This window comes from Gekko japonicus, unplaced genomic scaffold, assembly GCF_001447785.1.
Source record: "Gekko japonicus isolate JY-2015 unplaced genomic scaffold, Gekko_japonicus_V1.1 scaffold2583, whole genome shotgun sequence".
In the NCBI taxonomy this organism is placed as follows: domain Eukaryota; kingdom Metazoa; phylum Chordata; class Lepidosauria; order Squamata; family Gekkonidae; genus Gekko; species Gekko japonicus.
In genome coordinates, this window is record NW_015170967.1 from 33,048 (window position 1) to 105,136 (window position 72,089).

Genomic DNA, 72,089 nt, shown 5'->3' on the forward strand with positions numbered 1-72,089 from the left:
CCATATTCAATTGCCAGTTAAAAAGCACCACCCCAGTGGCAGTAGGAGGAAATGATGGCTGCCATGTTAGCAGGACTAGGAAAATCCAAACTTCCCTACCATAGGGGTGCCAGTTATCAGAAGTGAAATGGAGGCCCAGGCTACAGTGTTGGCAATGTGGTGACATCACTTCTGTCATGTGTCAGAAGTGATATCATCATGCTGGGATGTCCCCAAAACAACTCTGGCTTTGGGGCAAAAATTCTAGAGTAAAAATTGCTTCTGCCATAGTTTTTGCCCAAATCACCAGGACATCACGGACATGATGGCATCACTTCTGGTACACACTGGAAGTGATGTTGCCACATTGCTGGCAATGTCACCTGGGCCTCCCTTCTGCTCCTGGTAAGACTCCCTGCTGGCCAGCTGATCAGTGGTGGGGCAGGGCCCAGGGCGGAGGATCCCCCACCTCCAGTATGGGGCTGGCAATCCTACCCTACCAACATGGCAGCTACCCAGGCAGTGCTGCTGTTTTTTTCCAGAACTTCACAGCAAAGCAAGTTTGGAAAGGATAAGGAGAAAAACTGGGGAATCCACATGAGGTGCACAAATCCATCACAATGCTATAGGGAAACTCTACTTCCCTACTGCATCAGAATCTAGGGCAAATAACCTGTGTAGAAAGGTCCTAGTGTAGAAAGACTGCTCTTCAGCTTCTCATTCTTTGAGCAGCTAACTTGGAGTTGAACAATGGCTAAAGCAAACTGTTTTGGGAAACAGTACTCTTACGTGCTTCCATACAGAGGCCTCAGCGGAAGACATCCACTTGGCATGCAGAGGAGCTCAGGTTTCTTCTCCAACATCTCCAGTTAAAAACTCAGGTAGTAAGTGTTGTGAAAGACCTGAGACTTCAGAGGGTTTCTGCCAGTCACAGTAGACAACAGAACCATGGTCTGTCTGACTCAGGATAATGCAGCTATCCAATCCATATCCAATAATCTTAAAATGCTACTTAGAACAATGATCCTCATGCCAGCCGTGAAGATCTTTTAAATTTGGTGCAATGTAGGGTTGCCAGGTCTGGGTTGGAAAATACCTGGAGACTTTGGGGGTGGATCCAGGAGAGGGTGAGGTTTGGGGAGGGGAGGGACCTCATCATGGTTACAATGCCATAGAGTCCACCCTTCAAAGCAGCCTTTTTCTCCAGGGGAGCTGATCTCTCTCAGCTGGAGATCAGTTGTAAAAGACGGAGATCTCCAGGTCCCACCTGGAGGCTGGCAACCCTAGTGCAATGCATTATACAGAGAGTGCAAACAGAATAAAACTCAGAAATTAAAATTATTAAAGGGGAATCATAATGATTAAAAACAGAGAAATTAGCTAATCTGTATGAGAAATTGGTTCTGACTAGGGGTGCCAGCCTCTAGGTGTGTCAGCTACGCTGCCATGAGAGTGCAGATGTTTTCTAATTGCTTTGCATTCCTTCCCATGCGCTTAATTGCTTCAGAGCTGTAACGCTTATCTTTGATGTTGTACTGGTGGAGAATGTGGTGTCTGTCGTCCGTGGGAGCTTCTCCGTTCCCATCTTCGCGACCGTTAGGGAGTCCAACAGTATCCCGTGTGCAGGAGGCCTCCTAATTGGTTATGGCTATGGGGGGTGTGCATACGAATGCCCTATATCCTATTATGCGCACAGGTAACCCACCATTCCTAACAGTGTTCATGTTATCGCATCTATGGCTTTTCAATAAAAGTAAAACCTTCTTGGAAGCATGTACTTCATTGCTTAGCTGTGGGTCCTGACAAGGTGAGACCTGGGGATCCAATGGAATTACAGCTCATCTCCAAAGACTGCAGAGATCAGTTCTCCTGGAGAAAATGGATGCTTTGGAGGGTGGACTCTATGGCACTGTACCCCACTGAAGTCCTTGTCTTCCTCAGGCTCCACCCCCAAATCTTCAGGAGTTTCCCAACCTGGATCTGGCAACCCTACATGGCCAGGTTCTGACAGATTTTCATTTTACATTACTTATAGAGCAATACAGATACATAGCATGTAAAATGCAAAATATAAGTTATAGGTATCCTTGTGCCTGATATCCTTACTTGTGTAGCACATCAGAAGAAACCAGTAACCAAACAGGAAAAAGGAAAATAGGAAAAGCACAGAAGCATCCTTATGGGATAGTCAGCATCATGCTCCTCAATAGAAAGGGATTAGAATATCAGGGTGAATTTATCTATAGGGAATAGTAACTTCTATATATAGCATATATATCTGGGAAAACGTCTGATAATCAAAGATTTAGGGAAAATGGCAATTTAATTGAGCTATACATTTACCCATTCTATTAACAAACGACTGAAAAACCAGTTTGCTAAAGAATCAGTTAATGTATTATGGCTGCGGTCACATGGAACATTAGCCACGCTACAAAGATGGAAGATAGGCGGATTTTCCGGACACGATCACACCACCACATCTGGGAAGCGTAGAGCTCCCGTGCTGAACCCGAGGCTTCCCGCCGAAGATGCGGGGTAAAAAACTAGTACATCGGAGGTACTAGTTTCTGGAAACCGCGGGGCAAGGGCGGGTGCCTGATCGCATTTCCGGTGGAATCCCGTGGCATCCGGTGCCCGCCCATGTCCCGTCGCAAACAGGGGGTGTTTCAAGTCTCCACAGGATGCGCACAAGCGCCCAACAGTGCATGCGCACAAAGAGGCCCCCTCCCACTGCAGCCAGGCTTGCCGCCTCTGGAGGGTCGCTATGGCCACTGTTGCGCAAGCGGTTAGAGCAGCTGTGATGAGGGGGCCCACCTCCCCCTCCATTGGGTATGCCTCGAAGCTCTGTTGGGGTCCGGAAACGTCTGTCGCCCTCTCCGGTAAGCCCACCACCCGCCTTCGGATGTGCAGATACGATTGCTCAGTCATGCGTATGCACAAACTTCAGTTTAAAAAATTAATCCATCCCGTTTGCCACGGAAGCAGCGCCTAGCGATTGCTGGTGTGATCGCACCGCTTCTTTGCCGCGCTGCAGGGTGGTCGTGTGATCGGCACCTCCCCCCTAAACACGGAACCTTGACGGGACCTCGACGGGACATCTGATACGGCCTGTATTGGGCAAGAGTTTATTTAAAAGGGAAATGTAAAGCTGTCTGTCTGAATGTATGCCAGTGTTCTACTCTAGGTTTCAATTATTTCTCCAGAGCAATCGAGTCTATTCTAATTTACCTCTGTTTAATTTTATTTGTAGGCTGCTGGATTCTTCAAGGGAATGTCATTCCCATTGGTTAGCATTGCTGTCTACAACTCAGTGGTATTTGGTGTCTTCAGCAATACCCAGAGGTTCATTAGCCAACATCGCTATGGGAATTCTAACAGTCCTCCAGCTCTTATGGACTTAGCACTAGCAAGCATGGCAGCAGGGGCTGTGTCAGTAGGAATTGGTGGTCCAGTTGATCTAGTAAAGATACGGCTACAGATGCAGACCCAAACTTTTCTTGAAGGTAAGTAAAGAGTCAAAGTGTTTTAAAATTATTTTTCCAGATTCTTTGTGCTTCTAACGTACACAATGGTGCTACAATAGTTGTGCAATAAGATGTGAACTATAACATATGTATAACTGTGTGCAGAATTACTGCATAAATGTACATTAGTTCTAGATATCCCACTTAGGTTTTTTAAAAATATATGGGCAAGATTGGGAAAACTATCTATGAAAAAAATCTTTTATTTCTTGTCAGTGTTATGACTGTCCAACAGCCCAAGTTAGGTATGGCCCTTCAGGAGTACTGACATATGCTGTTTCGCTAGATAAAGGCGTTTAGCAAGGATGCATTTTGGCCCCTCTGTTATTTAATGTTATTTAATGTATATATTAATGATCTTAATTCTTTTTCGTTACAAGAGGATTACCACTTGCGTTTTCTCACATCAGTGAAATTGCCAGTTCTCCTCTATGCAGGTGACACTGTCTTGCTGTCTAGATTCATAGTGGGTCTGCATAAACTTGTCTATTTTCTAATTACTGCTGTAGGGAAGGTTTGGTAATTAATATCTAAGGTTGTTATTTTTTTAGTAGAAAACAGGAAGTAAGGAATTATAAATGGACCATGGCTGGTCTGCCTATGCAACAGGTCACAGTTTAAATACTTGGGGTATTGGTGTAGTGGTTAAGTGCTCTATCTTATCTGGGAGAATCGGGTTTGATTCCCCACTCCTCCACTTGCACCTGCTGGATGACCTTGGGCAAGCCATAGTTCTGGCACAACTTTTCTTGAAAAAGAGCAGTTTCTGTCAGAGCTCTCTCAGCCCCACCTACCTCACGGGGTGTCTGCTGTGGGGAGGGGAAGGGAAAGGAGTTTGTAAGCCCCTCTGAGACTCCTCCTCCTCCTCCTCCTCCTCCTCCTCCTCCTCTTCTTCTTCTTTGCTGATCTTACATGGAGAACTCATGTGACGTTGGTAATAAGAACTGTGAACACAACTGGGAAAGCAATCACTAGATTATTTTATACTTCAGGGGGCCAAGTATGTACCTTTGGTGCTCAGAGTGTTTAACTCTAAGGTAGTTGGCCATTTGTTATATGCAGCTGGTGCATGGATAGAAGCTGTTACTGAAGGTATTGATCGACCGCTAATTAATTTCCTTCGTAGTATACTGGGAGCTGAAGTGGGTGAAGTCTCTTACAAAACTAGGGCATGGAGGAGGGCATTTAATTAAAGTTAAAGACCCTGCAATTAGATCCAGAGCTACGTTTGCTCAGTCTTATTAAATTAGACAATCATAAGAACAACTGGGATAATTGGTGAATGGTAAGCTAATGTGCCTAGGGATTTAAAGGAACTGATGGGGAGAGTGAATGTATCCTAAATATAGATGTGCCTTTATGTTGGCACAGCTTAATGCTCTACTATATGCAATCTTGACAGGTAGATATGCTGGTGTTTCATAGTCAGAGTGAACATGTAATTGAGAACTTAATCACAATGAATCCACTGACCATGAACTTTTCAGCTGCCCTGAATTTTTAAAACTTAGACAGGAGCTGATTTCCCCCCTACTTAGTAAGGATTCTGCTTCTCCAGCTGCTGAGACGTCTAGGCTACTGAACAATGTAGATGGATGGGTTTCATATAGGGTTGCTAGATTTTTGACTGCTGTTGTAGGAATACTGAAACATTCTAAAACAACTGCATAAACCCCATAATTTGCTTAAACATAAACTCTTGGCTGCTGTTCAGGACCACTGGAGAGAATTTTAAAAAAAATCAAGAAAGGTCAAAATTACATCAATTAATTTATTTGTCAGATTTGTTACCCATTTTTCCAAGAATTTTAAACTTTACAATAATAAAGCCATTTAAACAAAAATATAACAATAATTAAATAGTAAATATTTTTTAAGTTCTGCTGTTCAGTTAAAAACAGTACAAAACAATAGCAGCAATGAAAGTCAAAAACAATTTTATCACCTTGGCAGAATGCCTGTAGTGATGGAGACAGACAAATTCCTGAGACAAAGAATTTCAGTGTTCCAAGGCAACTATGGAAAAAGCTCTGCGACATATGGAGCCTAGCATGGTTTATTCACAAGACAGAACCTTCAGCAAGTCCTCTCCAGATTATCTCTATGAGTGAAGGGGCTTCTATAGGGAAGAAGACACACTCTGATGTAGACTGGGTGCCAGGCCATTTAAGGCTTCAAGGTCCAATGCCAACACCTTAAACCTTGCCACCAAAGTGAAAAGGAGTGACTTCAGTATTGGTATAACATGTTCATACTTTCTCATACCACACAGAATTCTAGATGCATCATTCCTCAGTAGCTGCAGTGCTCAAGTAATGTTTAGGGGCAGCTCCACATACAGCACGTTAGAGTACTCTCATTTAAAAGTTGCCAAAGCATGGATGACAGTGGTGACATTATCCAACAGAGGGTGCAGTTGAGGAATCAGTCAAAGCTGAAAAAGGCAGCCTGACCACTGCTGCTACCTATCTAGGAACCAGCAGAATACCTCAACACTTCAAGTGTTATCTTTAAAGAAGAATTCCAGCTAAGAGAGAAATTTCCCCTTCCAGTTGGGTGACTGACTGTACCACCCACCAGCATCAGTTCCATTTCTACTAGTGTGCCTCTTAGCATAGCATCTTGGATCTGAGTATCTCTCTATATAATAATTCTGTTTTGGTCATGGACTCTCCTGAACATTCCACACGCTCCCAAATCAGTTGTCTCCATGATCTGTCACTCAGAAGCTGTCCCTATCTACTGGCTGCATTGCCTGAGTCTCGCCTCCAATATTCTAAACAGTTTGCTGTTCCTCTCCCCCCAATAGCCAGTCAGAACACAGAGGTCATTTGCATATGCGGCATGAATTGGCCTTTGCCTCTAACATTCTAAACAGTTTGCAGTTGCTGTTGGGAGTCATTGAATGTGTCCTGAGGTAAAATACATATCTCAATTTTCCCTTAAACAGTCACTGGAGTTGCCAAAATACATATCCCAATCTTCTCTTAAATGGTCACTGGAGTTGCCGATCTCCCAGAAATCACTGTGTTCCTCAGCCACAGCACATCATTTCCCCAACAGAAAATTTCCCAGCTATTACAATGGCTGCTTTGGACAGTGGACTCTATGGCATTATACCCTGCTGAAGTCCCTCCACACCCCAAACCCTGCCCTCCCCAGGCTCTGCCCCTCAGATCTACAGGTCTGGCCTTCCCCTTAATATTGCCAGCCTCCAAGGAGATCTCCAAGAACAGTTCTCCTGGAAATGGCTGCTTTGGGCAATGGACTCTATGGAATTATACCCTGCTGAGGTCCCTCCGCACCCCAAACCCTGCCCTCCCCAGGCTCTACCCCTCAAATCTACATGTATTTCTCAACCCAGATTTGGCAACCCTGTAACTGGCTATGGAACCGCTTTCCAGACCCTTGGAACCCAGAATACATGGCATAGGAGAAGGTGCTTTTCTTAATTGCCACTGCATAACCCCCCTCCAAAAACATAAGTCAGGGGTGGAGGGAACCATACCTGTTACCATGAGGCTGTCCTCCCATACTATCCACTTGGGGCACCAAAATGACTTGAGATAGCCCTGCCTTATAGCTAAGCAGAAGGAAATAAACATGGCTTGCCTCCCTCTATTTTCCCCTTCCCTCTGCCAGCCCGCCAGCCACAGCTGGGACACTCACCTGGAGCTTCCTTCTACAGCTCATTGTATTTCTTCCCACAACGGGCCTTACTCCTAGTATCTAATAAATTCCAGATAGCCTGAGGTACAAAATTTCATGGAGTAATATGAAGGCAAAAAACAAACATAACTGTAACCCATGATATTTCTAGGGTTGTGTATTAAAATCTGTTCTATTTGCAGAGAGGAGAGATGGCAAAAATTAAGACAGTTAAATGTTGTCCATGTAAAAATAGGTAAACACTAGTCCTCTTTCAATTTCAATAGAGTTAACTGCAATATGAGTGAGAAATGAACTGTTGATTTAGTTAGAACATAGGCTGAATCTGCTCCGGGAGGTAATACAGACCTGAAGGAGGTAAATATTTTACTATACTATGTGTTCCCAAGGTTCCAGGAATGAACTGAACCAGAATTCTAAATTAGTAAAAGCCAAACCAGCTTAAAAGATGTATCTGTGTTGAATAAACACCATGCTACATGAATATACAAACACTGTTCATGCACACACGTCTTGACCTCAAATTATGCAGTGGGGGGATACAGAGAATAGAAGCAATACTGTAAGAACTGATGCATGTTATATCAGTGGAGAACTGCTCAATACTGTGAATGTCAGAGAATTCAAATACATAATCATGAAAAAAACTTGCTGTAGCATTATTTTATTAGTTATAGTAAGAGAACTGATAAGCAATGAGAGACCTTAATATTAGCATAGCTAAAGAAACCTAAATAGCATAAATGGTAAAAAAAAATTCTTTCAAAAAGCACTCTTTAAATGTGGATTTTAAATTACATTATGTAATCATTCAGCATTATGGAATTTTCCCTCTCATTTTTTGAGCCCCACAGGAGCCCCTCTTTCCCCCGCACCACCGTCCACCGTCCTGAGTAGGATCAGTCCCACACAACATTTTTAAAGCAACAGAAAATCCTGAGGTAAAATGGCTGTAGGGACATTGTGTTATCTAGTTATTCCCTCAATGTTGTACCATAGACACATGACCAGATACCTAGAACTGATCATGACTCTAGGATCAGGTAAAGTTGCTTCTGCCATGAGCTGTCAGACTAATCTTCATTGCTTTCCTATCCCAGCTGGGCCTACAGCAACTGCCAAATCTCTCCTCCTAAGCCTCTGATAAAGGAGAATGTAATATGTCACCCTTCTCTTCTACTCCCTGCCATTTCTGGGTTGTCTCCCTTTGCCCTTTATTACTAGTCAGGCTTAAATAAGCCAAAGTTGTTCAAGATCTTATAACAGGGCTACCAGGAGACCTCCTGTCAGCACCCCAAGTTGCTTGCTCGATGCCACTCAGTAGTGCAGCAGAGGGAAAACGTGGGAGCAAATGTGTGGGATTACGTTAACACCACAATACCACTTCTTGTGCAACCTTGGAAGTGACATCGTTGTTTCAGGGTGATGCTCTAGGACTTGCATCTGGGTGATGCTCTAGAGTATAGTGCTGAATATCACTTCCAGTGGAAGTGACATTGCAGCATCAGAACAATGCATATTTGCATGCCCCTGCCCTGCTAAACATCCCACTGGCTGCAAGTGCTGAGCTGGCATCTTGGCATTCTTAGATCTGTCTGGATTAGGATCTGAGTGACCCAGGCTTGCTTGAATCCCCACATGCCATGGAAGCTTGCTCATGCTAACCTACCTCACTGGGTTGTTGTGAGAATAAAATGGAGAAGAGGAGAATTATGTACATCACTTTGGTTCAACATTGGGGAGAAAGGCAGGGGGTAAATGAATTCCGGCACAAGGCAGAATTAGGATTGCTGGGGGAAACATCAACAACCTCAGATATGCAGACAATATCGCTGTAATGGCAGAAAGTGAAGAGGACCTAAAGAGCCTCTTGCTCAGAGTGAAAAAGGAGAGCGCAAAAGTTGTCTTGAAACTCAGCATCAAAAAAACTAAGATCATGGCATCTGGCCCCATCACTCCTTAGCACATAGAAGGGGAAGTCATGGAAACAGTGACAGACTTCACATTCCTTGGATCCAAGATCACTGCAGACGGTGACTGCAGCCATGAAATTAAAAGATGCCTGCTCCATGGGAGGAAAGCAATGGCAAACCCAGACTACATAATAAAAAGTAAAGACATCACCCTGCCAACAAAAGTCCATATAGTCAAAGTGATGGTATTCCCAGTAGCAATGTATGGCTGCAAGAGTTGGATCATAAGGAAGGCCAGGCGTTGAAGAATAGACTCTTTTGAATTATGGTGCTGGAGAAGACTCTTGAGAGTCCCTTGGACTGCACGGAGATGGTATCAGTCAATCCTAAAAGAAATCAACCCTGACTGTTCCCTGGAAGGCCAGATACTGAAGCTGAAGCTCAAATACTTTGGCCGCCAAATGAGAAGGGAGCACTCCCTGGAGAAGACCCTGATGCTGGGAAAGACTGAAGGTAAAAGAAGAAGGGGACGACAAAGGATGAGATGGTTAGACAATGTTATCGATGGAACAAACATAAAATTAAGCAAACTTCAGAGCATGACAGATGTTAAATAGTGGGTTCCATGGATGAACAGACTCCTAGTCTAGTGATCGGCTCTACTTTATTCAGTGATTTCAGCCAGAACAAGACTGCAGACCAGCGCCTCAGCTCAGTTATATTCCATGCGACTGCCACACCCCAAACACACCCCAATCCCAAGGATAGGCTATTTACATAACATTACACCTGGATTTATATAACATTACACCTGCCAGAATCCTGTTGGTTTGTTGTTCTTCAGCTCCAAGCTCACCCGGTCTCTGGCAGCGCCGTTCTGCCCCGTGCCGACCCGACAAGGAAGAAACATCATATGTCACCACAGAGGGGGTGCTGGTAGGCTATCCCATCCCCTTACATACATTGTGGCCTTAGTCAGGGACAAAAATGGTGATTAGCACCAGAAAAACTTGTAAGCCCCTCAGAGACCCCAACTATGGGATTAGAGCGGGATATTAAATGGAAGGTATAAATAAAATACATAACAACGGAAGACAGGATGTGGTCCATGGGGTCATGAAGACTCGGACTCGACTGTGCAACTGAAAAACAACAACAAATGAATAAAATAAATGAAATAAAATACCCCAATACCACCCCCGCCCCCGCTGTATATTGGCCACACTCTGATAAACCAAATATCTTTACTCTCCTCATTACTAGCTTGGATTGTTGCCATTGCTCTACTTGTTGAATCTTTGGAAGTACATACAGTACATACAATAACACATACAATAGTTGTAAAATAGTTTACATACAATAGTTGTAAATACATACAATATTTGTAAAACAGTTTAAAGAAACACAGCAGCCCATTGTTGGTGCATGTGAGTGTATCAAAAGATGTGGTCCATTAGGTATGAGTCTCGTAAACTGTAAGGGCTTAAAAGTAAGCACCAGAATGCGGAACTGGACCAGAAGTAAGTAAAGGTAAAGGTTCCCTTGCTCGAAAGCCAGTCGAATCCGACTCTAGGGTTGCAGTGCTCATCTCCGTTTCAAAGCCAAAGAACCAGTGCTGTCCGAAAACGTTTCCATGGTCATGTGGCCGGCATGACTAAACACCAAGGCACACGGAACGCTGTTACCTTCCCACCAGAAGTACACAGGTACTATTGCAGATGAAAGTGCTGGTGTTTACTGCTGCATAATTTGTGAAGCAGTTTAGAAGACAAAATCCTTGTTAATTTGGTTTGCTTTTGTATTTTTTTTTTTAGATTTTATTGTTAGATATTGTTTTTGGGATGGCTTTATTACTAAACTGTATATTGTTAACCATTTCATACTTGGGTTGCAAAATTCCTGGACATCTGGGGGGTGGATTCCGAGGAGGGCATGGTTGGGGAGGGGAGGGGCTTTAGCAGGGCATAATACCATAGAGTCCACCTTCCAAAGCAGTCATTTTCTCCCAAGGAACTGATCTGTGTCACATGGAGATCAGTTGTAATCCCAGGAGATCTCCTGGAGGCTGACAACCCTAATTCAGGCACATGTTTATGGAGAGATAGTATACAAATGTATAATAATAATCATAATAACAACAACAACAGCAATAATTCTGAGGAAGTCTAAGGCATTTTACTAATGTCATTTGTATTTCCTTCTGCAGCCAACCTAAATCTGAAACACAGGGTCACTGGCATTTCCATACAGACTGCTTACAGAGGCCCCGTTCATTGTGTTGCCACAATTCTTCGGCAAGATGGCTTAGCTGGACTGTATCGAGGTTCTAGTGCTATGATTCTGAGGGACATTCCTGGATATTGCCTCTACTTTATCCCTTACGTATTACTCTGTGGATGGATCACCCCTGATGGATGCCTGTCTCCTAGCCCCTTTTCTGTGTGGATAGCTGGTGGTATTGCAGGTGTGAATATTTCTTTTCTCTGTCATTGTGATTAATAGGGGAGAGGGGAGGCTGGTTGTCCTTGCTTCAGTTCTCCTCATCACTACTATCAGCTGTGTCCATCCTGAGGCAACTGGTCAGCCTGTTGAGCTTGAAAAGCAGGTGGTGGCAAAGGAATGGAAAACTGGAATTTCTCATACAGCTGAGCCAGTGCCAGAAAAGTCCTAGTCAGAACAGCAGGCAGCACCAGGGATAGCTCCAGATTGAGAAATACCTGGATATTTGGGAGGTGGAGCCTGAGGAGAGCAGGATTTGGGGAGGGGAGGCACTTCAATGGGGCACTTCAATGCCATAGAGTCTACCTTGCCAAGAGGCCATTTTCTCCAGATGAAGTGAGATCAGTTGTAATCCGAGATCTCAGGCGACCACCTAGATGTTGGCAACTATGATGGACCCCTGGCACTTCCCCACTATCAGGCAGGATTTCCCACCAGAAATTGGTTTTCAACTGTGACTGAGCAGTCCCAAGTTACATGGATTTAGTTATTGTTTTTTAAAAGTCAGTCTGTTCCACCCCATCACAAAGATATAATTTGTCCTTTAGCCCAGCCCAGGAACTTGATAGGATAGGAAGGAGCCCTCTTGTTTTTCCCTTTCAAATGGCACTTGAGACGGTATAACATTCAAACAGATATAACAATTTTATTTATCAGGCAGGGATCGAATGGGTGTAATCAAGAGTTGGAAATGCTGAGGTGAAGATTATTGTTAATACAGATTGTACTTCTTTTAACAATCAAAATAATGTTGTTGAAGCTTATTTTCATATATTCTTGGATCTTAACAGTGAGAGGCGTTTGAGTATTTTAGTTACAGTTACAATGTTTCTTCATATAGTTTCCTATGACTCTTCAGGTTTCCTGGAGACTGTCTCTTTATTTGTATTTATTTATTTATTTAATTTCTACCCTGCCCTCCCTGCCAAAGCAGGCTCAGGGCAGCTTACATAGGATATTGCACAACTAAAACATATTTAACTAAAATCATAATAATATATACATAAAACAAAAAAATATAAAACATACAAAGTACTGGTGCTAGAACTAGGATTATTCATATGTGATGGCAGACATGAGCAGTATCCAACAATACAAACAATTAGCGGTTATATATGGCTATTTATAATGGTGTTAATATTGATAGTAATATTGATGTTGATGATGATGGTGGTGGTGTAAATATTGGGGTCAGGGCCTCAATTGTGTGGCTCCTTAATCGAAGGCCTGGTGGAAGAGCTCCATCTTGCAGGCCCTGCGGATCTGTAAAAGGTCCCACAGGGCCCTGATGTCATCCGGGAGCTTGTTCCAGGAGCTCATTGTGTACCTAAACTTTTCCCCTTTTGGAAATCACAGTTTATTTCAATATCCCATTCCCGAGGTATCTAAATCCAATTCCCTTCATGGCAGACCAGGGATTTCCTCAGAGCAAAATACCCAGTGTAACTGGGCAGGAATTAGTCTTCTTCTCAGAAGATATAACCCCTTTCTTTTGGCCTGAATGGGAGTTTCAGCATACTACCCCATCACCCTCACCAAAATCTCAATCCCAGTTCTGGTGTCTGTGTAAAATGGAGTTCATTTTAGGCTGATTCTTAGTCATTCAGTTCTGATACTGAATTCTTCCTCAGAATTAATAGGAACCAGTTAAGGCAAAGAGTCATTTCCCTTCACTCCAGAGGTGAACCTGTCTAACTTTGTCAGACTCACTGATTCAAACTGACTTTGTCAGAAGCCAACTGACTGACCGTCTGACTTCTGAAAGATCAACTGGCTGAAAGACTCCAAAAAGATGAGGCCCTCAGTACTCAGCTAATCTTATAGTTCTCTTCAGCTGGTGCTGGCCAGTCAGAGAGTGGGGGGGGCAACCTGTCATTCAAGCTTTCCATTAACTCTTCACCTCCCTTATCTCTGAAACTGCAGCACTAGGAAACCTGTTGTTAAGGGCAGTTCCTCACAGCAACCCTAACCAGGCAGGTTGTGTGTCTGAGATGGCAGAGGGGAGAACTTAGTCTGGGTTGCACCCTGTTGTCAACATGTTTTTCTTGACCATATACATATGAATAATTTAGGGCTGTCAACTCCAATTTGAGAAATTTCTAGAGATTTCAGAGGGTGGAGCATGAGGAGGGCAGGATTTGGGGAGGGGAAAGATCTCAGTGGGACATAATGCCATATGGTCTATTCTCCATCCATTTTGTCCAGGAGAACTGATCTCTGTCATCTGGAGATTAGCTGCAATTCCAGGAAATCTCCAGGAGGTTGATAACCCTAGGATAACTTGACTTACTGTGGTTTCACTCGTATCTTTGAGTTACCAGCTCAGCATGTACTTCTACGGCAGAGTCTGTGTAGGACTAGTCTCTGATTCAGTATTCTCAGTTTATAAAATGGGTAAATGATTACTAGAATCTATATATCTAATAGTCAAGTTGCCCCCGGAGTGCGGATCGCTAAATCCGCGCTCCGGGGGCACTTGGGGGGAAGGGGGAGGTTTGTGCACTCTTGGGGCAGTCCCCAGGGGTGCACAAAAATCTAAAAACTAAAAAAAAATATCGGGGGGATGTTTAAATCCCCCCAAAAGTGAAAGAGCGTTCGTGCGCGTGCGCACGAACGCTCTGTAGCCAACCTTGCCGCGCCGCCGCCTCGGAGGCGGCCGGGAGGGCGAGGGGAGGTCCGGCTTGGCCGCTGCCGCCACCTCCGCCACAGACCCGGCCGGCGGGGGGGGGTGACCGGCCTCGCCGCTGCCCCGGCGCCTCCCCCGCCTCGGAGCTGGTCGAGGGAGGGGGTAAGACCGGCCTCGCCGCTGCCGCCACCTCCGCCTCGGGGAGATCGAGTGGAGAAGGGATGGAGGCGGGCAGGCAAGCGGGCAGGGAGGGCTGCCTCGGGGAGATCGAGGAGGGGGGGATCCAGGCGGGCAGGCGGCCTCACCGCCGCCGCCTTGGAGCCGGCCGGGGGGCAGGGGGGAGGTCCGGATTCGCCGCTGCAGCCGCCTCCGCCACGGAGCCGGACAGCGGGGGGAGACCGGCCTCGCCGCTGCCCCCAGCGCCTCCGCCTCGGGGAGATCGAGCGGAGGGGGGATGGAGGAGACGGAGCTCTTCTCTCCCCCCCCCGCGAATATCACGGGTCCCCCTCTTGTGTCTTCTAAATGATTAATTCCTTAATTATATGTGTGTTGAATTTATGACTTGATGGCTGGGCTCACCTGTAGGGTTGCCGGATCCAGGATGGGAAACTCCTGGAGATTCGGGGTGTGGAGCCTGGGGAGGGTGAGGTTTGGGAGGGGAGGGGAGGGACCTCAGAGGAGTATATTGCCGTGGAGTCCACCCTCTAAAGAAGTCACTTTCTCCAGGGGAATTGATCTCTGTAGTCTGGAGATCTGTGGTAATTCTGGGAGATCTCCAGGCCCCACATGGAGGTTGGCAACCTCAGGAATTACCTATGCTGTCAGCCTGCAGTGTTCCTTATCTACGTGTCTTTGGGAAGCATGTGTGAGCTATTCTTCTCTCAGAACAGAAGCCCTTTGACGTTCATGAAGTTTCCTAAGGCCATCTGTATGCTTCTGGGATTTCTCAACATAGCATAATGACCCCCTGGACAAGTTTTGACTATGCTTGCATTCATATCATTTAACAAACCTTCTTCTTTCAGAGGGACTGTGTAGAGTGGTTACTCTACTTTTCATTGATGATAGTAATTTTTGTGGCTAATTAATTTGTCATAATAGTCACAGGAAAGGCTTGTGGGAAGGTTTTTAATATAAGAATTGAAAGTGAGGGCTCCTGTTTTCATCATGTTCTTAATAATCCTGGTTTGCACCAAGCAAATGAAATAATATTCCTTAATTTATTAGTGGTCAAATCCACTTTACAGGGTTAGAGACAATGGTTTATTTATTTATTTATTGGAAATACAAATTTTAGAAAACGAGTCTAAATCATAGCCCATCAGCTCCCAGGAAATCTGATTGGTACCAACCATGTAGTGTCCTGATGCAGGCATCATAGTCCCTGGACAAGTTTAATCTATGCTTGCACTACACTCATTTAACAAACCTTCTTCTTTCAGAGGGACTGTGTAGAGTGGTTACTCTACTTTTCATTGATGATAGTAATTTTTGTGGCTAATTAATTTGTCATAATAGTCACAGGAAAGGCTTGTGGGAAGGTTTTTAATATAAGAATTGAAAGTGAGGGCTCCTGTTTTCATCATGTTCTTAATAATCCTGGTTTGCACCAAGCAAATGAAATAATATTCCTTAATTTATTAGTGGTCAAATCCACTTTACAGGGTTAGAGACAATGGTTTATTTATTTATTTATTGGAAATACAAATTTTAGAAAACGAGTCTAAATCATAGCCCATCAGCTCCCAGGAAATCTGATTGGTACCAACCATGTAGTGTCCTGATGCAGGCATCATAGTCACTTCAGGTATACAATAGGATTAGTTTCTACACTATTTTCTGATGTGTATGATTTTCTTTGATTTGGGTTCCCAGAGTCCCATGATGAACTGGTTCATTAGGGTGTCGCTGAGGTTGGGGAACTCGCATCAGGTGGCTGCTCAGTGAAGGCCCACCAGGAAGTTGGTTGCGGTTTCATTGGGGCCCTGGAGTCGCGCAAAGAAGTTGATGTGCTCGGCTATTTTTGTTGGTTTAGGCGCAAAGTGATCTGTGAGCACCTTCTCCAGCTCCGCGAAGGTCGCCTCTCTCTTCAGGGCAATCAAGTCTTTTAGTAGAGCATGTCGATTCCACAGGTGCATAGCATTAGGGATTTCTTCTTACCCTTGTCTGTGATGTTATGGAAGTCAACATAGTATTCCAGGCGTTCGATACAGGTTTCCCACTGCTCAGGATGGGTGGCATCGAATTCCAGACTGTTCCCTTGAGCGGCAGCCATTATGCGGGCTCCACGTGGCGGAGGGTTCCTGGGAGCGGTGCGAGGCATGGTGACCGGAGAAGCAGGGTGCGATGCAGTGCTGGACCTGGAGTCAGCAGTGCTGGGTGCGGTACTCTGGAGGTCGTGGCGCGGTGCGATGCTTGTGTCGGCATGGACGTTCAGTTCAATCATTTGGATCCCATCCTCATCGCCAGTATAAAGTGCTGAGACTGATGCGTAGTAGAGTGATTACAGCTCATACTTTATTGGTTACATGGAAAACCTGAGATGCTTTTTCTGGCCCAAAGCCAGCTTTTATCCCCATAGCAAACCACACCAAAACACCCACCCACACCCATGATACGCCATTTACAGTGCACCCGAGTCCCATAGGTCCTTATTCGGATCCTAGCCCTCTGATAGGTGCATGCTAGGATCCGTTTAGGCTGTTGTCTCTATGAGCGAAGCTAGGGCCCTTTGCACGGTCATACTTGGTACACAACAGCGGGGCTGTGGCCGGTGGACACACTCAGGGTCACCTGATGGCCAAACAAGAAGACAGCCAGTCGTCCCCTTGGGTGAGCCGCTTTAGCGTGTCCTTGGTTGTCCGCACCATCTGCTTGGCTTGTCCATTGGTAGCCGGGTGGAAAGGAGCAGACCGCATGTGCCTGATGAGGTTCTGGTCCAAGAACTCCTTGAACTCTCCCAAGGTGAAGGTGGTGCCGTTATCTATCATGACCATATCTGGTAGACCATGTGTACTAAAAATCTGTCTCAGGGCCTGGATTGCTGCACAGGATGAGGTAGAAGTGACTGGCACGACTTCCAGCCACTTGGTGTAGGAGTCTACCAGGAGAAAGAACAACTGCCCCTGGAACGGGCTGGAAAAGTACAAATGCACCTGTGCCCATGGCGTGTGGGTAGACTACCACTGGTGAATGGAAGCCCTCAGAGGTTCGGGGCACATCTCCTGGCAGGCCTGGCAACACTGTACCCAGGCCTCAATTTTGCTGTCCATTCCAGGCCACCACATGTAGCTCCTGGCCAGCGCTTTCATCCTCACGATTCCCGGGTGGGTCTCGTGCAGGGCTACCAAAACCTGTTTACACAGTGATGGGGAATCACTACCGTTCTACCCCATAGGAGGCACCCCTTGTACACTGAGACCTTGTTGTAGCGGGATGCAAATGCTGTGAATTCTGGGCCCACCTGATCCATGGGCCATCTCCTACCCACCCAGTCCAAAACTCTGGGAGAGGACATGGTCCCTGGCGGTGTGGTGGGACAAATTGGATACCTGGAGAGGGCAGTCGGGAAGGTCCTCAAGGAGCATGATCTGGTGGGCTGGAGCAGGGTCCGGGTCACATGAGGGTAGCAGCAGGTAGCTGAGAGCGTCAGCGTGTCCCATCACCTTTCCCAGGTGGTGGAGGAGAGCATACTGGTATCCTGCCAGTAAGAACAGTGCAGGAACAGCATCTGTGGCGTCTGGCAGTCAGGGGCAAGGAGACCAACCAGGGGCTTGTGGTCAGTTGTGATGGTGATTGTGGAACTTTTTCACTCCCACCACAATTGCAAGGGCCTCTTTGTTGATCTGGGGGTAGTTCCGCTCGGCTGATGACAGGGTCCTGGAGTAGTAGGCCACTGGCACCTCTCTCCTATCCGGCAGCCGATGGTCCAGGACTGCACCAACACCATAGGGAGAAGCAACGCATGCCACGATGACCGGCAACATCTCGTCGAAGTGAGCAATGACATCATTTGAGGCGAGTAGCTCCTTCACAGCCTGGAAAGCAGTGGCCTGTTGCCAGTTTACTGAAGACGTTGGCCCCTGCCAATGTCGCTAGGACATGGCTGACCACAGGCACTGGGTAAGCATGGTCCCTCAGCGCCTTGTTGATCAAACATTTGTAGTCCATGCAGATACGGACATCCCCATTTGGCTTAATTGGGGTTACGATGGGAGTTTCCCAGGTTGTGTGGGGAACCAGCTCTACAACTTCCTGTGCCACCAAATGGTCCAGCTCCACCTCAATTCTGGGCTTGAGCGCAAATAGAACTCTCCAGGCCTTGAGGCGGATAGGGTGCACCTCGGGGCTGAGTTGGAGTGATACAGGCCTGTGTATTGGCCAAGGGTCCCCGCAAAGATGGCAGGGAATTCATCACACACATTACTGAAGTCTGAGAGCTGCATGTGGCGCACCCCTGTTATTTTAACCCAAAGGGTGCAAGCCAGGACAGTCCAAGCAAGCTGGTGAGCCGCCCTTCAACCACCATAAAGTCATAAATTCCCTCAAACTGCCTGTATTTCATGTGGAATTTGCCCCAGCCCTTAATGGCCACCTTGTTCTTTTGACAGTCCTGGAAGGTGAAAGCAATGGGTCTAATGTAGGGACCCCCTTGTGGACAGAGCCTCTGGAGAGTCTCTTCTGAGATGATGGAGATGGAGGACCCCATGTCCAGGTCCATCTTGCAAGGTACCCCTCTATGAGCACTGTCACTTTAATTTTATCAGGGGTGTCCCATGGCAGATTCAATACCTGATGTTGGTAGATGGCAGTGGTGTGCAGATCTGTGGCGGTGCATCCCCAGGCTCCCTTGCAGCGGCAGGCATGGGTGATGTGGCCTGTCTTGCCTCAGGCCCTGCAGGTGGCATCTTGGAAATGGCAGGAGCTACATTCATGTGCCTCTCCGCTACTAGCGCATGGTGTCGGTGCAATGGTCTCTGCTGGACTTACGGCGGCAATCGAAGGTCATGACTTGTGGTGAGCTGGGTGGCAAACCTGATGAGTCTCTTCTTCATCTGATGCCTCAGAAGCTGAGGGGACAGAGGCCTGGTGTGCAGCGGAGGTCTGGCAATCTTCACTGGGATTTCTTGAAAGCGGTAACCTATAACAGTACATTGTACTTGAGCCACTCTACCTAGATTTCCCAAAGCTCTGGGTGAGTGGGGTCAAATTCTGGCTGATGTCCTGGAGTGGTAGCCATGGTCCCGATTGCGATGCAGTGCGCGTGGCACTGGAGTTCGTTGCATGGTGCAGTGCAGATGGGCGCTAGGCTCACTCAACAGGATCCCATCCTCATCACCACTGTTAAATAGTGGGTTCCATGGATGAGCAGGCGCAAGTCTAGTGATCAGCTTAACTTTATTTGTGAATTCAGCAAGAGCAAGACAAGACTCCAGAGCCTCAGCTCTGTTAAATAGCATGCAGTTGCCACACCCAAACACACCCCACTCCCAATTATAGGCTATTTACATAACATTACTACTTGACTGGTTACTTCCAGAGTCCTGGTAGACTATTGTTCTTGTGCTCCAAGCTCAGGCAGTCTCTGGTGTTACATACCTGGAATGTTTCAGTCCCAATAGGTAAAGGTAAAGGTTTCCCTTGCTCGAAAGCCAGTCAAGTCCGACTCTAGTCCCAATACATAACACCAAATTTAGCTCTATTGAACTGAATAGGATTCACTTTATCTTAAGTTATAACTATCATTGTTATTATACCTTTATCACTAAAGGTTTTATACCATTAAGAATGCATTTGGAATTTTTTATTGGGTATATTGTTCAATACTTTTCCTGTCTTTTTCTTAGGAGCAATATCTTGGGGAACTGCTACTCCTATGGATGTTGTGAAGAGCCGTCTTCAAGCAGATGGGGTTTATTTCAAGAAATACAAAGGAGTAATTGACTGCATCTCCCAAAGCTATCATAATGATGGTCTAAAGGTAAGCAGTACCAAATGATATCATTTTGATATTGGGAATTAATTTGGTAATAAATTGTATGCTGGCTAATTGTTATAGTTACAGATGTATATTTATAATTTCAAATAGCACAATACATTTTATTTATAAAGGAAAAATCAAAAGTAACTTTTATTAATATATGGATTCACTGCCATAAATTCTAGCGATGGCCTCTGTCTTAGATAACTTTGAGACAGGATTAGAGAAATTCATGGAAGATAGCTGAATGAGTCTTCCTTATCCAAAGGCATTACAATTTTTAATACCAGGTGCTACAAAGAAAGCAACAAAGGCAGGCTGTCAACTTCATGGCCTGTTATGGGCTTCCTGCAGGCATCTGGCCATTGTTTGAAACAGGATGAAAATCTAGAGCTGATATAGAAGGGCTCTTCTTCTGCTGTTAGTATATGTTGGGAAATGAACTCCATTATCCTGCAACACAGCCATTTGGCAGTAAGTCACATTTGTTTCCGTGGAACATTCTTTTAATTAAAGCAATCAGGATAATAGCCCTAGGTTCAGGTACTTAAACTAAGGAACAAAAATCTAACCAATGAGCCCTCTAGATATGCCATTTCTTCCAGGGAAACTTATCATTGTAATCTCCAGACCACAGATCACTTGTAATTCTGGGAGAACACTAGAGGTGATTTCCCACAAGCGCTGCTCCGCGCTCACTCCTCCCTTTTGCCCCATGGTACGTGTCAATTTCACACAAGCTGCTGCGCGGCCGCATTTTGCCCCGCAGCTTCATGTGATTTCCCCCGTGTCTACTCAATCCTCAAAAAACAGGGGGTGGACTAGATGGCCTCTAAGAGCCCTCCTAACTCTGTAATTCTATGTGTGTTACAGTATGTTGGCAGAGTCTCCTTTTCAAGATAGATGTCTAAGTGGGAATAAAGATGTGAAGGCTCAAAAAATAAATAATTGGGGGAGGGGCTGCATGCCATGGCATCAACATTTCCAAACATTTTACATTTTCTGTGTAGGAATGACCACTAATGTTTCTCCATCAATTGGCTAGCCCAGTCATTCGCATCACAGTTTCTTAATTTAAATTACCTCATTTGGATCATTTCTTTGACTAGATGTTAGCTCCTCCTTTCTTTGTCTGGAAATTGCGTCTTTTAGACAATCCTAAAGATTTTGTTTCACCTGGATGCTTAAATTTGTCTCCCCCCAATAGCTTAAACTATACAGTGGTGCTGATGGAAACACAAAAGTAGTTGTAAGCTCAAGTGCATCTGGATTCAGTGTATGGGCGTTTTTTGTTTTTGTTTTCAGTTTGTCACATCAGACCTTTCTGGATCAGACCAGTGGTCCGTCTAGCCCAGCATCCTATTTCACACAGTAGCCAATGATTTTCCCTGTAGACCAACAAACAGGCCACAGAGGCCAAGGCCTTCCCCTCATGTTGCATCTTTTTTATTTATTTATTTATTTACATGTGATTTAGCACTGGTATTTAGATGTTCCCTGCCTCTGAAAATGGACCATCACAAATCTGTCAAATTCCCTCTTAGTGGTCATCAGTACAGCCACTGACAGTGGATTCTGCAATTTATTCATGTTGAGTAAAGAAGGATTTCCTTTTGTCAGCCCAGAACGTGTTGCCCATCGGTTTTATTGGGTGCCTCCAAGTTTTAAGGCGAAGAGAGAGAGAGAGAGAGAGAAGAAGCTGTTTCTGCTCACTTTCTCTACCATGTCTGTACATTTATCTCTATCGCATTCCCCCTTGGGGGTCTTCTTTCTAAACTTGAAAAGACTCATACTCAGGTGTAGCCACATTGAGGTCCCGGGGGGCTTGGCCCCCTGACTTATTCCTAAGGCCCCCTGACTTCCCATCCAGTTCAGCCCACCAGACTACCCATTTTTTATTTTATTTTTGGCACGTTTTCCTCCTCTTCTCTCCTGCCACTGCCCGCCCTCTTTCTCCCAGCCCCGCAAACTGTCTCACCAAGTAGGGGCACCGAGCTTGGCTTATCTCCCCCCCCCCCGCCGCCTGTCATCTTCTCCCTTCCCTCAGCCTTGAAGGCAACTGAGGTGGGCTTTCCTCTCTTCTCCTCTCCTCCCCATGCTGCTACCTGCGCACTGGTCTGCAGAGGCTGAGGCCAGCAATGAAAGGCAGAGGTAGAGGAGAATGAGGAGGTGGTGGGAAAGAGGAAGAACAGCCTGGAGGGTAGCAGGCCACGCAACACTTGATTGGCATGACCAGGCTGGGACTTGTGTGCTCCCAGACCTCTGCCCTCCATGCAGGGTTTATGTTTGCCTGCATGTGAGAGAGAGCGTGCTTCCCTTCCCAGCCAGGGGCTCTGCTTGTAGTTGACTGACCTCTCTGCTGGTCTATCACTGTCTGCCAAGAGCTTGGCCGGCCTTGTGGCCTGAGAGGAGGCGGAGTGCACTGACCCTTCCCAGGAAGAAGCGAGGGGTGGATTGAGTGACATGGTTGAGGCAGAGGCTCCCCAGGTGCTGGTCCACAGTGGCAGGGGCATGCTGAGCTCCCACTGCATGCAAGCCTTCCAACTCAAGGGCTGGGTAAGGGAGCTGTGGCACCCACCTGGGGGCTCTGGGAAGAAGACTAGCTCTGCAGCTGGGCTGGGGAGTCCTACTGTAAAGGGGCACAGGCCCCTGTGAGGTAGGTTAGGCTGAGAGTGTGTGACCAAGATCACCCAGCAAGCTTCCGGGGCACGAGTGGGGATTTGAACTTGGATTTGAATACCCCAGTTTATGGAGTGTCCCCTTAAAAATGCTCCCCAAACCAAAAAATCCTGGCTATGGGTCTCTTTAGCCTGTCCTCATAAGAAAGGTGCTCCGGTCTCTTAATCATTTTGGTTACTCTTTGTTATGTCTGGACATGAACAATCTTCCACTCCAGCTTAACTGTTGCTGGAGGCATGCCTGGACTTGTCTGATAGGCTACCTAGCAGGATCATGGAGAGGCATGTCTGGGCTTGTCCTGGCAGGCCACTTAGTTGGAGCTTGAAGCCCCAGAACAAAGGCAGGCAGGATCCTGAAACCATCCCATGGATTGGCCTCTGAGGACAGCCAGCCAATCTGGAGCCTGGAGGCCATTTGAACTCACCAATTGCACGGGGGCTGGGAGTGGCTTAGGTGTATATAGTTAGGGCAGTTGCCCCATGTAAAGCATTCCTGTTCAGATGCAATAAGCTGCTGCTTGCTGAAATCGCTATGTCTTTACCTCTGCCGTGTTAAACCCACTATTTAACATTGGCGATGAAGGTGGGATCTTTCTAACATGGCTAGAGGCCAAAGAAGCTGAATCACCTCCAGGAAACTATCACCCTGAAGAGCACTGCTGCAAGCTTCTACAAGCCGCTTTGCAGAGGAAGAAACATGGCCACTCAAGGCCGCCTTGAGGAATTCAAACCTGTGTCCCCAGAACTATGGGACACCTATGCCAACTGCCTCAAGTTCTTCCTTGAGGCCAACAAAATCACTGATGCCAGCCTCAAGTGGGCCTCCCTGTTCAGCATCTGTGGCTCTGCAACCTTCGAGATCACCCAGAGTCTCACAGCACCAGCCAAACTCTGGGACACTTCATACAAGGGCAGTATGGCTCTTCTAAAGAACCATTTTTTGCCACAGTCATTTTGCATCGCTCACTGCCATGCCATTTACAAATGGGATCAGGCAGCCAGGGAGTCTGTGTCCACATATGTGGCAGCACTCCACCATCTTGCCTGCTGCTATGAGTTCCAAGACATAGAGGAAATGCTCCTGGACCAGTTTGTCTGTGGCCTTCAAGATGAGAGAATGCAGCGGAAGCTTTTCACCAAGGAAGAACTGACATTCCAAGCTACCATCAAACAGGCCCTGGGTTTCAAAAAGACTGAGGGTGCCACCCGTGCCTCCGGTAGCCCAACTACAAACCCCAGGGCTGAGGCTGTCCACCATGAAGATGCCTCCAAAGGCTCAGAGGAGGAGGAAGTGCTGCAGGTCCAACAAGCCACCAGCTCCGGCCCCTGCGCGAGCTGTGGGGACCCCCATGAACACCGGTCCTGCCGGTTCTGGGATGCAACCTGCTGGACCTGCAGTAAACGTGGCCACATCGTTCACACCTGCCACAGCATGATTTCCCAGGGCACACCCAAAGCACCATTGCCCCACCACCGAGCAGTCCACCATGAGTCCATCCACCACAAAGAGCTCTACACCACCGAGGTCCATCTGATCCAGAGCATCCACCTGCCAACCAGAGAGAAGATACACGTGATGGTGGAAATTCATGGTGTCCCCTGCAAAATGGAGGTTGACTCTGGCTCGGCACTCTCCATCAACCTTCAAGCACCTCTGCCCCAGAGGCGGGCCCTGCCTGGAACCAACTTGACTGCTGCTCACCGACTTCCAGGGGAACTGCGTTCCGGTCTGGGGCGCCAGCAAGTTCCGGGTTCACTAGAACTTCAATGGATTCCTTGACCTGATCATTGCAGAGGGCCACCACACCAGCCTCCTTGGCCTCACATGGTTCGACCCACTCGGTATCCAGGTGACTGGAGTTCAGCACATCAGCCAACAGGACTTTGATGCCATCTACTGGGAGTTTGCCCCTGTCTTCGAGGGGACCCTCAGCTGCTACACTGGACCCCCGGTCTCACTGCAGCTTAACCCATCCATCGTGCCCATCCGAAGGAAGGCCAGGCAGGTCCCCTTCGCACTCAAGATCAACGAGGAACTGGATCACCTCATAGCTCAGGGCATCCTGGAGCCGGTCTCTCACACTCACTGGGAGACACCGATTGTCACCCCAATTAAGCCCAATGGGGATGTCCGAATCTGTGCAGACTACAAATGCACACTTAATAAGGCTCTTCAGCTGCATGTTTATCTGGTGCCCGTCATCAGCCACCTCTTCGCCTCCCTTGCTGGCTCGAAGATCTTCGGGAAGCTTGCCCTAGCCCAGGCCTAACAGCAGCTGGCTGTGGATGACACCACTGCAGAAACCCAAACCATCGTCACCCATCGAGGAGCCTTCAAGGTCAAGTGACTCCAGTTCGGCATAAGTGTGGCACCCAGGATCTTCCAGGGCCTTATGGACACTTCTCAAGTGTATCCCGGGAGTCATTCTGTTCTTTAATGACATACTAATCGTGGGCTCCTCCAACGATGAGTTCACCAGCAGCCTCCACGAGGTGCTCTGTCACTTCCAATCCACCGGCCTGTGTGTCAAGTGGAAAAAGTGTTTCCTGGGAGTCCCAAAGTTTGAGTTCCTGGGGTACCTCATTGATGCAGACAGTAGAAACTCCACTCCCGATAAGGTCAAGGCCATCATGAATGCCCCGCCTCTGACATCAAGGCAGGAGCTCCAGGCATTTCTTTGACTCCTGAACTTTTACCACTCATTCCAGCCACACAAGGCAGCCTTCACCATCTCCTGGACAAGAAGTCTCCCTGGGTCTGGAGCCACTGCCAGAATGCTGTGTTCCAAGCCATGAAAACCCTGTTCATGTCCAACTCCATTCTTGCCCACTTCAACGAGTCTCTCCCAGTGGTCCTCGCCCATGACGCCTCCCTGTACAGCATAGGCACCATCCTCAGTCATGAGCTTCCAGATGGCCAAGAGGCACCCATCGCCTACTATTTACGCACATTGTCTTCAGCAGAAAAGAACTATGTACAGATCGACAAGGAGGCCACATAGTTAGAGCTTGAAGCCCCAGAACAAAGGCAGGCAGGATCCTGAAACCTGCCTGCAAATTGGCCCCTGAGGGCAGCCAGCCAATCTGGAGCCTGGAGGCCATTTGAACTCACCAGTTGCATGGGGGCTGGGAGTGGCTTAGGTGTATATAGTTAGGGCAGTTGCCCCACGTAAAGCATTCCTGTTGAGATGCAATAAACTGTTGCTTGCTGAAATCACTATGCCTTCACCTCTGCCATGTTTTACCCACTATTTAACACTTTTCTGCATTTCTTCCAACTACCTTTGCATTTTTAATAAAGTTTTCTGCTTCCTACCTTTTCACACGCCCTGTCGATTTGAGATTTCCTTTTTGTAATGCATATCTGTTTTTAAATGTCAGACTGTGTCTGTGGGTTAACTCTTCATCTGCCTACATGAAGAATTTGTCTTGTAATGTTGTCCTTTGACTCAAAGTGGTGGCATTTTATTGTTTTCGTCAGGGAGAAAGAGCTCGTCTAGGAGTGCAGGGAACTAGAAAAGCATTCTGCACAAGCTCTTTTTATAGCGCTTCCACATCAGATTCTCATTCAGCATTCCCATTTCCATTTCGATTTAGAATACTGTTTTCTGTTTAAAAAACCAACAAAAACAATGGGCCCTTTTGGAGTAACCTTTTCTACCTTGTTCTGAACAGATCTTTTTTAGGGGCCTCACGGTGAATGCAGTGCGTGGATTCCCAATGTGTGCTGCCATGTTTCTGGGATATGAACTTTCACTGAAAGCCATAAGAGACCAAGCGGAGACAAATCCTTGACTTCCAGGTCAGCTTAATAACAAGATTTTGTGGTTCTAAAAAGGAATTCTTCTGATGTCAGGTTAGGCAATGATCATTAGCACTTTTACTAGAATGTAAACCTCCCTGAAACCAATTGAACATAGCTTTCATATTATGACCTCAAAAATAATGAAATTAAATGCAAACCCAACCAATTATAACCTGTACTTGGAAATATCTATTGAATTCCATGGGACTTCTGAGTGAAAATGTGTAGACTGACTGTAAATCTATTCTCTGCATTGGATAACTGCCAACAAATGGAACCAGTCTCCTATAAAACAAAGGTGATCTTTGCTGTTAGTTACAATGAGAGGTGTCGATCACATTTAGTGGCTCAAACCGAGGTTAATCTTTGACCAGTTTACTGCAGTTTGCTTTTCGCTCAGCAGTAACAAAAGGTTAATTAAACTGTGTGAGATCAATAACAAAAAGTTAATTAAATTGTGTGAGATATTGCAGTTGGATAGGGGAACAGCTTTGCACTCTTTTCTTAACAGTTAAATAAGTAATTCCTCTTTTCAAAGCAAAACAGTTTTCAAACAACTGCACTCATGGGATGGAAAGTGGTTTATTCGTCTACTGCAGCAGCACTGGGCATGTACTTGGGTGCTAATTTTGGCATTTTCATGGGACAGTTTGAAGCTATGCAAAAATGTGTAAAAACCAACTTGCTGTAGTACAACTGTTGTACTATTTGTAGAACAAGCAAAGTATCTGCACAAGTGTCTACATGAAACCTTTACTGTTCTTCCTATTGGCAAGGTGTTTTTTTTCTCTCTGCTCCTCCCGAAGGGTCTTCTGCACTTTTCACTTCCTGAGCCAAATCAACATCACAGCCTTGAGGAGTGACTTGATGTCACTAACATGGAATACAAACTGAGGAGACTTCACCATGCCAGAGAATCTTCTGCACCTGGTGTGGACTTCCCATGAGCGACAAGTAGACATGAGCTGAAATCTGACCCAAACTCTCCTTACCTAAAATGTATCTTTTAAAAGTTGGAGGTAACTTTAAAATATCTGTGGCAGTCTGACAATGACCAAAACCTTTTGCTGGTCTGCTTTCTCAGTTATTGGCTACCGTGTCATTTCTACCAGTATCTCTAACAAGGTCATTGGACTCCATTGTCTAGAAAAATCAAATACAATAACATGAACGTTTATTTGCAATTGTTAGTCATGCCTCTTATGTGACACAACTGTCTTCCTTGTCTTTGTATGACTAAATATTTTTTCCATCAGATTACAAGAATGAATGTAATAACACCGATAAGACTTCAGTCTTTCTAATTAAAGTGATTTTACACTTTTTTCTTTACAAATGTAATTCAGCATCGTTTTTCAATGTTGTTTCCCTCCTATAAACATATCTTCATGTTTTATTTGATAAGGTGTGACTTATTACACCTACAGTACCATCCTCTACAAAGATACTCCAGTTTAAGCCCACTGCACTGCCAGTAAGAAGCAAAATGTACAATGGAGGGATTGCTTTTAAGTATTGCATTATTTATTGGCAATAACAATAAATATAAATATAAATATAAATAAATAAAGAACTGTACAAGTTCAACATCGGAAATCAAAATAACAGCAATGCTAACGGAACATTTAGTAAAATCTGGTGTGAAGTTAGCCATCTCACACATGCAATTTATAATTGATTGTATGAGCAGCCCAGAAATTTTGGTGGCTTTTGGCTCCATCTAATGGAAAGTAAGCCATGGATCGAATGCCTGTAAATAATCAAGTAGTCAGAAGCTGGACCAATGACACTGTCCCTGTAGACACTAATGGAGAAACTTGTACTGAGCTCCCTCAGAAATTAAGCATTTCAATAAGTAACAAACAAATCTTCCTCAGTATACTGACCATATGATGAGGTTCAAGCAACATGAAAACCTTCATGGCAGTGGAGTTAAATCTATTAGACATTATTAAAATTCATTGAAAAATGTAAACCTATGGTCTGCACAGAGAATCACAGGACATTTTCTCTCACCAACCAACTAGAAAGTAATGGTCCTGTTACTTCAGATATTACAACATTTAATTTAAAAAAATGAAAATAAAGGTATGAATAGAAAACATTGATATCACTAGATGCAGGAATATAAGTCTTTTTACTGAAATTGTCATATTGTTGTTTGATTATACACCCAGGGCCGGCCCTATCACTAGGCCTGCTAGTATCTCGCCTAGGGCGGAGATACTAGCAGGGCGCCAATTCCCCTGCCGCCGCCCCCGCCAAAAAACCCCACCCTGCCCAAAGCCGCCCGCTGCTCCTTTCGTCGCGGTGGTGGCATGGCGGCAGCACACATGCCGCTCTGCGCCAGCCACTGTGCACCCTTGCCAGCTCGCCCGGGGAGTGCTCAGTGGACTGCCCGGAAGGAGGCGTGGAGCCTCCAGAGCCAGCCCGCCCCCTTCCCATGTGCAAAAACGCCCTGCGGCTCCGCAGCTGCTTGCTCCTCCTTAGCAAAAAAAGCCGCCTGCTACAGGCAGGCAGGCGAGCGGGCAGGCAGGAGGCGGCGGCGGGGAACGGAGCCATCTCTTGGCCAAATTGGGCTTCTGCAGCAGGGACCAGGGGGCGAGGCTTCCCGGACCTTCGGGGCTGTCTCTTGATCCAGGTAGGGGACAGGCCAAGGGGCCTCCAGCCTCCTCCTTAGCAAAAAAGCCGCCTGCTGCAGGCAGGCGGGCAGGCAGGAGGCAGAGGCGGCGGCGGGGAATGGAGCCCTCTCTTGGCCGGCCCTGCTGCTGAGACCCAGCTGGGAGGTTTCCAGGCCCCACCGAGAGGTTGGCATCTGAGGGGGGCGTCACGAGGCAGCCTGGCCTCGGGTGCAGAAACCCCTTGGGCTGGCCCTGATTATAACACTTATTAACAAACAACAATCAGTGTTGATAGAAACCTCCCAGAGCTAAATTCAGTGAAAACTCAAAAACCTTCACTTCTTTATGTTATATGAATTTCTCAGGGCAAGCTCAAAACAGTTATCTAAGGTTGAACAGCCAGCTAGTTCCTCACCATTACATAGTCCATTCTTCAAACTTAGGATACTTATTATATTGATCTATTATTTTCAGGCTTGATAACCAATCACTTTATCAGAATCCATCCGGATGGAATATAAACAGCTATGTTTACTGAACTGAACAAATTGACAATAAGGGGAACCCAGGCCATCACTGAGTATACGAACATAAGAGTGCTGTTGGATGAGGCCAGTGGTCTATCTAGTCCAATATCCTGTTTCACAGAGAGGTGAACCAGTTGTCCTGGTACAGAGAGGCCAAGACCTTCCCCTGAGTTGCCATCTAGCACTTGTATGAAGTCTGTCCTGCCCCTGAAGGGAAAAATAGCAACTCACCTGATTAATCCCCAAGCCTATGTGAGTAATGCTCCAGCATCAAAAAAACCTTTCAAGAGGGGAATGCACAGAAGTACTGCCTCAGTAAAAGAGCAGACAGTTTGAAGGGTAGCTCTGCTTGATAGTGTGGCTCAGTGGTTTAGCTCTAACTCTGGGAGAGGATAGAATACCCTAGGATTGCCAGGGGGTGGGGGGACTTACTGAAAGCGGGAAGAAGGTCCAGCAATGTGACTGTATCACTTCTGACATGACCCGGAAGTGACACCATCACACAGCGATGTCGGGCAACACACTGGTATTTGGGCAAAAACTCTATGATAAATTTGGCTTCTACCATAGTGTTTTTGTCCAGATACCAGAGCATCACCCTGACATCACTGATGTGATGACATTACTTCCGGGTCATGTCAGAAGTGACATAGACACATTGCTGCAATGTTGGCTGGGCCTCCCCTTTCTCTGGGTAAGTCCTCCTTCCTGGGGTGGTTTGGCAACCCTAGAGTACCCAGGAGCTAGGCCTTTCTCTGGTGATGAGCAGACCTTATACCATTTCTTCTGACTCTTCTGGGAAAGGGCAGGCTGGTGTAGGTGAAATCCTGTATGTATGGATCCAACCTAGTGGCTAGTCAGTGAAATTAGGAATTACACTTATTTTTGACCTAAGCAAATAATGACTTCTCCCACCATTGTTTGAAAAACAAAGTTGGAAATATATTTTTTTTTAAAAAAATGGGTGTTATCGCCTTGGGTAAAATGAAATTAAATATTGCTATCTACTGAGAATTGATTTCTTATTAACCCAGTTCTGTTTATTATTTAACAAGACAAGTTATTTTATTTATTTACTGTATTTATAGCTTCCTTTCTCTGAGACTCAAAGCAGATCTCACAATATAAAACCATGTAATAAGATGACATGACACCCAATAAACAATGTATTTGAACTAGAATTACAAGTTGGAGGGGGGAGGGAAAAAAGAATAAGACATGATGTATCATGACAATTCAGAAAATGGAACAATGCAGTAAGAACATACAAGTGGATGGGTATCAGAGATGGCTGGAAGCTTCCTAGAGCATGCCTTCCCAGACAGCATTAAAGACCAAAGAAGGAAGTTCAGCATGGTGGATGGTTTGTGGGGGGGGGGCACTGGCTGGGCAGTGTTGCTTCCTGCACTTCTTCAGGCTTTATTAGTTAATGATATATATCGTCTGTGTATCACCTTTTGCGTCCCCCACCCCAAGGACAAACAGATATAATTTTGCTACATCTTCCAAAATTAAAACAGTGAAGAAGATTAAAAGTCCACCAGCCTTAGAGTGTGATCCATAAAAGAGCTCTGGTGTGTTGGAACTACTTTCTCCCAGACAGCTGAACAAACCAAAGACACAACTGGGGATGAATGGTGCAGGTGAATGGAGCCAGGAAGTCACATTGACATGGTTTCAGTTTATAAATACGAAGATTCAGAAAATGACAATCACAGTAGTGATCAAATTAGATTAAATACATGGGCATGAGTGTGTGTGGATGTTGGCACATAACTTAGCTTGTAGAGGTTAGAGGCATGAAAAGTCCTGGTGTCCTGGAGAAGAAGCAGAGGTCAACAGCACAAATTAAGAAAGAGGAACTTCATGTGGGTGATGGACAGATAGTTCAGACTTAGAGCAGCAGACTGGGCAGTCCTGTAATTTTTCAAGAGACAATTCTCAAATTAGATAATAGGAAACAAACACTGACCAGTGCCTGATCCCATAACATGATCCATTGACCAGGCAGTTTTTAACTTTGATGAGCCTCAAGTTTTGCAAGACAGTCATGCAAAAATGAGTAGGCCCCATAGTCAGCTACCATAAAATGAAACAGGGGGCCAAGACTATTTGTGAAAGGCAACCATTAGAGAAATGTTGAGGTCAGGCACACTATAAAAGTAAAACTGAATCCCCCACATCAGTAGAGGAGACCAACAGGGCAACATCTGAGGTGAAGGTCAACCGAGGACTCCTGCCTCACAAAGATCACCAGCTACAAGTCAGACTGGCCATTTGACTTAGTAAGCTTGAGTAAGTGCTGAATGGGAACTTAGTAACAGGCAGGGGTCATTTCGTAGAAAAAGAGCTAGGGGAACTCATTAGCATAACTCATTAGCATATACCACACACCCTGACATCATAAGGCCTGGCGGTTGACCTGCAAGGCCAGCGGGAGTGCAAGGAAGCCCCGCCAAGGCCCTCCCTGGCCCCAGGCAGGGGTGGGGAGAGGCGAGGAGGAAGCAACTTACCCTCCCTCTTCTCCTGCCTCCTCCTGGCTGAATGAGGGTCGGAAGCGGGGCGGCCGGAAGCAGGGGGTGGGGCTTCATCATGTGCCCCGCCCCCTGCACCTCACCTGGGGGACCTGCGTTCCCCCGCATCCCCCCCCCGAAATGACCTCTGGTAACAGGATACTTAAGATATAACATCATCCTGTGGATATAAATAGAATTTTCATAAATTACTTGTGATTTCTGGGTTCCTTCTTCAATGATCCACTCCCTTAAGGGCAGAAGCCTGACCACTGACTGGTCTTGAGACATAGTTCATAATTAATTAGTGAGAAATGATCTGCATTTTTAATAATTCCCCTTACAATAAGCTTGTGAATTCTCAAAAGGAACTGTACTGACTGATCACCTAAATCACAAAAGTATCACCAATTGTTACATGACAGCTGGACCTTGTAGGTTTCCAAACACACAGTATCCCTAGCGCTGACAACCTCCAGGTGGGGCCTGGAGATCTCCCAGAATTTACAACTGATCTCCAGACTACAGAGATCGGTTCCCGTGGCAAAAATGGCTACTTTGGATGGTGAACTTGAAAGGCATTAGACCTGCTGAGGTCCCTTCCCAAACACCACCCTCCCCAGACTTCACCTCACAAAATTCCAGGAATTTCCCAATATGGAGTTGGCAGCCCTACTTTACCAGAGTTGGAGAAACATCACTGCAGCACACCAAAGTGTTGTGTGCAACTTCAGGTGTGGCTGGGTTTGGGTTGCCACTTGCCACTACTATCACAACCAATCTCCAGACGGCCAAGATCAGTTCCCTTGGAGAAAATGGCTGCTTTAGAGGGTGGATTCTATGGCACTGTACCATGCTGAGGACCCTCCCCAAACCCCACTTCCCCAGGCCCCACTCCCCGGATCTTGAGGTATTTCCCAACCCAGAGCTGGCAACCTTAGCCTGGATTGAGGATGAAGCCCTTAATCTACAAGTACCAAGAAGGCCCTTAATCAATAAGAATCAAGAATTTAAATTACCCTAAGCCATGATGTTCAGCAAAGCAGACCAGTTAGTCTTTTAGGAACAAGGTCTAAATATTAATCCAAAGCTGGAAACTGCATTAAGACCTTGAAGATGCATGTTATTTACATTTCTTTGACCAGCTTACACATTAACAGATGGTGGGCTTATACACTGCCAAAATAAACTGAACTTCAGAACACAACATTTCTAAAGGGTTTCCCCCTTAACTCTTTATATGTTCAGAAGTATTTTTTTAACGAAGAATGAAAGCATGGCACTAGAATGAAATTAAAGAGAAAAAATAAATACCATAATTCTTCTGTCATCTACATATGCATATATATAGTAGGATGTTGCTGTTGCTGATTCTTAGCAGGATGAGCAGGGATGCTGTTTCAATAGAGCAAAATTGTTTGAAAAGCCAGGCAGAGGACAAATTCTTCAATCCCCCCCCCCCCAAGTCCTTCAAGTCAAAAGGTACCCCACTTGGATTTATATGCCTGCTCTTGGATTTAACTCACATGCACACAAAAATTCATTATTGTTTTGTGTACACCTCACAATGATGACTGGTCTTCTTGAGGAACAATTGTATGTAGCATAAAATGTAAGGAGAGCCGATAGTGTATCTGAAAGACTAAACGTCAGTTTACACATTATCGAGCCTGTGTGTTGGTTGGGTGATGACACCAGGACTTTGAAGCAGATGCTCAATTGTGAGTTTAGTGTCCCGCAGGCTCACTTGACTCCTTTCCTCCTTGTGACCAGGTCACACAGGCAGAAGCCACCTGCAGCCTCCTCCTTATAAACTGTCCTGTGGAGTTGCTATTGGCTCTGTTGGCAAAACCATTCAGGGCTCTTTTTGTAGCAGGAACTCCTTTGCATATTAGGCGACACACCCCTAATGTAGCCAATCCTTGAAGAGCTTACAGTAGCCCCTGTAAGAAGAGTTCTGTAAACTCTTGGAGGATTGGCTGCATTAGGGGTGTGTCGCCTAATATGCAAAGGAGTTCTTGATACAAAAAGAGCCCTGCGTTACTGCACATAAGTCAATAGCATCTCCATGGGGTGGTTTAAGGAGAAGAAAACATCAGAGGGAAAGGCTGTAGAGGCTTCTGTCCACAAACCACAGTTGCAAGGAGAAAAGGGCACCAGTGAATCTAGGAGACACAAAACTCCTCTTGTGAGGTATAAAGTGGCCTTGATAAGATTCATTTCAGGTCTTATGAAAATCTGGAGTTTGTCCATGATAAACCTGACTAACTGCCAGGTTCAATCCTCCTCCTCTTATCCAGTGTGCCAAGAATGAAGACAGAAGTCTTCACTGAACTCAGATTGATCGTAATGTTGAAGTGGAACAGACTTTGCCATCTTTTCCAGAAACTGGTACTGTTAACCAGGATAAAATCTTGGTTAAGAATTACTGGGGGGTGGGGACAAAACTCAGTTAATGAAGCTACCCACATTTGGAAATCATGACTACTTGGAATTCACTGAAGACTTACAGCTTCAGCCTCAGCATGCTGCTTGAAGAGCAGGAAAAGGAGCATTTTTGTGCATTGGGGAATCAACCAGGTTTGTTCCTATCATGCAAAAAACCTCTGATTTGTTTATAGCACCTGAGCACAAACATGCAGTCCTGTATACATTTATCTGCCTATGTTACACCATTAAATGCTGGCCATTTTTAGTTCCACTGAACTGCAGACTGAAAGGTTGGTAGTTCAGCAGTTTGAGACCCGAGTGCTGCATGATGGAGTGAGCTCCCGTCTCTGGCCTCAGCTCCTGCCAGCCTAGCAGTTCGAAAGCAAGACATTGCAAGTAGATAAATAGGTACCACTTCAGTGGGAAGGTAAAAGCATTCCATTTCCCTCGGTGTCTAGTCATGACGGCCACATGACCACAGAAATGTCTTTGGACAACGCTAGCTCTTCGGCTTGGAAATGGAGATGAGCACCGTATTCCTAGAGCTGGATTCGACTGGCTTTCGAGCAAGGGAAACCTTTACATTTACCTTTTACCTCTTTCAATAAGTTCACAGCAGCCTACATTGTTTTCCCTTTTTCATATTATTTCCGCAGCAAATTCAGGAGGTAGGTTTAGGGTGAGGGAATATGACTGACCAAAGGACACCCAAGCAAACTTCATGGCAGAGTGGGGATTTGAACACAGGCCTCCCAGATTGTCATTCAACATCCAAACCACTACCCCACACTGGACTGTGGTTACTGCAGAGCACAAAGTGTAGCTTATTGTTTTTACAACTGAAGCAGCTTTTAAATAAGCTCATATCCGTGCCATTTCTTTCAAACATGCTGAATCAGGGCTGCCACCACTTCTAAGAACTCACTGGCTCTTGCATGTGGTTCTGCCCCCACAGATTGTGCGCATTTCCTCTTTCTTTGATAAGTGTCCCCCCCCCCCATTTTGTTGGTGGAGTTTGTACATTTTTTTAAAAAAAGAGTGGGATATTTTCTCACCATCACTTTAGCATGCTCTTTAAGAATTTCTAAACATATCATGGGGTAATCAAAGAACAGAAAAAAATATGTTTGAGTGTGTAGGGGATTTTAGAAGAGGTTTTCGATTGTTAGAGGTGACTAAATGTGAATGTATGCAAGTTATAACCATTTAAAACCAGAACTATAGTAACTAAAAATAACACAATGGACAGTGAAAGATAGACTGCTTTCTACTCACAATGGACAGTCATAATGGACTCACAACGGACAGTCAAAGGATAGACTGCTATCTAAGTTGTTCCCCTTTCCCTGATGTGGGACTTTGCCTGCTCACAATGGACAGTCAAAGGATACGCTGCTATCTAAAGTGTTCCCTTTTCCCTGATGTGGGACTTTCCCTGAGGAGAAACCCACCCAGTATACACAATTTGGGATTGGCCATTTGCTACTGGACCAAGCAGGAATTTTGGGGGGCTTCTCTCAAATGGGTCGAGAGAGATATCAGTTCCTTGCCTGCTTTACGTTATGTTTGGGTGGGCACTTAAATAGGCTAGCACTTTGGGACTGGTAAGACCATTAATAGGGTTGGCAGGATTGGTGTTGCCACAATTTAAGGATAGCACCATCTAGGAATGGGAGGCACCCTGAATTTGCCACTCTCAACTGACTGGACCTGTGTGTGTGGGGGGGAAATCTCTCAGGCTCCATCTACACATTACATAGTACTTGTGTTTGTGGAGGAACAAAATAAGGACTTTGTATCACATGTGTGAAGGGAGTTTTGTGCCCCTCCCCATCTCACACTGGCTTTTATCTATTTGTGCCCCCTTGGAGTCAATATTGACTTCACTGTGGAACCTACATATAGCCATATATGTAATGTGATTTTTTCAATGGAGCCAACAGTGGTTCCATGGGATGGTTTAAGGATGCAAAAACAATAGGGAGAAGTTAAAGCTGCTTCTCTGGGCACAGAGCAGAGGTCACTGGGGGAGTAGAGGGGAGGTAGCGGTGAATTTCCCGCATGATGCAGGGGGTTAGACTAGATGACCCTTGGGATCCCTTCCGGCTTTAAGTTTCTGTGTTTCTGTGTTTCTCACTGCATTCTGTGGTCACAAACAGAAAAGAGCTGGTGTCCTTCTGGAAGGCACAAAACTCCCACCACATGTGCAATAAAAAGTCCTTGTGTTCCTCCCCAGCAAGCACAAAGACTTTGAAATGTGTATTGATGGGCATCATGACTTGAACCCTTACACTGAGAGGGACAGTGATGATGCTCATCATCTCTTGGCACAGTTTTTTACACCAGCAAGGAAATGTGAGGTGCGGCTGCTGGCCATACTGAAAGTGGAACCAGGGTGACATTACCCAAACACTGGCAACTCCCTTTGGGTAGCTGTTTAGGGAATGGTTTCTGAGAGTTAAATAGATGCGTGTTTAGCTTAAAATAAATAAACCCTAGTGATGCTTGTATCTGGTGCCTTTATTCTGGGGTGTGGAGGCAAATAAAAGCACTGCATGGAGAAAAAGGTGCAATCATGGCTCCTTTAAAAACAGTGGCTTAGGTAAAGAAAGTCCAGCCCACAAGGACTTGATAGTTGTTGGTGAGAAGAACAGACCTCTAGCCTTCTGCCCATGCCACAGAGAAGAAAAAGAACAGTTGGAATCTAACAGCCTCCAATTTCCTTGTCTTCATTTTATTTTTGTTTTTCCTGTGTTTCTTGGTGTTTGAAACTACTTTATAAACTACTAGCCTGATACCTGTGCTTTGCTGCGGTATCTAAGTTCCGTAAATCCAGTTATAATACTGATGATTTAAAATTTGAAATGTAGCATTTTTTGTAGAAATTCTAATGGAGAAGACTGTAGTGTAAAAAATGAAGTGAGACATACGTACTGTTTTTTCCTCTCTGAAAAGTACGCAGACGGATGAGTGATTTCAGATAACGTACTTTTATTCGGCAAGAACAAGACAAGGTAGCCGGCTCGCAGGCCGGCTTATATGCCCCTAGTAAAACACACCCACACACACCCATCACCTGTGAATGGTCTATCTACAGTGATTAGATTATTCCTAGGGACCCTAGGTTCCCGATTGGCAGAGAACTAGGATCTCAACGGCTATTGTGTTCAGGAGCGAAGCTCAGGTACTTCGCCTGACCGCATGCGGCACTGGCCGAAACTGGATTGCGCACATGGCCAGGTCAGGACACAACACTCTCTCTACTGAAGGACCTCTCTGTAGACCACATTGGTGGTTCTGCCCTCAGGTGCTAGGATCACCAAGCTGCTTGGTGAGCTCATTCTGGAGCAGGCCACATAGAACTGTCCATGTGAGAAGCAGTCACCTGTTAACTCAATTCCTGCCACCTTCAGTGTCTGGCCTTGGGACTTGTTGATGGTCATAGAAAAGCATACCTTGAGGGGGAACTGCAGCCTCTTGAACTCAAAGGGGTTTTGCTGATGGTATGAGTGGTGTGTGAGGTATGAGCACTGACTCTCCCCGAGCACTGCTGGTGAGCAGTGTGGCCTCGATGATGTTCCTGTGCAGGGCCTTCACTTGCAGTCTGGTGCCATTGCAGAGTTTGGGTGGGTTGAAATTCTGCAGCAGCATCACTGGAGCCCCCACTTTGAGGAGGAGCTTGTGGACTGGGAAGCCAGGAGGGTGACCATATCATCCACAGACCACTGAGCCCACAGATCTGTATTCCATTTCTTTTTTCTTTCTTTTTTAATTAATTGTTTTCCAATACTACAACACTAAAACTACAGGGGTAGGGGAGTGGAGTGACGGCATGCGCAGAACGTCTGAATAATAATGATATCAGGATGCTGTATCTGAGCTATATACAGTGGCTTTTATTTACAGTTATTTACACAGTCCTTTCCACCATGCGGTATCCCAGGTTCATAGAACTGACCGACAAGGTGCTTCGCAATACACTCTTCCACTGGTGTGGAACACTTGCCTCTGGACTACATTACATATATACAGTACTTGCACCAATCAGAGTCATTTTGCCAACTCATGGTGACATAGTTAATTAGCTGATGCAACCCAGTGCAACTTGCATCTGGTGACCCTGTCACATGACAGTCTTACCTGTCACCCAGATCAGTTTAATCTGACATGTGTGCATCATTGGCTGTTATCTTGCATACATATAATACAATATGCCAACATGGAGCACTAATACACTAATACTACAATTCTACTAGGGAATTGGGAAGTGGAGCTAACAAATTACATAAATTTTTAACTAATTCACCTACTAATATTAAAATTACATTATAGATAATAGCTTAAAAAAGAAATTAGCTTTGAATATCGTTTTAACAAAAACTGCATAAACATCCATCTTGGTTTTAGAGTCTTTTCTTCTTGCGTTTCTTCCTTGTCCAGAGTTTGGGGACGGCTTCTCCTTTCTCAGATTCTGAAGTCTCTGAGGAATTAGAACTAATGCTTGTTGAATCCTGTGAGGATTCTTCGACATCTTCTTCCTCCTCCGCAGAAAGTTTCATCTTCTTTTCTTTTTTCTTTTGATTTAGCTTTGATAATTGGGCCATAAACTTATTTGCTTTAGGAACAGAGTCAATCTTAATTTTTTTGTCCTCATAATTGAAACTCAGTCATTCAGGGAATACCCATCTGTAGGGTGTTCCCTTTTTTTGTAGAAAGAAAGTTCCTTATAAAGTCTCCTCTTCTTCCTCACTTCAAGGGGGATATCTTTCAGAATTTTTACATCTTCGTTTTGGATTTTTAAAGCCTTCCTCATCATGGATTTTAGCACCAGATCCCTGGTAGATCATTTTGTGAATTTAAAAAAAAAATCTCCTGGGAGTTTATTTTTCTTTATAAAGTCCGGATAAATCCTATAAGCCAGGTCCATCTTGTTCAATAATTCTTCTTTTTTTGTAATCAATTTGCTCTAACAAGAGCATCTGCTAAAAGTTCTTTTAAGTTCTCATTTTTTTTCTTCTGGAATCCCTTGGAAACGTAGAACATATGTGGATCTTTCCAGCTGGAGCTGTATTAGTTGTGTTTTGTCAGAGGATCTTTCTTTGTCCGGTTCATCCATTCTTTTGTTAATATTCTCAGTCTTTTCCCCATCTTTTTTATAGTTTTTTCTGTAACTGAAGTTCTTTTATCCATTTGAGACAATTGTTTTTGAACTGAGTCCAATTTAGTGTTGAGATTCGTCATCTGCTCCATTAGAGGGTGCAGTGCATTTGCCAGTAATGTAGAAAAGTCTGGTTCCGGGAGGGAGTCGTTGGTTGCTTATTTCCTGGGAGTGGTTTTTTCCCCGGCACCGTCCTCCTCCCTCTCCCTCTCCCTACCATAATATCAACAAGAAGTAAGTTTTCCAAAACAAGATAAAAGTTCAGCGATTTTAGTCAGCTTTATACTAGTATGCAGTTTCTGACTTCGTTAAAATTTCCTTCGGTTTAGATTAGCGTAAAGTCTTTTGTTCTCGATTTAAAACCACTTTTCAAGTTTTACTGGGAGTGGGGGGGTCTTGAGTTCCACCTCAAACCACGCTTTGTTCATAGGTGCTTCTAATCTCTACTGAGGCTTATATTCACTTTGTAACACTTGAACCTTGCTTAACTCATGGTTTAGAGCCTTGGTAATCTTTTATAAGCCTTTTTAAAAAACTTTCGGTCGTGTCCGCTTGCTCCGGATCTCATCTTTGATCGCCATATTGGCTGTACAGTGACGGGACCTTACGGGGGAAAGGTGAGCCTCAATTCCTTGGCCCTCGCCTTGGAAGAGGCTCTTCTCAGCTTCCCAGGCTGGGGGTCTCCTACGAAGACCCCGGTAGGGTCTGGGACCAGCTCAGACCCCTCCCATCAGCCGAGTCTCGGTGCGTCTCCATCAGAGATAGATGGGACGCATTCAAGCGGAAAAATGCTGAAACTGGAACTCCATCTGTTCTCCATTTCTGCCCCCTCGAAGGAGTTAAGTAGAATTTCATTAATGATGGTAGCCATGTCATTCTTGGGGGGTCGGAATGGCACACTTCCAAGCAATCAGATATTAAGCAAGTGCATATGAACCAATTTTCTAGAACCCACATTGTGAGAAGTTAAATAACCTAATACAGGAAACCACTTTTCTACAAATGTGGGGTATATTTCCATAGTGGGTGGGAGTGTGGAAACAGCCATTGTAGAGGCTGGGTCAGCAGCATTGCTAAGGTGATCCTGCTGGGGTGGCCTCCCTGATGGATTAAAGTACCCTGGCCCTGCTGCTATGGCTGACAAACACCTGCCTGTCTGGTGTAAGGTGGGGGATTTTGTTTAAAGGCATCTGGGACGCTGGGCCAGCAGCAGTACTAAAGCAATCCTGCTAAGCAAGCCTCCCCAGTGGCTTTAAGGACTCCACATCCTTTCCAACCCTTGACAGGCAGTTGTCTGTCAGGTGTGGGAGGGATCGCATGTCTGAAGGCATCAGGATTGGGCCAGCAGAATTGTTAAGGTGATGCTGCTTGGACAACCTCCCTGATGGCTTTCAATTCTCTGTCCTTGCTCCTGCACCTGACAGACAACTGCCTATGTGGTGTAGGAGGGGGAGGGGTATTGCAAGACATTGTGGAGGCTGGGCTAGCATGATCACTAAGGTGTTACTGCTGGGGCAGGCTCCCTGATGGCTTTAAGCACCCTGCACCCACTGCTGCACCTGACAGACAGCCACCTGTCAGGTGTAGGAGGTGGGGGAGCCTGTTTGAAGCCATCGGGGAGGCTGGGCCAGCACCACTGCTGCACCTCACAGGTGGTTGTTGGCCATTCCTGATTTCCTCAACTGTCATTAGCTTTCTGCAGTCTCCTGTAACTGTTTTTTTTTAACCTCAGAACACTGAGCTCTGCAGCTGACCATTCAGAGAGTGGTGAGTGCAAGGAGGCAGCAGCCTGACAGCCACATAGGAAGCAATGGGAGGAGCACATTTTACCCCCTTTGTCCCCCTTAGGGGTTGAATTTCTAAAAATCCTTTCTTAGTGAGCATTTAAATCATGATAGAAGTGCTCTCCCTGAATTTGGTGTTTCTAGGTCCAGGGGTTTGGCCTGGGCATTGATTTTATGGTGAGGGGACTTTCTTTTATATATACAGATGGATATGGGTGCCAATATGGGGAAATGCACAAGCAAACAACTAAAATGATACTATCCCATGAAAGAGATTACAGAATGAGCTGTTTCCCTGCCTCCCACTGGCATCTTGTCTCAGTAGAGGAGGCAGTTTTATCACATTCCCCTTCTTGACTGCAGCCATTTGTACTGTGTATTGTTCCTGAGGGTCCCATGATTCTTCAAGATAATTTCAGGGCACCTAGCTGGCTGCTGTGGAAAAGGGAGGAAAGGGAAAGATGTACTGTTGCAACTCCTTCCCAAAACTTTGCTTTATTATCCAACCTACTGAGCTTCAATTTACCGAAGAAGATCCAGGCTCATCTTGGATGCACGTTAATAGCACGCATATATCTCAATGAAGGTGCTCACATTCTTACTATTCGATATATCTTAAAAGAGTACATTAAGCATATTGTATATACAATGCTAAATATTGAGGCTGCATACATTTTTGTGGCACCAGAGTTGCAGCAACAAGGTTTTGGGTTTTTTTAAAGCAAACTCCAAATGTAGACCACGCTGCTTCTGTAGCATTATTGTGTTATATGGTGCCACCATGTGGTCAGTATGTTCACTTTGAGGATTTTTTTAAAAGAAGTTTATTTTCTGATTGATCATTCAGATAAGCCTAATGTGTTAGTCTTTGCACTGGCTTTTGAATTCATGAATTAAAATGGATGCTGCTAGAAGGTTAGGACCACAAGGACTTTAGAACTGATGTGCTCTGGGCATCCTGTTCTTCTTGGGCACATGCAGGCCTGATTTGTGTTAGGACCATTAACATGCACTTCAGGCTCCCTCCCACAGCTTGTCATTTTTCCAAGCTGAAATGACTGCAAGGAACTGTGGTTTGCTCCTCCAGGAAACTTGTTGATGACAAAGATGTTTCCTTTTATTCCTGTTGCACTGTTCTGTGGGGTAGGTTTGTACAATAAGAACAATAATTGCTACCAGATCTTTATCATTGGAAAATACAAAAAAACCAAAAACAAAGAACAATCTTCTTTCCCCTTTTGTGGCTTTTTCTTTAGCTACATCTTGATAACTCTATGTAATGATTCCCGGCATGCTACTGAAATGAAAGTAAGTTCATCACTGTAATCTGTCTGTAGTGATCCCCCCCCCAATAGTTTCCTGGTTTGAATCATATCTCTGCTGTGACTCAGTAGATAACTTCAGACAGGCACCTTTCTCTCTTTGATAATATCATGCTACTATTCTTAGAATTAGCCAGGCATCATCACCCTCATCATCTTGGGCACAACCCTGTCAAGGTTAAGAATTTTAAAGTCCCACTTGATTTAAATGGAAGATCATTTGAATGTATGTTTAATTTTCTCCTTCCTAATATTAACATTACTAATAATGAAATGCCTGAAAACCTGGACAACATATGCAACAGATATTAACAGAATTGCTTCAACTGGACTGGATCGTGCCCAGTGCTTTTAAAACCAACGAGCATCCATCTAGCTACTGTTTAAAACACAGAGGTGATATGCTCTTCATACAGTGGATTCAAAATCTGAATTGTGCTAATTTTTTTTCTTTTAAAGAAAGAAGGAACATTTTAATTAAAGCATAATGTGAGCATGACCTACAAAACGGAAAGGTACCTTTCCAGCCGCAAGAAACTTGGTAATGAATGCAATTTTTTGCTGCTTTGAGAAATACAAATCTATTCTCCTGGTTTCACTGCATCAAACAAATATCATACACTGACCAAAAGAAACTGTAATTTAGGGCTTTTCTGCATGGGATTTTTTTCATTGGACCTGGCTCCATAGTGCTTCACTTTAATTTCCATGTGCATTATTGTGCCTTTAGTTTTTGCTTGGTTTAGGGTTATTTCTGGTGTTCCCCCTAAGCTGAGTTAGTGTGAGCTAGCTCACAGTTTTTTAGCCTTCAGCTCACAGATTCTTGTCTTAGCTCAGGAAAGATGGCTCCAGAGCAAACTAATTTATGCAGTAGCCAAATCGCTCACTCACAACTTTATTGCCAGTAGATCACAAAGTAGAAATTTTGCTCACAAGACTCCACATCTTAGAGGGAGCATTGGTTCTTCCCCCCCCTGGTTTTTTCCTGCTTATTTTGAGACCACTTTTACCCCAATCTTTGGTTGCAGTCAGACGGGCAAGTTGATCCAGTGTGGCACCAGTTCTAATTGATCCAGTTTTTTTGTAACAGAGAATTTTGATCAGACTGGCCCCCTTAACCCTCCTTACCATGCTTTCAACCCATCCTTGATCAATCAAATGCAGCAGCCAGGGAATGGGGCAGTCGGGAAGCTTTTTAAAATCATCAGTCTTCCAAACATGCACATAAGCACTGATGAGAATTAGTGTTTCAAATTCCTGGCAGAGTAGTGGCAGCTGATGACCAATGGACTTGCTGGAAGAGGCTGCTGGGAAATGGAGTCCAGTGTGAGGACAGTGGTTTTGAACCTGCTTTTGAGAAATTCCAGGTTTCAAACATTTCAAGGGGGGGGGAGAATAGAAAAACTTCATCCTGTGTCCTGTGTGCTTCTGGTGTTTTTATTTAAAAACTTGGAGCAAAGTTGGAGTCACCAGCTTTGTTCTCAGACTCCCTCCCCCTCCGAAACAAACTCATCTCGTCAATTAACCCCTTCCAAACTCTGTGTGCTGCAAAGCTGTGGGCAGGAAAGAGCTGAAAGACATGAGCAGTGATCCAGTCATGTGTATGAAAAGTACTGGGTTCGCCGATGAAGGATTCAGACGACGACACGCTTCAGCACGCTTTTATTGTACTTAACACAGACAAAGACTAACTAACGGCCCGACAGGGCCAACTATATACATATCCACCCAGCACCCCCCGTTCCCATTGGAGGGTTTGAATGTCCCGCCAAAGTGGCTATTGGTTGGGGCTGGGGGATCTAGGATCCAAAGTTTCCATTGTTCTCGGATCCAAGCTCTTGCCTGTGCCGCGGACCCCTCGTGGCGGCCCATGTACACAACAGTGTACATCGCCAGCTATTTTTTTAAAAAATGGCAAAAGCACAAGGAAAACATTCAGACTCCTAAATGGGTTCAAATTGCTAAGAAGCAGTCCAGACAGGCAAAAATGTGTGGTGAAGCCGGAAACAACCATAAAGTATCCAATTTTCCCAGTGTCAAGAAAACCATGATGGAACAGGGTCGATTGCGGAAGGGTGATGAGTGGTAGACAGGATGCAGATGTGACTGTCTGATCATGCATTTTAAATCCATTAGGGAGCCGTAGTGACACAGGCACAAGAAGACCGTGTGATCACAGCCTTTTTCTGGACGGTAATTCTCAGTCACTTTTTTTTTTGTGTGTAATATTTCTGTTGGGTTTTTTTTCTCACTCACTCCAGCCCACTTTTCAATGGGCTGTCATCATTGTTGAACAGCGCCCTCACAGTAAACAAGTTGCTTCATTTTTTATTTTTTTAAAAAGTAAAATATCAACATATTGCTGTAACATTGTAATTATGGGTTTAGTTTAGTGGATTCTCTGAATTCCCAGCATTCATTTTTTTTTAAAAAAAAAGGTCTCTAGCTGATCCCCTTGCAAATGTATAAGGGAAAAGGTATATTTCCAGAAGGGAAAGGGCTAGAGACTTAATTTTTTTTTAAAAAAAATGAAAGCTGCTAAACATATCTTTATAATGCTATATCAATATATTGATATTTTACTACCTTGTTTAAATGTAGCCATTATATTGATGATATATATCGTGTTTATATTGATACATGAGCAAAAAATAGAAAAGGGGGATGCTGGGATGCCATCACTGATGCCACCAATGATGACAGGACCCTTCCTTGAAAATCCCGATATTCAAGGTCCATGCAGAAAAAAATACACTGACTCCACAACTGTTAAAATACAGAGGGAGGGCCATTCTTCTTCCAGCAGCCAGACTCACGATAGCGGCAAATTGGAAATCTTCTGCACCTCTGAATCTGTCATCCTGGTACGACAAGATCTGGGATCAATTCATGATGAATAAAATCTCTAATACTTTGGATCGGATGCAAAATGGTTCCAGTAAAACCTATGATAAATTTGTACTTACCTGGCAACCAGTACTCAGCTTCATGGCAGAACATGACTTGCTTCCCTCTAGGATGGACTACCACGCCTGGCTTCATTTTTGATCTCACCCTAACCTCTGCCTTACTGTCAAGACTCCTTTTGTGGTTCAGAGCTGCAGACTCCTGAATATGTTGTATTTTAAACTTGAATCAATTCATTAGGATTTTCAGCTCAAATATCACTTGTAAAAGTGTGTACTGACCTGATACTGACTTACTATTTCTGACTATTGCTTAATGTTGAGATTTTGTTGATGACTATTCAGCTGGTTTGTAATATTGGATTCTCAGGAATTTTGCATACTGTTTTGCAGTTATTGTATGTTATACTTTCGATAAACACTTTAAAATTTAAAAAAAAAATACAGAGGGAGGGAAGAACCATGTGGAAGAACCATGGCCAGACCGATTCCAATGTTTGTGGATTGATGACCAAGAAAATCAAGAGTAAGAAGTATGCTGCAAAGCCCTTAGCTGGAGGACCTAAGAATCCAAATTAATAAGAACAAATTTGATATACTGGCTTCAATCCACTCAGTATTTTCCATGGACAGAAGAATCTCCTATTTCTCACTTTTGCTGTTCCATATCTCACATGAGCAGCATATGTTTAGAGGTTATGTCTTGGATCCTCCATAGTGTGAGCAGAGTTGCACCCCCTCCCACTGCAGCCTTCTGTGCTCCATAAGAATGTGTTCTTATGGGTCAATGGACCACCTAGAACAGTGCGGGGGGGATAGGAGTCCACATCAGGAGGGGAAACTGGTAAATTTACCATCCCTTGCTCTGCAAATGGAAACACCATTCTGTCAGAGGAACTGCTGTTGTACTGATGGAACACCACCTTAGAATCCAAGCCTGTTTCTTAACATTTGATATGACAAAATCTTACATCAAGAGAACAACTGTTAATGCTTTGAATAATTCGGAATTGTTCGTTGGGAGCATGTATTGACCTTTAAGCAAACAAGATGATTCTAGTAATTTCTGAAAGGTTCTGTTAAGGTCACCATCCCCTTCTCTGTGATCAGCTTGATAATTTTTGTGACAACACATGTGTTTAAATAGTTTTTCCATTTTATATTTTATTGTTTGTCATTGTGAGAGCCCTTTGGGTGGAATAACAGGATTTTAAACAATAAATATAAAATAAATAAAATAAAATATCTTCCTCTCTCCACAAGCTTCATAAAACTGTTCTTTTAAAGTGCCTTTTAATTTAACTTATTTCATGTGTTTTATGGTTGGTAGTTTTGCTAATCTGTTAAATAGATGTAGTTGCTATCGCATAGAAAGGTGCTGTAGAAATATAATATATAAAATAGAACTCATGCTTTTGGTGTCAGATTTTATAGACTATCTCATTCCAGAATTATCTTGTTGAGTAAGGAGAAAGACCTATGAAAAAATAAAGCAGAATTTTCCATCAACAGCATTTCACTAAAATGTCAGTCTTTTGAAATAGATGGTGTCTCCACCTTCCGCCGCCACCACCCTGGACTTTGGGTCCCTTGAGAAGGCCCAGGGTATCCTCCTAAGTCCATCGAAAATCACCCTTTTTAAGACGAGAACATAGGCATGATGACCAGGCAGGTAACAATTAAACACAATGGTTTATTAATACAGTACTGGGGCAAGGAAAACAAGACAAGGTTCTTTAAAAGATCTAACAGTGTTTAAAAGGCAAAATAAACATAAACCTAACATGACTACCTAGTTCGCTTAACTGATTACTACTTCCAGGCCCATAGCCTGCCAGGTTACGCTACCTGTACTCACTCTCAGCCAAGTGAGGGATCTTTTTCTCTCACCAGACCAGCCTGTCCCCTCTCTGAGACCAGACCGCAGATGAAAAACGAAAGGAACCCTGTTTTCCGCAGTTAACAGCTTAAGTCATAATCTCATCACACATCTCTGGAAATTGATTAGCTATAACCCTCTCTAAGCATTATGGGGATTGTAGGCTGTCTACTTTCTACTGCTAACAGGTCTCTCCTGGGACCAGGCCGCACTAGGCCTTGCTCCCAGTCCTGCACAGATCATGACAGATGGGCTGTGCAGTTTTGATACAGCCAAATAAATAATGGATTTCAAATCACTTCTAAATTCCATGGAAGCTTGGAATATGTCAGAGGCAAGTTGATTCTAGTTCAGAGGTGGCCAAACTGCAGCTCGGGAGCCACATGTGGCTCTTTCACACATATTGTGTGGCTCCTGGCAGTGCGGCTGGGGAAGCAAAGGGAAGGCATGCCTCCTCGATTGGACTTCCCTTCCCCAGACAGTGTTCCCCTCACTGGGTAGGCTTGAGGTGTGTGTGTGTGGGAAGCAGAGAAAGAAAGCAACTTTAACTTTAAATGTGTTCTCAAAGCCTTTTGTCTCTTTAACTTTAAATGTGTTCTCAAAGCCTTTTGTCTCTTTAACTTTAAATGTGTTCTCAAAGCCTTTTGTCTCTTTAACTTTAAATGTGTTCTCAAAGCATTTGTCTCTTTACATTACTTCTCCAAGCCAAACCTGGGGGGGGGGGGGGGTGAGCAGGCACGAGCCACATGGCTCTTCCCAGTGAGTGTGTGAAGTGTGTGAGAGAGGAAGAGAGCACAGTCCCTCTGTTTTGCATTTGTTTCACTTCCTTCCTTCCTTCCTTCCTTCCTTCCTTCCTTCCTTCCTTCCTTCCTTCCTCTCTCTCTCCCTCTCTCCCTCTCTCCCTTCCTTCCTTCCTTCCTCTCTCTCTCTCTCTCCCTCTCTCCCTTCCTTCCCCCTCCCTACACCATCTATTTGCTCTCTCTCTCTCTCAGACAAATATCATTAGCAAACAAATATCATTGGAAAAATAAATATCATGGTCAATATATGTTTCTACCCCTTTTGTTTTTATTTTTGGCAGTTTCATTTAAAAGGAAAATTTGCATATTTTCCAATAAAAACATGTGTGTAATATTTATTCATGTCTTGCGGCTCCCAAACATCTTATGTTTATTCTATGTGTTTCTTATTTTAAGCAAGTTTGGCCACCCCTGTTGATAGTTGTGGAAACGATTCTAAGTTTAAATGAGTAAAGCTGGAAGAATGATTAGATATAGGATGCAGCCAAAAGCTATAGGCTACCACCACCAATATCAGCAAGTTGAGATGCAGGAGAAATATAGTTTCTTTCTCAGAACATTACTCTCCTTTCCTAATTCTGTTATTTACACCTGCACATATATATAGGAATATTGGAAACATAGTATTAATACTAATACATTAACAGTACTGGCCAACTTGGAGGCAAAAAAGGGCTCTCATGAGGCTTTGGAAAAGTTCCCTAAAAAAAAAAATTAAATCCTAATCCTTACATAATGATACAAATTCCATTACACAATCCTTATTTTCAAAAGGTATTTTCTAGAGATGGGCACAAAATGGAGGTTCATCCTGGTTTATGGTTCATGGGGTCACACAGACCAAGAACCATGAACTTTCATGAACCTCCCCATTTACCAAACCAGTTCATTTCATGAGGTCCCTTTCTGCTGGCAGCAACTCCCCAAGGCCAGCAGAATGGAAGGGGGGGGGAGATCTCCCTTGTGGCGCGACTTACAAAAGCCATTTAAAGGTAACGTTCCCTTTAAATGTTTTTTGCAAGCTGCACGCATGTCCATGCCCTCCTGTTGCTTTGACATTAATTCATCAACACCAGCGAGTCTGCCACATGAACCGCTGTCACGAACCACACAAACCTCCATGAAAAACATGGAGCTCCATTGCAGGCACAATTGCACAACCCTCAGTTCATGAACCACGAACCAGGTGATGTTTGTGATGAAATTAGGTTCATGATGAGGTTCATGCTCATCCCTAGTATTTTCTTTTGAAAGAGCATCCAGGATGATTTAGTCCAGGTAACTGAAAGCCAAAGCTTACCCTCCTTCAAATAAATTTACCTTTTCCTTCCTTATCCAAGCACAGCAGCATGCAGAATGACTCTACAAAGTGGAAATCTAGCTTTTATATCATTTGTTTACAAAATGTATACCCTGCCTTTTTCCTCTCATCAGTGCTGGCAGAGTGCCTATGCCGCAGTCAGGACACTGAACTGATTAAAGAATTACAAAAGCTTTATTTTTGAAACTAACAAACTGGATAGAAAGGAGAGATAAACCTAGCTGTCTTGTCAGCTGAGAGAGAGTTCTAGACTAGAAGAAAAACCTAAAAGTAGCATTCTACAGACAGACAAGGAAAAGCCCCTTTGGAGAGAAGGTACTCCCCCCCCCCAGCCCTCTCTACCTAGAAGTTGTTGACTTCTGCAGGATCTTCTTTCCTCTTCTTCTTTGTATATGAGACATTGCTATAGTCCAACATTCAGGGTCACCGCATAATTTGTGGTTAACAAATTAAAAACATACATAATAAAAACACACCTTAAAATATTCATTATAACAATTTAAACCAAGCTAAAATACATATACAAAAACATAAAAACAATCATTAATACATAGGGCAGGAAGGGGATTCCTGAGGAAATGCAAAATGAAATCCAAAAAAAAAGTCTTCACCAGCTGGCAGAAGATAATGATAAAAGGGGGCAGATGAATGTCCCTGGCAATGCTCCCTCTAAGCTGTGGAGTCTTGTGAGCCAAAAGTCTACTGTGGAACCTAATTTGAGAAGGTGGGGGCACCCAAAGTAAGGCCTCAGAAAATAACAACTTGGATCAAAGGTGGTTTGAGAAAGCACAAAGAAATTATAAGGAAAGCAAAGGAGGTCAATCAATTGAAAACTAGGACATAAGGAAGCTCGGAGAGAAATTGCAAGTAGTCAATGTGAAAAGCAACTTGCAAAAAAACCCTTGCAGGTTAGACTTCTGGCTACTAGAGATATGATCTTTTCTGTGATGGTATCCAAGCTACTGAATACCAATCCTGGGGAAAGTTGTATGTTTCACAACAGAAAAGAAAAAAAGGGGAAGGGAAGTTGCCCCAGGAAAAAAAGACAATAAATAAAGACCCACACTATAACTAAAACCCCAAGAGAGAGGGTCCTAAACAGTTAGTATTCTGTTAGTATTTAAAACAAAAAACTTTTCGTTTGAGTCAATGTATTCGGAAATTAGTGAGTTTATATTAGTAATAATAGTCTCTTCTTCTTCTTCTACGTGCGTTCAGAGTTCTTTCATCATCATCGCTGTTTGTAGGACTTCTGATGTTTTAAAGAGTTACTTTGGTTTTCTCAGTCATAAGTCGTATGCTTCTTTGGCCTCAGCACTTGTTGCAGCTGGGTCTCCGTCTCCGTCTTCTATGGTTTCCGCGCCTCCCCCTCCTTCTTGCTGTTCTTCTTCCTTCGATCCGAAAAATCGCTTCAACCATTCTTCTGCTTTGAACACCGAGTCCAGTTTTTCCCTTTTATCTCTGTACTTAAACAAGACCCCTTCCGGAAAAATCCAGGAATATGAAATTTGGTTGATTTGCAGCATTGAAATCGTATGTTTCTTTTTTTATTAGCTCTGAGATACCCAGATGAGTCTTGTTTTCAAAACCTTTTAACAATAATTAAGGAGTATTAGTAGCCTTGTAGCTACAATGGTACTGCCTCCTTATTTTAATGTTTTATTTAAATAATGAGTTACTTGAATTATTTTTGTAAATCTACATCATTTACATTGGACTTGAAAGACACCTGCAGGATATCCGTAAACATGTGATCAGGTAAAAACCCTTCAGATAAATAAATCAGGTACTCTCCAGCAATGTTAAACTAATAAGAGTAAACCAAGGCAGGCGATTTGCTTTCTTACCCTTAATTATTGAACCTGTCAATGGAACCACTTGTACAAATGCTTAGCACAATTTCAGGTATTACATTTAAAGGACATAGCTGTAAAGTAACACTTTATGCAGATAAAAAATTAACAAGTTGGAGTGATCTAAATGCAACACTACCACCTACGAATAAGACAAAAATGGATCTCGTTATGAGGTATTATGTGTAACAGAATTTAGAATCGTAGAATCATAGAGTTGAAAGGGATCTCCAAGGTCATCTAGTCCAACCCCCTGCACAATGCAGGAAATTTACAAATACCTCCCCCCACCCCCTGTGACCCCTGTTCCATGCCCAGACCATGACAAAAAAAAAAACCAGGACCCACGCCAAACTGGTCTGGAGAAAAATGACTTTCTGACCCCAAAGTGGTGATCAGCATTTCCATGGGTGTTTAAGAAAGGGTCACAAGAACTGAGGCAACCCTCCCTGCCCTCCCGCTCATTATCTGCTTAAGTTCACAGAATCAACATTGCTGACAGATAGCCATCTAGCCTCTGCTTAAAAATCTCCAAAGAAGGAGATCCCACCACCTCCCAAGGAAGCATGTTCCACTTTGAGGAACTGTTCTAACTGTCAGGACGTTTGTCCTATGTTTAGCTGAAAACTCTTCTGTTTTCATTTCGACCCACTGGTTCTGGTTCGACCTTCTGGGGCAACAGAAAACAACTCTGCACCATCCTCTATATGACAGCCCTTTAAGTACTTGAAGAGAGTTATCATATCACCTCTCAGTCTCCTCTCCAGGCTAAACATACCCAGCTCCTTCAACCTTTCCTCATAGGACTTGGTCTCCAGATACCTCACCATCTTCGTTTCCCTCCTCTGGACATGTTCCAGCTTTTCTATATCCTTCTTAAATGTGCCCAAAACTGAACACAATACTCTAGGTGAGGTCTAACCAGAGCGGAGTAAAGAGATACCATCACTTCACGTGATCTGGATGCTGTACTTCTGTTCAGAGCTTTTTGTTTTCTTTTTTCTTTTTGCTGGAACGCCCCGGAACGGCATTCCGATTGGCTTCCAAACCCGCCCCTCCCCTCCCTCCAGCCCCTGCCACCCGGCTCCTGCCTCCTCCTCTGCTGCTGCTTCTCCTGGGGCTGGCCGAGCACTCCCACAGCACCCAGGCAGCAGAGGCACAGCAGCAGCAGGAGCAGCAGGCCATCCCACCCGCAACCGAGGGGAGCAGGGAGCTGCTCCAGAGGGGCTCACCAAGGCTTCCTTCCCATCCCCCTCTCAGTGGCTTGACGAAAACTGCTCTCGACAGGCTCACTAAGGCTTCCTTCCTCCCTTCCTTCTCTCGGAGCCAAGCCTCCCCAACTTCCTGTGGGAGAGAAGGGTTCCCCCCCTTGCTTCCCAAGCCCCCCCTCCTTCTCCCATCCCCCCTTATCCAACAGCAGTAATGCTGCCCCTTAGCTGCCCTACCTCTCCCTGGGGTGACCGGGTGGGTGCCTGCTTGTATACATTCATGCAGGGAGGGAGGAAACAAACAGCCAAAGCCTCCAGCATGTGTGCAAATTTTAAAAAAATAAATTAAAAAGCAAACCAAGTACCACAGCTAAACTATGTGATCTGTGCACATAGGCATAGAGTACTTGGGAGTCCCCCAAAAAATTTCTAGGGGGGACTCAGCTTCCCCCAGGGCTTGCAATGCTTGCAAAAAAACAAACAAAAACCCTGCATCCCACTCCTCGCTTTGAAAGCAAAGGGTTTTTTTTTACTTTTTAAAAAACTTTTTTAAAACCAGTTTTGGGGCAGTTGCCCTGGCTGTGCTCAGCTCCTCCTCCTCCTGGTCCCCTCCAGCCACTGGACAGGGCGCAGGGGCCACTGCCGGCTGGCTCCATCCATTCCCTGGGCCACCGCGCCAACTGTCAGCTGGTGCAGACCAGACGGGGGTGCAGAGGGAGGGAGGGAGAGCGCCAGGGGGCTGCTGCCGTGGAGGATGCTGGAACCTCTAGTCCGTGTGCTCTGCTGTGGGCAGGAACTGAGCGGCCTGCCGGGAGAGCATGGCCCACAGTTCCCACGTGTGGCAGAGCCGGGTGCAGTGGGCTAGGCTTCAACATCGGGTTTCCGTGCCTGGGGAGGAGGGAGAGCTGCCCTCACTCCTTGAAGGGCTGTCTTTCTGCCCCCACCTGGATGGTTGTGAATGGCAAAAGGCTCTTCTTCCTCCCAGCCTGGCAGCTGCATCCCTGGCCAGCTGGAATGCCCAAACACCTCTCAGAAACAGCCTTGAGAAGGAGGGTTGCCCACAGTGTTCCCTCTAAGCTGAGAAAATTCCTTAGGAGAGAAGGATCCCATAATGATAGTCTCTCTCCCCCACCCAGCCCATTTCCTCGTCCTCCTCCACATTTCCAAGCCCAGTCAGGCCCAGAGATGGGGGGGGGGTCTAATGCAAGGGAGTCCGCTCTCCAAAGTAGCCATTTCCTCCAGGGTGATGGTCTGTATTCTTGGGGCTTGGAGGGCAACAGGGGAGGGCTGGAGTTCTGGTCCTGCTGGTGGGCCTCCTGATGGCACCTGGGTTTGGGCCGCTGTGTGACACAGAGTGTTGGACTGGATGGGGCACTGGCCTGACCCAACATGGCTTCTCTTATGTTCTAACTGAGTGTCCTGCAGCATTGAAAAAAAGTCAAACACTTAAGGTAGGGATGATTAGGAAAGGGATTGAGAATGAAACAGTTGAGATTGTAATGCCCCTGTATAGATCTATGGGGTGGATCTGTTGTATGGAACAGCAGTCACTGAGGGTGTGGAACAGCGGTCACTGAGGGTGTGGAGGAGGAGGTATTTGTGTATTTCCTGCATTGTGCAGGGGGTTGGACTAGATGACCCTGGAAATCCCTTCCAACTCTATGATTCTATGACTGTGATTTGTATTAACCTGTTATGATGAACCCCTCTATCTCCCTGTCTTGCTGCACTGTCAGGGATGTGGCCTAATATACTAATGAGTTTCTGCTGTTGGGTGTGGCCTATTATGCTAATGAGTTTTGCTGTTGGGGTGGCCTATTATGCTAATGAGTTCCTGGTGGCTTTTTCTACAAAAAGAGCCCTGCGTTCTGTTGATACAGCCCAAAATCGCATTTGCCTTTTTAGCTACCACATCACACTGCTGACTCATGTTCAGTGTATGGTTTACTAAGACCCCTAGATCCTTTTCACACATACTACTGCCAAGACAAGTCTCCCCCATCCTATAAATATGCATTTGATTTTTTCCCTAATTCCTTAATTGCAGAACTTTACATTTATCCCCACTGAAATTCATTTGATTTGTTTTAGCCCAGTTTTCCAGCCTGTCAAGATCATCCTCTATCCTGACTCTGTCTTCTACTATCTTTGTTACCCCTCCCAATTTAGTATCATCTGCGAATTTAATGAGCATTCCCTCTATTCCCTCAGGCGGCGGTGGCTCCTACTCAAAAGCCTTGCAGAAGAGCTCCGTCTTGCAGGCCCTGCAGAACTGTAAAAGGTCCCGCAGGGCCCTGATCTCCTCCAGGAGCTTGTTCCACCAGGTAGGAGCCACCACGGAGAAGGACCTGGCCCTTGTGGCAGCAAGCCTGGCCTCTTTAGGTCCCGGAGTCACTAGGCGGTGTTGTGACCCCAACCGAAGTGCTCTTTGGGGCCTATATGGGGAAAGGCGGTCCCTCAGGTATGCCGGACCCTGGCCATGTAGAGCTTTAAAGGTACTTTGTGAGCTACTGGCATTAGCAAGCAATTTGGCTACTGCATCAATTAGTTTGCTCTGGAGCCATCCTTCCCGAGCGACTACAAAAATGTGTGAGCTGGAGGCTAAAAAACTGTGAGCTAGCGCACACTAACTCAGCTTAGAGGGAAAACTGATTATGGGAAACCTTATCAAAAGCCTTACTGAAATCAAGATAAACTATGTCTACAGCATTTCCCTGATCCAGCAAGGTAGTAACTTTCTCAAAAAAATGAGATAAGGTTAGTCTGACATGACTTGTTCTTGAGAAACCCCTGCTGGCCATCCTTTCTAAGTGCTCAAGGATTGACTGACTGATAATTTCTTCTAAAACTTTTCCAGGTATAGACATCAAGCTGTTGGGTTGGTAGTTACATGGATCCTCCTTTTCTCCCTTCTTGAAGATGAGGACAACATTTGCCCACCTCCAGTCTTCAGGCACCTCACCTGTTCTCCAAGAATTCTCAAAAATAATGGGCAGAGGCTCAGAAATTACATCTGCAAGTTCTTTTAGTACCCTAATTTAAACAGTACATGTGCTGAAAAAGAATTCCTAAGGGAATATGGCTCCAACCCAGAATGTTGCTCAATCCTGTTGATAAGAGGCAGGTATAAAAACCAGCAACTACAAACAGGAAGAACACATTCACCTTTCAATGATTTTACCAAAGACAAATGTGGAAGCTTTAATAAAGAAAAATGCCTGAAAATGACATGGCTGAGAAGACCAAAAGAGCAGAAACAAATGAATTTTGCCTTCAAGAGATCAAGAGGGAAATTGTAATGTACTCCGCCATGACCACGTGCGCGACTGTTGGGCCATGCGGTCATGCAAAGTCCTGAAGCTTCGCTCCGATAGAACAATAGCCAAGCAGATCCTAGCCCGCACCTATCAGAGGGCCAGGTCCGCAGCCGAGAGCCTATGGGACTCTCGGCTACTGTTTATAGCCTATAGGGAAGTGGGGGGGGGGGTTGGTGAAGGGTTTTGCTGTGCATATATACCGGCCTGCGAGCCGGCTTATTTCGTCTTGTTCCATCCGAATAAAAGTACTTTGCTGAAATCACTCAACGTTTCTCAGTACTTTTCAGAAATGAACTATCTTTTGAAAACCATGTAAGAGGTATTAGTTCTGATACATATTGCCTCCTATTGTTTTACATCCTTGACATGTACAATGCTGTATGATGTGGGAAATCGTAATTTGTAGATAAAAGCTTCTTATGAATATTAGTTAATAATATACATGTAACTATGTTTGTGCATCTTCACAATGTCTTGGTAATGGCTTGTGACACCATATCACTTTAAAACTGGTTTGGTTCTAGGATTATATTGATGTTTGTATTTTAACAGGGGTTTTGTTTTTGTTTTTGTTTTGTCTACTTTACTATGGAAACATGAACTGGCTATGTAAGTTTTTTCTGTACATGTTTTTGTACATTTTGAAAACTGAAATAAAAACAAAGCTTTTTTTTAAAGTCATTTTTCAGAAATTTTCCATTCGGCATGTGCTATATCACCAATAACTTTAGAGAACTGAGATGTCACAACAAAAAAATATTGCATAAAAGCAAGGGACAACCTAAATGATAGAAGGAGAGAGATCCTGCAACTTCCAAATTGAAGGGAAACCTGTTTTCTAACCAACTCACATGGGGTTATTTATACACAAACTCCTTCATCATTCATTTAGGTGGGCTGTCTAAGAAGAACTCTGCATCTTTTCAAGTCTGATTTTGATTTCAAATCAAGGTTCACACTAGTATAGATCAATCAAGTTTCAGAACAGAAATCTCATCCAAGTTCTTGAAGACAGAACTTGCAAGCAACAGAGCCATCCATCCTCAACTGCTCATTTCTTCCAAGTGGAAATAAGTCTCAGAATATAAAGCTTGTCAGCGTACAATGGAATCCTATGGTCTTGCGATATACATATTGGAATCAAAGCGAAAGTAATCTCTCTAAAAGGTCACTTCAGGTGGAAGAGTCTCATAGTATTCATGGAGAGTTCACTAAGTCTAGGAAAATCACCCTATTTCTAAAGAAATTTATTCATCTATTGTTTCCTTGGGTGTTTACTCAAGAATAGTCAAATTAATCACTTTTGGGGGGGGGAATCTCTTAATTTCCTGCAACGAAAAGGAAAAGTCAAAACTCAGATGACTCAGCCCTACATTACACTCTAGCCCTTGCAGGGGTGGAAATAGTGGGCATTTGGTATCAGTTCTGTGACCAGTTTTTCCTTACTATCAGGATTGAAAATTTCTTCGGGTATAAATGTAAAGGACTTGTTCCCAGTAGTTTTGCCAGCATCAGCTTGTGTAAGGACTCGCACTCCACAACAATGCTGTCCTATGCAGTATTCTATAGTTTGTTCCTTGTACACATCATGGGACAATGCTACTACGATGAGTTTAGACAAAAAATAATTAACTTTAACCAAGTAAGTACATTCATGGTACCACTGTTTACCGTTATTTTTTAAAATTGTTTACAATCCATAAAGTGCTAATAGTTACAAAATTGTTTCATTGTTATCCTTTTAGCTGAATGTAATCGAACCCTGCATCACTGGAGAATATGTAAGTGTACTAGCTTTCTCCATAATTATGTCAATGACATTCAGTTTCATAGAAACAGCTTAGACAATAGTATTTTCTGTTTCTTTTTTTCTTTTTCAGGCACATTTACGTCTTCCTACTGAATGGGTAAGATAACATTGCAGATATTTAAAAATACAGGCACAAACGATTGATATTCTCAAATGTAATTCCATTTTATGTTATCATTTTATTATTCATGTTTTAAGCACACATACAAAGGCAAATTTTGTCTGCTAAATTAATGCCTTTCTTATCTAAATGCTGTTAATCTGTTGGTAAAGATGCAGTTGTTAATCTGTAGGCAAAGTTGCAGTCACACACTAGGGTTCTTTAAAAAGAACATTTTATATAAACTTAAACAGTATAAAATACAAGAATCTAGTTTAATAAACTTTGTCTTCTAGTCAGTTGGTAATGAATAAAAGCCTGGGCATTTCTTTACCTCAGATGGTGAAAATCATTATATATCCCCCATAAAAGTCACAAGTGGAGACTTTTATGGGGGATATATAATGGGGGGATATTATGGGGGATATATAATGGGGGATATTATGGGGAAAACTTAAACAGTATAAAATACAAGAATCTAGTTTAATAAACTTTGTCTTCTAGTCAGTTGGTAATGAATAAAAGCCTGGGCATTTCTTTACCTCAGATGCTGAAAATTATTATATATCCCCCATAAAAGTCACAAGTGGAGATAAAAATCAAGAGATCTGAGATCATTATAAACTTGGGATTTTTCAAAAATTAAGTAGGACTTTCAAGCGTAATCCTGTTCAAATTTACTTTTGTGTCTAAATTTTTCCAAGACCAAACTGAGCCATCCAGAATACTCACAAAAGCTCAAGAGTGAGATTAAAAAAAAAAATCTTTGGTACCAAAAGTGACCCAGTGATGTAATTACCATGCTTACTCTTGCATAACAGAAGCTATATTTTTAAGCATATGGTTCTAAAATTTGGAATATCAGTCAGAAACTGTGCAGTCCATGGGATTGATCCAGGCAATGTATACAGATATCCAGACATTATCGAGAGACTAAAACTTCAATTTGGGGGGAATATGTCCCATTGAGTTCAATGATACTTACTTTCAAGCAATTATGCATAGAATTTCAGCCTTAGAGGTTAACTCCAACTAGGGAAATTCCAGGAGATTTGGTGGCAATGCTGGAGGGTGCTGGGTTTTCGGAAAGGGGGAGGAGCTCAGTGGGAATGTGATGGCATACAGTCTATTTTTGGAAGCTGCTGTTGCCTTCTGGGGAATAGATCTCTGAGTCCTAGAGATGTTGTAATTTCTAAAGAACTTCAGGCCTGCCTGGAATTTGGCAACCCTACATTTATTTGTTTTTTTAAAAAAATGAAAGACAGATGAACAGTTGGGCTCTTAATATATTTATCCATGAAGGAACACATCACAGAAGGCCTTTTAAAATTATTACAAATTGTATAAGCAAAAGACTAATCCAACATTTTCTGGTCACATGAAGCTACCTTACACTAAATCAGACCATTGGTCCATTAAAATCAGTATTGTCTACTCAGACTGGCAGCAATTCTCCAAGGTCTCAGATGGAGGTCTTTCACATCACCTACTGCCTGGTCCTTTTTATCTGGAGAAGCTGGGGATTGAACCTGGGACTTTCAGCATGCCAAGCAGATGCTCTACCACAGCCCCTCCCCACCCATTGTTTGATGGTGACTAGAAATTAAGGAAATTAAGAAAATGATTGTCTGATGTTTAGCATGAAGAATGTGAGAACCAATTTTTTTAAAAAAACATTTAAGTGAGCATTTTAACTGTATGATTTTTAAAATGATATTTAGGGTCTGCTAAAATATCTACATAGGGCTGCGGTGGCTCAAGTGGTTAAGACGCTGAACTGCAGACCGGAAGGTCAGTAGTTCAGCAGTTTGAGACCCAAATGCTGCATGACGGAGTGAGCTCCCGTCTCTGGCCCCAGCTCCTGCCAACCTAGCAGTTCAAAAGCAAGAAATTGCAAGTAGATAAATAGGCGTTCCGTGCGCCTCAGCATCTAGTCATGCCGGCCACATGACCATGGAAATGTCTTTGGATAGCGCTGGCTCTTCAGCTTGGAAACAGAGATGAGCACCGCATCCCTAGAGTCAGTTTCGACTGGCTTTCAAGCAAGGGAAACCTTTACCTTTACTAAGATATGTACATGATTTTATTTATATGGTATTAGACATTCCAAACTGACACATGTAAAAAATCTGTTTACAGTGAGATAATTTTATACTATGAAATATTTAGATTTTTATGCCACCTCTTCAAAATTCCGCATAAGCAACTTACAGTTAAATCATTATCAATATAAAATCAACAAGCCATAAAAACTGCTAAATAGTTGTCATGTTATGCTCTGCATTGAATAATGTGCATTTATTTTTACGTGTGCCATTATTATAAGGATAAAGACATCAGAAGATGTAATATTAAAATATTTCTTTTTACCAGACTGATTGTGAGTGGCCATGTATTGATGAAGGATTTCAAGTTATTAAAAAAAAATTTTCACAAGTGAATTTCACATGTGCTAAGAAAATCGTCTCCATTGCTTCACGTGCATCTAAAGTAACAAGAAAGTGCCAAGTAAGTTATATTATAAATGTCTAATATAGGTATTTGAGTTTTTAAAATAGACAATTGACAAATAGCTCAAAGGACAAATAACTCTAAGGATAACTGAAAGATCAGTTAGGATTAAGATAGTTCATTTCCCTCTTGATCTCCACAATAAACCTAACTAGTGCAGTTAGATGAGTTTTAGATTCTGGACTTAATACTCTTAGGGTCCTTCCATCATTAGGATCAGGTGTTCTGAGATTGTAATTCCCAAAATGCCTTGGTGGAAGACAGTGGAGAAATAAAGGTACAAGTGATCTGGATAGAACTTGACCACCTCTAACTACAGCGTATGAGTGGATTCTCCTGCCCCCACTGCTCTAGATGGCTGGATTGCTGAACATTCACCCCAAAGTTCACTCATGAGGGCACCACTGACCACCAATCACAGATGCTATTAGTTCCAAAAACTCCAGTTGACATTTGAGCTTATCATCTGAAGATGCTTGTTTTTTCCTGCCAAGATGAGACTCTCTTTTTGAGTGCTTTGAAGATTTGCTTGTACAAGTATTATAAGCGGTTTTGGATCTGTACACTGGCTGCATTCAACCTGGTAGCCAGGTGCATCCTGGGTTTCAAAAAGCAGCAAAGTCAGATTGTATCTGTTGGTTTTGCACCTACACAGTACTAGCATTTCTCCCCATCCCCTTGCTCTTCACATCCAGGACCTTTTACTTTCCTTTTTAGATGTTCTATATAATCCCAAAGGCATGCATTTTCATGGCTAAGAAAGCCTTGGTTAATTTAATTTCAGGTTCCTAGGCTACAAATTGCACTCTATATATTATATATTATATATTATATATTATATATTAGCAGTGCAATCTTCAAGGGACTTCCATGGACTTATAAGGGTGCAACTCTGCTAGGATTCCCGGGCCGCTGGTGGGGGTGGAGAAACTTCCACTTTTGCGGGCTTTTGCTTGCCACTGGGGGGAAATTTCACCCCCAACTGACCTTCCTGGGCAACGTCCGGTAAAACCGGAAGTGCAGGCCCTGATGTAATGATATCACCCAGAAGTAACATTATCACATCGGGGGTAGCACTCCGGTTTGTGGGCAAAACTCTATGGTTTGAAGCCAAATTTACCATAGGGTTTTGCCCAAAAACCAGGGTGTCCTCTGCCCGATGTGATGACATCACTTCTGGGTGACATCACCGTGTCGTTGCCTGTACTTCCAGTTTTGCCAGAAGTTGTCTGACATCACTTCCGGTCTCCCAGAAGGATGTTGGGAGCCCCCCACAAGCCAGGTAAGTGAATTTGGCAACCCTAAAGTCTGCCTCGGATTGCACTATAAGAGTGTTCACCCAGTATACTGAACATGAAATAGTAAATCAGACAAATGGCTGTGGTGCAGGGATTCATGGGATGCCACTATGTTTAGAGAAATGTTTGTAGATAGCTTATTAGATCGGATCTCAGAAGCTAAGCAGGGTCAGCCCTAGTTAGTACTTGGATGGGAGACTACCAACAAAGTCCAGGGTTGCTACACAGAGGCAGGCAATGGCAAACCACCTCTGAAGACTCTTGCCTTAAAACCCCATGAGGGGTTCCTATACGTCAGCTGCAACTTGATGACACTTGATGACACTTAACACACACATTTGTCCTCTAGGCACCTAGCCAAGGTGGCCCTTTCTATTGGGATTACTTGACTGCCTTGAATTGAACTTTTCCTACTAGTAGTTTTGGATCAAAGGCTTATTTGAATGGAATGAGTCTGTGGGAACAATTCTTATCACCTTCACTTTCTATCATTACTACCCCCACCCCCCAAAGCCACTGCTGAGAAGCATAGGATCCTTCACAACAACACAATATGCCCATGCTGTGTGGGAAGCTTCAAGAAGCTGACATGGGGGCCTGTTTTGTTATCACACAAGCAAAATGCCTATAGCAGCTCCACAAAGGAAAATATTGAATTCTTTGTGCAATAGACCAGTGTTTTCTAAACTGGGGCCCAGGGTACTGAGCAAGAAGTTGGACTCCACTTGACCTGCAAGATCCCTTCCACTTCTACCACTCTTTGACTCCTTGAAGTCTGTGAGGATACTCACAAACTGTAAGAAAACACAAGACCTTCATGCCCATCCAACTAGTACTAAAGCGGAATCTTTTCAGCCTTCTAGAAATGGGAGCAGTAATCCTCTGCTTCAGGGAAGGGAAAGGAATTGGCTGTTCAGGCCTGGAGATCTCCCAGAATTACAACTGCTCTCCAGGCAACAGAGATCTGTTGTCCAGGAAGAAATGGCAGCTTCCAAAAACAGACTCTGTGCCATCACAGTCTCACTGAGCTGAGCTCCTTTCTCTCCCCAAACCCAAGCCTCTCCCAAGAGATCAATTTATATCTCTATTGAACATCTCTGAAAGTTTTTCCAGACCCTTTCCCATCACTGTTCAGCGAGCCTCTATCTTGAGGCTCTCCACCAATAAGGAAATTTCTTTCTCTCTCTGATGCAAAGTCCCTTCCAATCAGCATACGAGACTGATTAGAATATGGCCAGGGCCTTTTGTATCTTGTCCTTAGAATCACTACCCTCTCTCTGAGACCTGACCCTGTAGGCTAGGCTTGCCGTCCCCCCGGGGGCGGGGAAACCCCCGCCCCAGAGGTCCATTCCCCGCCACCGGAGGATCGAGCTCCGGGGGGAACCCCATCCGACGTGCACGTCTATGGTTTTCCCTTGGATGGCTGTGGCCCTGCCCCCAGCGTGCCCGGCAGCATCACGTCACTTCCGGGTGACATGCGTGCGGTGTGTGCATGCTTTGCGCGCGCGCTCTCTCCAGCCGCCGGCCGGGAGTCCCCCGCTGTGGCTCAAAAAGCACTTAGCAACCCTACTGTAGGCCCTGTACAGACTATTAAAACATTTGACTTAAACTTGTACTTCTCACTGTATTGTTTTGAGGACACTTCAGGATGTATATGTATGAGAACCATGGCAACGGACCTTTCATCTAAGTTTGCTTTATGAAACTAAAACAACGTCATTCTATTTCTTTCTTCCACAGCCCATGCATTGTTCAGGAAGTTCAAGAAGCTGTGAGCATTTCACTACAGGGGACATAAGAAATTTCTTAGGAGAAGTTTTAAGAACCCTTCAGAAGAAAGAAAGGATGAAAAATACTACCCCCAACAAATGGTGACTAATGAAAGTAGTGTTATTTATTACACATATGGTGATAAAGAACTTCTGTTTAACAATAATATTATTTCATATGCCAAAGTAGCAGCAAAAACACGGATGACTATTATGGGGTTGGATTCAAATGGGTGCAAGAATGCCATAGCTCACAGAATAGATCTTTCCAGTATATGGCTTTCCATTGCAGCCCATTGTACTCTCCAAACTGATGCTACTAAAGAAAACCTTCAGAAATTGCATGGGTTTGATAACTGGGCTATGCACCTGAAGGGGAGAATCACTGGGGGGGGGGATTCTTCTGCCTACAAAAAAAACCTTCTGTGGGTAGAAGACAACTTTAGATCCATCCCCATATATTTTTCTTACTTCTTTGTGCATGTTTTTGTATTACTTGTTTTTGCATGTTTTAGTTCTTTTTGTATATTTTTAAACATACCAAAAAAAGGGATAGGCAGAATTATTACTGAAGTGATAGTTATGAAAAGTTAACTATACACTTAGAGGGGAAAAAGGTTGTTCTGAAAATGTACCACATTCTATGAGATTTGGAATGCTAGAGTGTTAAGTATTTATGTAAATTGGTAGAAAGTTCTGAATTATGAAATCGTGGCAGTTGTGTTGTCTATCTTGTTTGAAATGAGTGCCTTTGTCCTCAGTTTACACAGAATCCAAAATGCTCAGCACATCGTATGCACATTTAAACTAAAAAGAGCTACACATATTCCAGACAGAAATACAAAAAGTGAGTGATAACTAAGCATTAAAGTGCAGAAAATTACAAAACCATAGCATAACAGAGCACAAATATAAAACAGCATGTGACTGGAATCTGGTATTATTTCCTAGTTCAACATTTTTTCAACAGAAGAGTATAAAATTGAAGTTGAATAAACCTCTGTGGCTAGGTCTCCTGCACAGTTAAAACTGATAGTATGTGTTACTCAGTACATGTAAATTTCAGGGAGCTTTTGACAGAAACAACTGCAGTGAAAGGCATTGTTCCTAAAACACCAGTCATCACAGAAGTGGTGACTGTCAATAAATTCTATTTCGTGGCACATTTCCTTTATTATGTGGGAATATATATCCCTTTTTAAAATTCCATTTTAAAATGATAAAAATGATTTTAAAATGGAACCAGTTTTCCAGCATCCTGGACAGAGAAGAGTCTTTCTCAGTCCCTGCTGTCTAGCATACGTAAATGGGAGCTGTCGAGACTGAACCTGGGACTTTCTATAACCAAAGTATGCACCACTTGGCTATGACCTTTCCATGGACATACTGAAACAAGAATGATGATATAAAGTGCTGAGTGTTACTAACAGTAACAATAAAATGTAAGCAAATCAACCCTCAAATCTGTATGAGATCTGTATGTATATTATCAGTTACTGATTAAGTACTTGCCCAGACAAATTTTCTTGTACATTGTTGATATTTCAGAGTGTTATTAGACACAGAAGCCATTGGTATTACATTTGGACTTTGCAACCCCCTATTTAAACATTTATATATTGTTTCCCTCTAAATTAATGCATTTTTTCTGAAATAAAATGTACTTTTTAGCAAACATAGGAATGTTGTATCTCTCTGAATATGTGACTGAATGCTTTGGCTTGTAATTGAGTCTATTCTTCCTATCCCTGGTAGACAGAAGACTGTATGGACTCAAAGTTGCTCCAGGCGTAAAAAAACACACCAAAAAACCAAGTAGATTATGTTAGATCCAGGTATGTTGCAAACTTTGACATAGACTTGATCACTTGGCAAATTTACCTTTCTCCACTCCTGTTATCAGCTGCAAGACAAGTTCTTGATTGGTTCTCCTCAATGATCATGGTCAAAGTCTGCTTGTTCTACAGGGCCAGGCCATTGCACCTTAAGTTCTTACAGTCCTGAACCATTTGCTGTGGTCAACATTTAATTTTTGTTAATTGTCCCTTCTGCAGCATTACACTATTCCTAGCGTTGGGCAGTATTCCCGCTGTCATGTTATAATAGCACTAATCCCGTCAAATGGAAAACAAAATAAAAGAGGCATTCTTCTGCCCATATCATTAAACAGACAGGGAAGCAGATTAATGATCATAAGGAGAAGACACAAACACAGAACCGAAACAATCATAAGGAGAAGACACAAACACAGAACCGAAACAATCAGTCTCGCTTCAAATGGAACATTCTATTTTACTAGGTGTCTTTTACCAAACATGGGGGTGGGAACTGCTATGAAAAATCCCCTCTATAGTTGGTGACTCAATAGTGTTCTTTGTCCCCTTACTCTGGGGGGAATATACATTCACCTTTTTTTGTTTTTTGTTTTTAAGTTTGTATCAAAGGGGGCAATGGTGGTTGACAAGCCGCACTATGCTTTCTGGCATGGAGAAAGAAATGTCACCACACAAAATGAACACATCCAAATGTGTGTGTGTAACTTTGAGTAGACCATATGCCACCAAACTCAATGAAACAAACATGTCTACAGTTGCATGTGGTGAACAGAAGTGTATCTGTGTATCTTGTTGCCTAAGCTTCTCTGACATTTGGCTACTCTGCAAAGAACTGGGAAGCCTGAACTTTATTTATATTTATTTACTTATGTCATTTATTTACCTGTATTAAAATTGACCAAGATTTTGTAAAAGACTAAATTAGAATAATGTGGTAAAATTGTATTTTATTGCAGAACCAAGGAAAATCCAATTTGGAAGATTTATGACCATGTGGAGGCACACTTATATGTATGTGTTTGTATTTGTAAGGTGGATTTGATTATTGCTGGGTGAAGTTTCCTCTTATGATTGATTGGTACGTTTCTTGCTAGGAGGTTTGACATAAGAAAAAGACGTCTCGAAACGAATATCAACTCCAGGGGAGTTCGTCCATCTTTGACATCATTGGTTTCAGTTTTCTGTAAAACGTAATAATGAATATATGATCGGATATGTTGTAATTGCATTTAATATAAGTTTGTAAATGCACAGTTTGCAGTAGTTCCATTCTATTTATACCTTTACCATGCTGCAACCCCCCTCTATCTTTTTGGTTATTTCCTCTGTCCAGTGGGCACACAAAGGGCTAACACCGTTTCTATGCAGTGGCTGGACAAACACTTGTCCAGGATGCTCTAGGCTGATCTTGCATTGAGCAGGAGTTTGGACTGGATGCCCTGTATGGCCCCTTCTAACTCTGTGATTCTATGATTCTATGAAATTTGTTCAGTCACATCCAAACAGCTTGCCAAGCAATCAGCCCCCTGCTGGCAGTTTGGTGAGCAGGATGTAAACTGAAGCAACAGGTGCTCAAGCATCTCTTGTGAAATCTAGCCATTAAAGGGGATGGGGCAGCTGTAGTTACACCAATGTGGCATCAATTTTGAGATCTTTTGGATTCAGAAATTGGAGTTACTCTAATGGAAATCTTAAAAAATCTAAAAAAAGACTCGAGACAGAGCATTTAATTTTTAACTGGAAACCCAGGGGCTTGCCCTTATTAATAACACGATTCATAATATTATTACTATCATCTGCATACAGTAAAATAGCATTTGTGTGGATATTATATTGTTATGAACTTGGTAGTGTACAATCTTATGCAAATTACTTCAATGAAATTATGGCTTCAGACGGCACAGGATTGTACTGTAAATGCTGTATCTGCCAAAAAAAAAAGGCTAATGTAATTTACACTGCATTCATGCTTAGATCTAGACTAGCTTTTCAGAAATGCCCCCCAAATCCTGTTCCTAGGGGGCATTTGGGGCTACTGTGGGAAGGAGGTAGAGAGTCATACTCTGTGGAGGGATATCCATGCACTTGCAGAAATGCTAGTTTAAATCACAGTGACTTATATGTGTTGGAGTGACTCAGAATGCCTGGACATTGGGGGGGGGGTGCACTACATCGCTCTAAGTGTGTATAGGATGGCTCACTCCTGGGGCAAAGGTGGCTCGCCCAATATATGGCATGGTGGGGCCCGGGGCGACCCCTGGCTTTGGCCTATTCAGCACTCGGGGTTGCCCTTCTTGCAAAACTGTAAATAGTTAATAAAATGGTCCTTAGTAAAACCCAATCCAATGTCCCTCTCTTCATTCCGACTGGGCTGGCAAATGCTAGTTTGAATCAGACAATGGCTTATGCGTTGGAGTGAGTGACTCAGCATGCCTGGACATTGGGGGGCGCTACATCACTCTAAATGTGTATAGGTGTTATCTCCTTGAATGGGATGCCTCTCTTTGTCTTCACCTGATAGCTGCCCTCTGACCCCTCCTCCCTCTCTGTCTTTCTCCACTCACTCATTCTACATGGCCTTCCATGGACACACATGCTTCTGCAGGTCTCTCCTGTAGAGACAATGCCCTCATACCCTCACACGCATGTTGCCAGGCAACCTGGTAATTTGTGATAGGTAAAATACTGTTTAGATTAGGCTTCTCTCTCTTCTTTTGACTGCAACCTGAACGTGAACTGGATCTACTTGAATAAATGTAAGTTTACCTTTTTTGCAATATACTTCTTGGGGATTTATTTATTGTACTCGGTATCACACTTCTATGACTGGGCAAAACTCTGCTATATTAACCAAATATCCCAGTATTATTAACATGAACAGGTTTGTGAGCCTGGCTCCCTGGCCCCTCCAGGGAGGAATACAAACCTTAAAAAAAAAAGAACAGTCAGTCAGGAGTATCCTTTGATTACTTTATTGCATGATAAAGGGAGACGAACTCCAATTAACATTCCAAACAACCTCCATTTATCACCTCCCCCCAGTCGCTCAGCCCTGCCCTTTTCCCTCATTAGCCAAGGTAGTCAGAGCTCACACTGTTTCAGACTGTCTACAACATACAATAAAACATACAACTCCTTGACATGACCACCTCTCTGAACATATATTGTATGCGCATTAAAATTACCTATTTAAGTAGTCAAGGCGGGACAGATAATATTAATGAGTTCATTAAGCATGCGTACTTGTTAGTGTCTATGTAAGTCAAGGCTATTCCTTGCCATCCAAAATTTTTTACACCCCCCTTCTCATCTTATCTCTAGGCTTTGCTACTCTGCTTTATTCCTTAGGCAATAATTCAGCCATTGTTCACACAGTTACAATTGCTTCAGCTCACTAACTTGAACTATTTCACTCCTGTCACCAGTAATCTCTCTATATAATAATGCTGTTTTAAAGTGGCAACATTCCACGTGCTCCCATTGGCTGTAACATGCTCTCCCTCAGCCATTGGCCCATCAGCCGTCACTCAAGAGTACTCGCGTGCCATTGGCCGGGTGCTGGGTCTGCTCCTTTTCCCCAACCACTCCCCCTTCAGCCACTCTGCCTGGCATTCTCTCTTGACGAAGACGTTTCTCCTGCTTTCCTCCTGTGTGGGAGTAACGTTTCCCTCAGTGGCTGTTGGTAGGTGTAACGAAATGGCAGTTACCTGTGTTTCTTTAAAATGTTCTGCCATAAGGTTTAATTGAGCTGTAGTTCCAGAGAGGGGCCTGTAGTTGTATCACTCACTGGGTTGAATGGGGCTTCTTCATCTCCTGGACTACAATTCCCAGCTGCCCCAAGGCCAAAAAGAATGGGGAAAGAGGGACTGTCCCAAGGGGCAGGGCAGCATCAATATAGACTCCAGCCCATTCAGGAAGGAGCCAGTCTTCGTCCTACAGGAGGTTAGGAAAGGCTCCTGCTGTTTGTGCAGACCAGGCCACAGTGGGAACCCTGGGAGGCAGCAGAAATTAAGCCACTCCACAGTCGGCTGCACTGGGGAATGAATGGAAGTTTCCCTGTTCTCTTGGGCCAAAGAGAGAGAAAGGCTAGAGCAGAGAGCCAGAGGCCGGTGTAGGGAAAGAGGATGACGTTTAACCCCTGTAGATTTATGCCATGTTGGTTCATAGTGTGTCCTTACTCCTACAGCTGTGCCTTATTTATTTATTTAGTGTGTGTGTGTGTATGTTCCATAACTGTGTAAATACTTAGATAAAAACTTTTTGGGGGGCTAATCATCTGTGTTGTGCTCTGACCACATAGTCTCCTCCACTCTGCACAATAACAAAGGGAGGGGGTAGCCCAGGGAAGCAAGGAAAGACCAGACCCTTGGGCTGCCAACTTTCCAGGGATCCCCCAAAGATTGGGGATTCCATCTCCAAATAGGGAGATTCGGCCAGAGGGGTCTCAGTGTCCCTCTAAAAAGGCAGTGACAATTCAGTGAGTGGCGGCAGTGAATTTAAGGAGTGAGATATGCCCACGGGGCAAGGGTGGGGGGCAAACAGCTGAGTTGTAAACTGGAGCCCGTTTTGCCATGGTAGGCAACCAAGCTTGGTTCAGACAAGGGAAACCCTTTGCAGGCCTTTGTGAAGAACTCATTGGGGCCAGTCTTGACTAGGGTTGCCAGCTCCAGGTAGGGAGATTCCTGGAGATTTTCTGGTAGAGTCTATGGAAGCCAGAGTTTGGGGAAGGGAGAGGCCTCTGCTGAACAGAATGCTATAAAGCCCACTTTCCAAAGCAGTTATTTTCTCCGGGGGGGGGGGAGAGGTATGCTGTCTGGAGTTCAGCTGTGATATGTGGTGATCTTCAGGCTCCACCTGGAGGTTGGCTACCCTAGGCATAGCAGTCAGTGCTTCAGAGCAGGGTCTGCTAGATCCAGGTTCTTGCTGTAGAAGCTGAGTGGGTGATTTTGGACCAGTCACGTGCTTTCAGCTTAACCTACCTCATAGGGTTGTTGTGCATATCAAACGGGGGAGAGGAGAATGATGTAAGCTGCTTTGGTCCCTATTGCAGAGAAAGACTACTTTTCCTCCTGATAAACTATTGTTGCCAATCTCCAGGTGAGGACTGGAGATCACTCAGAATTACAACTGCTTTCCAGATGGCAGAGATCAGTTCCCCTGGAGAAAATGGTGGACTCTGTGTCCTTATATCCTGCTGAGATGCCCCCCCATGACAGCCAATGTGATGTGGCAGTCAGGGCTTCAGAGTACAGTGAAGGCTGCAGGGGGGGTGGAAAGCTGAAGAGTGAGGGGGGAATAAAGGTAGATGATTGGCTGGGAAGGAGACAGGGTTGCCAACTCCAGGTGGGAAATTCCTGGAGTTTTGAGGGATGGAGCCTGGAGAGGGTGAGGTTTCAGGAGGGGTGGGACCTCTGACAAGTAGAATGCCATAGACTCCACCCTCCAAACCAGCCATTCCCTCTTGGGGAACCATTGTTGCCTATCTCCAGGTGGGGGCTGGAGACCACTCAGAATTATAACTGATCTCCAGAAGGGAGGGGGGAGGAGATGGAAATCTGAAGTCAAAGGGGAAGATAAAGGTAGGTTGATGGTTGGCTGGGAAGGAGATAGGGTTACCAACTCCAGGTTGGGAAATTCCTGGAGATTTGAGGGGTGGAGCCTTGAGAGCGTGGGGTTTGAGGAGGGGTGGGACCTCAGACAGGTAGAATGCCATAGACTCCACCCTCCAAACCAGCCATTGCCTCATAGGTGAGAGCTGGAGATCACTCAAAATTACAACTGTTCTTCAGGTATCAGAGATCACTTCCTCTGGAGAAAATGGTGGACTCAGTGTCATTATACCCTGCTGAAGTCACCACAGCAAATTGATGCTGTATGCCCAAGGTCGGGGCACCCGCCCAGAGCCTCTTTCTATAGCTCGTTGTATTTATTTCCACAACGGGCCTTAGTATGAAACATAAAAGAAAGGGCGAAAGACTAAAAAGAAATACAGAGTGGGATTACAAACAATATATACTACAGAACTCTGCGTCTTTTCAGATAGGATTCTGATCTCAAATCAATGTTCACCAGTTTGGTGTAGTGGTTAAGTGCACAGACTCTAATCTGGGAGAACCGGGTATGATTCCCCACTCCTCCACTTGCACCTGGCTAGATGACCTTGGGCAAGCCATAGTTCTGATAAGAGCTGTCCTTGAAAAAGAGCAGTTTCTGTTAGAGCTCTTTCAGCCCCACCTACCTCACAGAGTGTCTGTTGTGGGGAGGGGAAGGGAAAGGAGTTTGTAAGCCACTCTGAGACACCTTTGGGTAGTGAAGGGTGGGGTATAAATCCAATCTCTTCTCTTCTTCTAAACCGAATCCATGTTCCTCAAGACAGCACTTACAAGCTACAGAATCACTCAGACTCAAGAGATCAGTTCTTCCAGGAGGAATTAGAGTATAAAGGGTACAC

At 44.2% G+C, this 72,089-nt stretch overlaps 1 protein-coding gene across 1 annotated transcript; it reads left to right on the forward strand.

Annotated features, from left to right (window-relative positions):
* Nucleotides 1-3,238: 3,238 nt before the first annotated feature.
* On the forward strand, nucleotides 3,239-26,666 carry SLC25A48 (solute carrier family 25 member 48). The gene is made up of 4 exons (XM_015418935.1): nucleotides 3,239-3,485; nucleotides 11,295-11,552; nucleotides 20,060-20,193; nucleotides 26,547-26,666. Exons 1-4 carry the CDS (start codon nucleotides 3,254-3,256, stop codon nucleotides 26,664-26,666), a joined length of 744 nt encoding a protein of 247 aa, XP_015274421.1. The 5' UTR covers nucleotides 3,239-3,253.
* Nucleotides 26,667-72,089: the final 45,423 nt, after the last annotated feature.

What these genes read in the sequence shown, in the direction of transcription:
- SLC25A48 (XM_015418935.1), top strand. Translation starts at nt 3,254, where the DNA reads ATGTCATTCCCATTGGTTAGCATTGCTGTCTACAACTCAGTGGTATTT. An exon ending in GACCCAAACTTTTCTTGAAG is followed by an intron (nt 3,486 to 11,294) that starts GTAAGTAAAGAG and finishes TTCCTTCTGCAG; the next exon opens with CCAACCTAAATCTGAAACAC. An exon ending in GATAGCTGGTGGTATTGCAG is followed by an intron (nt 11,553 to 20,059) that starts GTGTGAATATTT and finishes TCTTTTTCTTAG; the next exon opens with GAGCAATATCTTGGGGAACT.